Here is a 72,089-nt window from a genome sequence, read left to right on the forward strand (position 1 = left end):
TGTTCCCCACTCTGAACTTTAGCGTCCAAAAGGTGGGGACCTGCATGTACCCTTCTAAGCTTAATTCCTAGCTTAGATCTGATAGCGCTGCCACCAACCAAAAATATAGTGTTTTGGTACACTTTCCATTCCCCCCAAACCTTCCCTGGGGAACCCAAGACCCAAACCCCTTGGGTCATAACACAAGGGGAAATAAACCATTCCCCCATCTTTCCCCTCCCAGACTTTCCCTCCCTTAGTTACCCTGAGAGGCTATACTGATCCCAACTCCTTGGATCTTTAAAAAAAAAAAAAAAAGAGGAATTCACTATCCCCCCTCCTTTCCCGCCCCCCACCAATTCCTGGTGAGTCCGGACCCAATTTCCTGGATCTTAAAACAAAGAAAAATCAATCAGGTTCTTAAAAAGAAAGCTTTTAATTAAAGAAAAAGAAAAAAGTAAAATTTATCTCTGTAAAATCAGGATGGAAAAATGTTTACAGGGTATTCAGTTCATATAACCTAGAGGGACTCCCTCCCCCGTTCTAAGTTTCAAAGTTACAGCAAACAGAGGTAAAAAATCCTTCCAGCAAAAGAAACATTTACAGGTTGAGAAAACAAACATAAGACTACACGCTTTCCTGGCTGGGTACTTACAAAATTAAAACATGAGACTGATTCAGAAAGATTTGGAGAGCCTGGATGGACCTCTGGTCCCTCTCATGTCCCAAGAGCGAACAACCCCCAAACAAAGAACACAAACAAAGACTTCCCTCCAACAAGATTTGAAAGTATCTTGTCCCTTCATTGGTCCTCTGGTCAGGTGTCAGCCAGCTTTACTGAGCTTCTTAACCCTTTACAGGTAAAAGAGACATTAACCCTTAACTATCTGTTTGTGACAGAGGTACAAGACAGTGGAGAATCAGGCCCAAGGATTTTTGTGTTTTGTTATGGACTCAAATGTGACTTGCTACAGTAAGTAATGCAAAGTTTTCAAGAGAAAAAGGCAATTTTCATGTGAAAATGAGACAGTTTTCAGTGAAATATGGAAACATGGATGCATTTTTCTGGAAAAAACTCTGCAGTAAAAATAGACATTTTGTTTTTGCATGATTTCTATGAAAAAGTCACTTTTTGTTTGAAACTGTGAATAAAGCTACATTTGAGATGGTTGAACCTCATGCCAAAAGTGCTGACAGGTGATTTTGGGGGGAATTTACATAAAACAAACTCTGAATTTCACACACCATTGGACATACAGAAAAAAATTCTTCCCTCTCCTGCCCTACATTTTCATTTCCCTGTATTAGGAATTGTAGAGAAAATCCTCGAATTATTTGAAAAGGTGTCTATTCTTCTATGAATGTGGTGGAATTTGTGTGGCAATTTGTCACTACATTATTAAAATATACCTTCCCCCCCCCCTGCATCCCACCTACACACACCCACAATGAGGGGAAATAGATCAGGGACCTAGTTCTTCAAAGATGTTGAGCTCCCACTGACTTTAGTGGGATTTGTGTGTGGCCAGTATTTCAGTTCATTTTCTTCTGCATCTGTGGAAGAGGCCGAGGGGTTTTATCAGAGGTGTGGGGAAGCATTTGAAAGTTATGTGAATACTAAGGAAGCTAAATGGCAAGTAGCTACACCTTGGGGATAGGGTGTGGCTTTTAAAAGTCATTATATAATTCACAGAATTTAAGTCCAGAAGGGTCCATTGTGATCATCTACTTTTACCTCCTGCATAATGTGGGCCATAAAACTTCACCCATTAATCAAGCACAAAACTTCTGACTGAGCTATAGCATCTATTTTAGAAAGACATCCAATCTTTATTTAAAGACTTCATGTAATGGAGAACCCACCAGTGTGATGTCATGAAGTGATGAGTGCCTTTTTTATGGTAACTAGTAACATTTCCTGGTTGGGTGATTCCATAATCTGATTTAAAAATTCTCTGTTTCATTAGAGAAGGAACATACATCAAATATTCAAATTTTAGATGTGTATTACTGTTAAAATATGCCTCAAATAAGCCTTTTCTATACAATAAAATTGATAAATTACTGAAATTATAAAATTGCTGTGGGGATACCATTTGGTAACTAGGTTTATCTGGGGATTTAAAAAGTCTCTTTTAAGAGGAAAGGCTTCAAGAGCTAAATATCTGTAGCCAAAGGGTGCAAGGAGGGAGAGACTGAGTAAGGGACTGGGGTATGGTGTGTCAGTATTGTTAAAGGATTATTACAGGGATCTATGAGAATTCTTTGGGTGACTGGGGATCATAAAACATCAGATTATTATGATAATTAGGATCTGAAGCTCTCACCAAAATAAAAAAAATAACTGCCATTACTGTTACTGAGAAAGAGGAAATGTGTAGAGAAGAAATGGATGAGATTGTACAAGAGCCCCAAGGCATCCACCTTGTACTGTGATCCTGTCAGATCTCAAATGCTTCAGCTGGTTTGTGTTGGGACTGCAACTGAAGGAGCGTCACATGTGTTGCAGGAAATAGTATTGATGGTTCAGTAAATCGCACTCTTCCCTTTGAGCCAGAACTCAAGTACTGATACAATATAGCATTATGGGGCATTGTGACATTGTAGGTGCTGAAAATAGTCCATCTATAGCTATTATAAATTCAACAGAACAACTTTTAAGGTAAAAAATTAGCTAGAAGTGGTCAAAATTATTTTGATCAATACCATTGTCGCACCCAAAAAGGGATTTTGTCAAAAATGATTTTTTTTGGCAGGAAAATGTCCTTTTTATTATTTTTTTTTCTGAAACTATACAACAATTTTTATTTCTTTTCACTTTTTGAAAAATAAAACATTGAAATTTTTGGATTTTTGTTTTTCCTATTTTTTTTAACACTGAATGCAGTAGGTATGAATGTCTAAATTTGGGGTATGTCTGTTTTTCCATTTCTTCTTTTTCTTTTTTCCACTTAGTAACATTTCAGTGTTTCCTCAACTTTGAAAATGTTACAAAGAAGCAAAGGGAAGAATAAAACTCTTGCAGTTTGCAGTTGTGTAACTTTTCCAAAGTTGATGTAGAATTAAAAAGGAGGGAAAGAATATAAAAGTAAAGAGGGAAAAATGGGTCTGTGTTATCAACTGTGGACATTATATATCTTTATTGTATTTGGTGGCAAAATGGGAGAAATGAAAATTTCAAAAAAATGTTTTCATAATTATTTTGAAAAAATGAACACCCCCTTCAATATGTAAATACAAAAAATTGTTCCATTTTGAACCCCGTGAAATGGAAATAATTTCATTTTTTTAAAACAAAATTCTACTTTTTTGATATGCTCTAGTTAGCTCGTGTCTCTTCACCAATTTCCAGTTCAGGTGAACTGTCTGCCTACTTAAAATCCCCTCAAGTTTTAACTGTGTAAGAATTCTTCCCTTTCAAACCTGAACAGCATTGCTGTACCCTATTAGAGAACTGTAATATTCCATCTAAGAGGCAGCTGTGTTTCAGTGGTGGGAGAAGTGATCCCTATACACCTCTATACCGATATACTGTGACCAGATATAACACAAATTTGTATATAACGCAGTAAAGCAGCACTCCAGGGGGGAGGGGCTGCGAGCTCCGGCGAATCAAAGCAAGTTCAATATAATGCAGTTTCACCTATAACGCAGTAAGATTTTTTGGCTCTCGAGGATAGCGTTATATCAGGGTAGAGGTGTATAACATAGCTTGTAGGCTCTCTTCCATTTTTAATGGCAAGGATTATATTTTTAAAAGGTTAAAACACACACACATACACAGAGCATCCCAGGCAGTTTGAAATCCACCAGAGTGTGCTGTATTTTAATTGTTTTCTATATCTGCATTTTTCCAATGATTTTATTATTGAAATGTAAAAGCTATGCAATTGACTGAGACATTTAAAAAAAATAGTGAAATGAAGCTGTGTTTGTAACATGAATACTTCATACAGTTTAGTGGATGCTAATTATAGATAGAGTTACCACTTAAAGGGTATTTTTGAGCTTGCTCTATTTTTATTTGCCTGGCTAAATCATTTCATGTGATCCTCAAAACACTATTTTGACATCGAAGCTTTTCTAAATGAATAATACATTTCCTAACTACATCTTGCCAAAGTCCCATATCCTAGCTTAATGGTAAGATGTAATGTTGTGGGGAGAGAACCATGACATATATACAGAAAAGTTCATTCAAAATAAAAACCAAGACTCAAATCAGGAAACACAGGCAGAAACAGAATGCATGCTGTAAAGGGGTGATTTACTCCTGGAAGGATAGAATGCTGCCAAATACAGACTGAGCTGTACTTTTCATACCAAAATGATTTAGCATTTGTCACAAGCCCAAGCCCCATCCCAGGTATGCTGACATTCATGAATATTTTGGAAAGACAGGGACATAGTTTAAGTGAATCTGGGGCAATTTATAACTTCAGGTTGAAAACAATTGATTTCCAGTTAGCTTCAGATTTACAGCCGGTAATAGGGGTTATTTTCCAAGGTTCTTTTTATATTTCACTTTCAAACTGAAACAATCACCCCCCGCCCCATTTATAAAATGCTTCTCCTGCTTCTAGGACTACAAGTGAGGAGGAGGGAGGGCACCATACAAACAGTAGCATTAACATGACAAAACTCTATAATCATGCAAAAAAGCTATGTTAAAAGAAGTTTACAATTTAGGGCTGTCAAGCAATTAGTGACACTGTTAAACAACAATAGAATACCATTTATTTAGATATTTTTGGATGTTTTCTACATTTTCAAATATATTAATTTCAATTACAACACAGAATACAAAGTGTACAGTGCTCACTTTATATTTATTTTTTATTACAAGTATTTGCACTGTAAAAAAAACAAAAGAAATTGTATTTTCCAATTCACATAATACAAGTACTGCAGTGCAATCTCTTTATCGTGAAAGTTGAACTTACAAATGTGGAATTATGTACAAAAACCCCTGCATTCAAAAATAAAACAATGGAAAATTTTAGAGCCTGCAAATCCACTCAGTCCTATTTCTTGTTCACCCAACACCCAGACAAACAAGTTTGTTTACATTTGCAGGAGATAATGCTGCCTGCTTCTTGTTTACAATGTCACCTGAAAGCAAGAACAGGTGTTCTCATGACACTGTTGTAGCTGGCGTTGCAAGATATTTATGTGCCAGATGTGCTAAATATTCATGTCCCTTCATGCTTCAACCACCATTCCAGAAGACATGCGTCCATGCTGATGACGGGTTCTGCTCGATAACAATCCAAATGACCCAACGCATGTTCATTTTCATTATGAGTTAGATGCCACCAGCAGACGGTTGATTTTTCTTTTTTTGATGGTTTGGGTTCTGTAGTTTCTGCATCTGAATATTGCTCTTTTAAGACTTCTGAAAGCAAGCTCCACACTTCATCCCTCTCAGATTTTGGAAGGTACTTCAGATTCTTATACCTTGGGTCAAGTGCTGTAGCTATCTTTAGAAATCTCACATTTGGTACCTTCTTTAAATTTTGGAAGTTCTGTAGTGAAAGTGTTCTTAAAATGAACATGTGCTGAGTCATCATCCGAGACTACTATAACAGGAAATATACAGCAGAATGTGGGTAAAAAAGAGCAGGGGACATACAATTCTGCCCCAAGGACTTCAGTCAGAAATTTAATAAATGCTTATTTTTTTAATGAGCATCATCAGCATGGAAGCATGTTCTCTGGAATGGTGGCCAAAGCACGAAGGGGTATACAAATGTTCAGCATATCTGGCACGTAAATACCTTGCAATGCCAGCTACAAAAGTGCCATGCAAATGCCTATTCTCACTTTCTGGTGGCTTAAATAAGAGGACGGCAGCATTATCTCCCATAAATGTAAACAAACTTGTTTGTCTTAGCAATTGGCTGAACAAGAAGTAGGACTGAGTGGACTTGTAGGCTGGAAGTTATACATTGTTCTGTTTTTGAGTGCAGTCATGCAACAAAAAAAATTACATTTGTAAGTTGCACTTTCACAAAAAAGAGATTGCACTACAGTACTTGTATGAGGTGAATTGAAAACTACTATTTCTTTTGTTTATCATTTTTACAGTGCAAATATTTGTAAGAAAAAATAATATACACTTTAATTTCAGTTATAACAGAGAATACAATATAGATGAACATGTAGAAAAAAATCCCAAATATTTAATAAATTTCAATTGGTATTCTGTTATTTAACAGTGCAATTAAAACTGCAATTAATTGCAATTAATTTTTAATCATAATTAATTTTTGTGAGTTAACTGTGATTAATTGACAGCCCTATTATGACTGTGAAGTCAAACACTCAGAAGTTAGGAAATGCCAGAATCAATATTACCCATGAAACTTATTTTTGACCCTTTTCTTTAATTACATGATCATATACGTTTCCATCCCCCCTACCCCCACCTCCACCCCCACTGCAGGACCTGTGTCTCACCAGTGCACAAGATGGTGAGGCAGCTGATCAATACCTCCTTTTTATATTTTTATAAAAAAAATAAAAAAAAATCACCTTGCTCTTGAATGAACTATCCGAAAAAATGATAAAAGACAAACACCCTATCAATTGTGGGCCACATCTGGCTTCTCAGTCCTAGTCCTCTAAAGAAACTTGCATGAACACTTTGAAAAGAAGGGGCTGGGAATTAAATTCACAACTCTACTGCACACTAAAAAACATGGCCTTAAAAGAAACTGGTTTTATGGCCCAAACAATTTGTAACATACCGTGCTGCCTACTAACCCTCCACTGATTGCAGAGGTGTTAATTGTCCACTTCATTGTAAGTGGTCTCCTACAATATGTGTGAACACTTTATGCTTAACAATCTGTCCAACCTGGTATCTAGCTTGAACGCTGCTGTTTCCTTTTCCAGAACTGAAGGAGAGTTCTGTGAAGCTCAAAATCTTGTTCCTTCCACTAACAGAAGTTGGTCCAGTAAAAGGTATTACCTCCCCTACCTTGTCTCTCTCCCTTTTATATACTTATCATTCATTGTGAGGCCCCATAGTTTATTTATTACAAACCACCCAAACCCAATGATTCGAGAAAGAAGTCTGAAATGGTGTGGGCATGTTGTATAAATGTCAAAAAAAAAACCCCAACCTACAAAACCCCAAACAAATCAACCAACCCAAAAACACTGTACTCCCAGACAAGCCCTTGACAGATACCACTTGGTGGAAGACAGAAAAGAGGAAAACGCATGACATATAAGAAAACCACTGAGAAAGATGTCATTGTTTTGGAAACAGACTATAATGGAGCAAGAAATATGGCACTAGACAGATGGATGTGGAAATATTAGGTTGTCTCATGTCACAAGGCATGGGAGCATCTAATCTAATAATAAAACCCAGACTTGAATAAGGATTTAATTTTTCTCTATTCTCATCATCACATTATGTGTGTAAGCACTTCACAGATATTAGTGCATTTATCTTCACCATATCTCTGTGAAGGGGGAAAGGACTAGAATCATCACTTTACAGAAGAATAACTGAGACACAGATTGAGGCAAACATTAGCAAAATTTCCGCTAATTTGGGGTTCATCAATAGCTGGGTGCCCAGATACTGAGAACCGACAGCTTCCATTGTAGTCACGTGGAGTAGTGAGTGTGAGGCACTTGTGAAAAACAGCCCTAGATGAGCACCCCGAAAATGAGGAATGCACATTAATGGCAACTTCAGAAAATTTTGGTTGAAGTGACTCATCCAGTATTGCAGTGTTACATGTTCAAATTGAATTATCATAAAAATACAAGATTGTCGGATAATCACCTCACTTGGAATAATTTAATCAGAGATTATTAGTCAAAGATTTAATACAATACAATACAGAATACAGAAAGCAAATCATACTTTACCAAACCCTCTGTAACACGTGAAGCAATAGCAGTTAGTCCACTTCCAATTTAAATTTAAAAACTCTTTCCTTTTATAGAATGTGGGACAAAGAGATTCCTTTGTGGGGAAGGAAAAGCTATTTTCCCACAGTTGATCCCACTCTGTGTTCTTTTTTCAATATCTCAATTTACCTAATACTGTAAAAGAAGCTCCATCTGTAATCTTAATTTTCATGATTTATAAACTAAAGGGGTTTTTAACTCAGTCATTATTATTAAAAACGTCTGTGGCAACAAGCAATTCCTAATGAGTTAAAAACATCTTTCAATGGATCATTATTTCACAAATCACAGAAAACATTTGCAATAACAAATATCCCTTATCAGTCACAGACCATATTTTTGGATTAATACTAGCCCTTATCTACCACACCGTCTTGTTCATTACAACATCCAACTGCACTGACAGGCATCCTTTTTTAGTTGCCTCTCTGAATATGTGGACAGTATTCTCCATAGATCAAAGGGATCAAAGTAAAAGATTATCCACATTTCTTCATTTGGTCACCCTACTATGGTTCAGTCTAAGTACAAAGAACTTTTCACTTTGATAGGAACAGAGAGCTATATTTTATAGATCCAAACCACTTTGTTTAGATACAGAAAGGTTTCTGGTTAATATAGAAAAGACTGGTAGCAGGTTTGATATCTACTAACAATAGGAAGTATGTAGCAGAGGCAGAGATGAAATCCAATTATCATAGTTCCCAGGCAAGTGTCTCAGCAAAGGACTATCTATTCTTCTGGGAGCCTGCGCTTGCCCCTCTTCCACTATATCATATCACCTTGTCTGTGGCCTGGTCTACACTACAGAGTTAGATCAACGCAAGGAAGTTTATGTCGACCTAACTTTGTAAGTGTCTGTGACACTCTGTGCCTCAGGGGAACACCCAGCACCCCCATGGTCTTCCTTGTAAAATGATTGTGTGGTATCCAATGCAAAGTTTGTCATGTTGGGTGTCTTTGGAAGGCTCATGATGCACTGAGCATTGTTGTTATAATAATGTTACAATAATGTTATAGGTTATAATTTCATGTATATAGTTATGAGGCTGAAAATATATCCTCATGGCTTAAAATAAGCCCAGGCAAAAACTCTCCAAGATCAGAGAGGCAGTTCACACCTCATCAGGGCAGCTATGGGACAAACCCAGCTCAGCCTCACAGGAACAAAGGATGCTGGCCTAGGCAGATCAAAAGAATCTGTTGGACTCTTGAGAAAGTCACCCCCCCGCTTCCTTTGGCCAGTTTGGGACTGCGATGAGGTAATGCTCACCTGACTCTGAAGGGGGCAAAGCCAAGAGGGAAGAAAGAACATGATAAAATGGAGAGATGTTTGCCATGCTCTCTCTCTCTTCCACCTCCATCTACAGACACCACACCAAGCGACTGAAGTGATGATCAAAGGGGTGAGGCCGGCTGAAGAGCACCCAGCCAGCCTGTGGTGAGAGGCATCTAAGTTTGTAAGGGCATTGAAAGTGTTAAGATCAGCTTAGAGTGCATTTTGCTTTTATTTCATCTGACCAAATCTGACTTGTTATGCTTTGACTTATAATCACTTAAAATCTATCTTTCATAGTTAATAAATCTGTTTGCTTATTCTATGTGAAGCAGTGCATTTGGTTTGAAGCATGTCAGAGACTCCCCTCGGGATAACAAGGCTGGTACATAACAATGTATTTGTTAAATTGACCAACTTATAAAAGCTTTCAGTGTCCAGCGGGGATAAGTGGACACTGCAAAAAGGAGGTTACTAGGGTTGTGTCTGGGACCGGGGGTATTGGCTAGTGTCATTCAGTTGCACAATCCAAGGACCAGCTTAAATGCCAGAGGCTGTGCATGAACAGCCCAGGAGTGGGGGATCTCACAGCAGAGCAGGGTAAGGCTGGCTCGCAGAGTCAAGAATTGGCGTGACCTAGCAGATCACTGGTCCAGATAACACCAGAGGGGAACATCACAGCATCTACACTAAAATGTCGCTCCCACTGAAGTAACTCACCTGCTATACTGACTTAGTAACTCCACCTCCAGGATAGGTGTAGCACTTAGATTAATGTAGTTAGAGCAATTCAGTGTCAGTGTAGACACTTTGGTTACTTACATCGACTTTAGTGGCCTCTAGTAGGTGTCCCACAATGCCCCACTGTGACTGTTTTGGTCACGATTTTGGACTCTGCTGCATGAAGACAAGTACACAGTTGTATGCCCCATATATTTTAAAGCACTGCAAATTTTTGAAATTCCATTTCCTGTTTGCTCGGCATGGAGAGCTCACCTAGCAACTGCCCATCTGACCATTCCTGCTCCATGCTGCAGACACAGTCCTGCCTGGAGCATACAGGAGGTGGTGGATCCCCTGTGTCTGTGGGAAGAAGAGGCTGTGCAGGCCCAGCTCTGATCCAGCCAGAGAAATGCCGATATCTATAAGCAGATCACTCAGGGCATGGGGGAGAAAGGCTACATGAGGGACCCACAGCAATGTTGAGTGAATGCCAAGGAGCTTCAGCAGACGTACTGGAAGGCAAGAGGGGCTAACAGTCACTCTGGTGCAGAGCCGCAGATATGCTGCTTTTTACAAAGAGCTGTATGCCTTTCTCAGCAGAGACCTCACCTCCACCCCCAAGAGCCCTGTGGATACTTTGGAAGAGCTGGAGTCACAAGCCCCTGGAGTGAACAGTGAGGAGGAGGTGTTGGGAGAGGAGGAGGAGGAGGGGGAGTATGGGGGATAAGTGACCAGGGGATTCAGTGGCACAGTGAGCCAAGACCTGTTTTTGACTCAGAGCAGTTGAACCAGTCGCTACAGTCCAGCATGGGTGAGCCTGATGCAGGAGAAGGAACCTCCGGTAAGTATGCAATTTGCTGTGATATTGCAGGGACACATCTGTTCATTTACTCTTTTTTAAACATTCTAGAAGAGGTAGTGAAATAACAAGTAGAGGCAGAGTCGCTATCTGCTTCTCATTCCTTTGTCTAGCTAGGGTGAGGGGGCCCTGCAGAACAGTTTGTTTATATGAACCGGGATGTCCCGTGAGTCCTCCATAAAGATCTTGAGTAAACTTTCCTGGAGGTGGTCTGCAATTCTCTGCCAAATGTTTCTGTGGAGGGCTGCCTTATTTCTTCTGCTGCGGTAGGACACTTTCCCACACCACTCAGCAATTACTTCAGCAGGCACCATTACAGCACGCAGGCTAGCAGCATATGGACCCAGTGTGTAGCTAGACATGTACAGGAACTGTTCCCTTTCAGCCCCCATTAGCCTCAGGAGTGAGATATCAGCCAAAATCACCACGTGTTATGCTTATAACATAAAGGGGATAAGGCAATATGCCGCGTTTACTGAGAGTACAATTTAAGCATTAAAATGAGTATGCTTTCATTTACACACACACACACCTCAAAAGATTCTGCTGCTGCGTTTTAAAGTTTCCAGTCCTTAGTGTTGCTCAGTCAGTTCCAGTGGCCAGCTGAAACTGCACACAAGGAGTGGAGCTGGGCCTCTGTTGAATTCGTTTGAAGCTCCGATGTTGATGCAGAACGAACCCAAAGTCCCATGGCAACAAACTCTTCTTTTATAGTAATAAGTTCCCACACCAGTTTCTGGACCTTGCTGTGTTACACAGGAGCTGTTTAAAGTTGCTCCAATCAGCATTATTTGGGTTGTTACTGGGAGTTATCCGCAGCTGTTTTTTTATCTCATCCCTCTGGCTCCACTCTTTATCGTGTCCTTGGGGTGTATACCTTTGCTTTAGGGTTGTCAATCTGCCATCTGGGTGAAAGTTGGCACCCCTTGACTTCTCCATTCCCTTCTTGACCATCCGGCCTAGCTGTTTTTTTCCAGTTAGTTACTATACATTTTTTACTCACACCAAACAGTAAATAAGGCAATTACAGCCATAAAACTTCTATCCTTTTAAGAACAATTATTAACACAATCAGTAAAGAATAAACTTAGAACAATTTTTCTTACTAATTTAAGGCTACAATTTCTTTTTACTAATTTAAAGCTAGAAAAATGGAGTATAAAGCAAAATAAGTAAAATGGAATATAATTTTACTTGAGACATTTTTTCCCCATTAGGATTTTGCTTACAAGCTGCCTGTGGAAAACAATGCCAGTATTCAGCTCAATTGCCCTATCCACATATACTCATGCCTGTGAACTACCCCCCACCATTTATTGTCTCAACTCACTCCCCCTCCTGGCCATACTCAAAATGGCTGGGAGTGCCGCAGTGCTCAATCCAAAGGAGAAATTAGAAGGTAGTGCTTGTAACTAGTGTGGATCAAGGGGAGTGAGTTCAATATACCAAGTGTACCAATCTTTTAAATGTACTCATGACAGTACCCCTGTGAATTATTTCTTTTGTAGCTGGAGATGTGGCCTTGAGGGTGTCTCTATCCACACCAGTGGAGCAGCTCAGCCAGACAGGGAGGAGAAGGTAGAGGACATGGAACGGCATGTTCCAAGAGATCCTGCAAGTCTCTGGTGCTTTGTATACTGAGTACAGGGCTTGTAGGGTCACACTCACAGACAGAATGCACAGGGATAGAGTGGAGGGGAGAAAAGTACAGGAAAAGGAGAGAGATGTGCAGCAAGAGATGCTAGTGCTTCTCAAGCAGCAAAGAGACATTCTGGAGAGTCTTGTTGACCTTCATGTTCAACAGACCTGCGTTTGCCTCCCTTTGCAGCCCATAGAGAACTGCATTCTCGGACCTCCCTACACACCCACATTCCACGTGACATCCACGGCCGCTGCACTACCCCTACTTGGAGAGTACAGATAATCACAGCCACACGTACTGACCCTGTGAGAGACACAGTTGGTGAATATGTTTACGAAATAAATATAACTGTTCTTTCCCATGTATTTATAAAGTTTCATTCAGTTACAAATATGTCTGTTTGCATGGGTTCTGAATAAAAGTCTGTTTATGGAAACTTAATTCATCTTTATTAATTCGCAGCATATGTTGGCTGTGACATCATTCACAGATAATAGCAATAGGTGCATTTGCATTGTTATATTACTACACATAGAACATTCATTACAAGGATCATACTGGGGAGTGAAAAAAAAAAAGCCAGGTAGAGTACACTGCCGCAACAAACATTACTGTGGCTCACTATTCAAATGGTCTTTCAAAGCCACCCTGAGCATTATAGTTCCCCATTGAGATCTTCTTATAGCCTTGGTATCTAGCTGCTCCAAATCAGCAGACAGATGTTCCACCTCTGCCCTCCACCCCTGCGGAAACTTTTCCCCCTGTTCTTCACAGATATTATGAGGCATACATCAGGCAGCTATGACCATTGGGATATTTTTTTCACTGAGGTCTAATCTCATGAGTAGACAACACCAGCGGCCCCTCAAATGGCCAAAGACACATTCAATTATCATTCTGCACCTGCTGAGCCTGTAGTTGAAGTGCTCCTTACTGCTGTCGAGGTGGCCAGTTTATGGCTTCAAAAGCCACGGCAGTAAGGGGTAGGCTGCGTCTCCCAGTATCAATGGACACAAATCAGACATTAGGAATGGCAATATACAAAAACCTGTAGGAGAACACTTCAACCTCCCTGGCCACACAATAGCAGATCTTAAGGTGGCCATCCTGCAGCAAAAAAACTTTAGGACCAGACTTCAAAGAGAAACTGCTGAGCTCCAGTTCATCTGCAAATTTAACACCATCAGCTCAGGATTAAACAAAGACTGTGAATGGCTTGCCAATTGCAGAACCAGTTTCTCCTCCCTTGATTTTCACACCTCAACTGCTAGAACAGGGTCTCATTCTCCCTGATGGATCTAACCTCGTTATCTCTAGCTTGCTTCTTGCTTGCTTATATATACCTGCCCCTGGAAATTTCCACTACTTGCATCCGAAGAAGTGGGTATTCACCCATGAAAGCTCATGCTACAAAACGTCTGTTAGTCTATAAGGTGCCACAGGATTCTTTGCTGCTTTTACAGTATCACTAGTGGCATTTCAACATCCCCAATGGTAATACTCTGGTCTGGAAAGAAAGTCCCTGCCTGCAACTTTCTGAATAGGCCTGTGTTCTTAAAGATGTGTGCATCATGCATCCTCCCATGTTGCTTTCAGTAAAACATCCCTGGTGATCCACCAGCGCTTGCAAAGCCATAGAAAAGTAGGCCTTTCTGTTGAAGCACTCTGTGGCAAGGTGGTCTGGTGCCACAATAGGGATATATGTGTGTCACCATGGCTCAATGGGTCATAGCTGAGAATGCCAGATTCAAGACAAACTGCAGAGAAATATGGCAGACTCACCCCAAGCTGGTGGTTATTCTATTATTAGGTATACCAAACCAGCAACAAAAATCAACTTCTATCTTACCACACTGGTTAAAAAGAAGCCCAAGCTGCAGTTTCCTTAGGCATCCTAGACCTTGTTTCACCACCCAGACACTAGACTTTTTGATGAGTGGTTATTGAAAACCAGTTTAACCAACCAAAGGGTTCTTCTGATCTTAAAAGACCAGCCACACACCCAGGTCGATATATAACTCAGATCTGACTCAATAATCACACTGTTGCCAATCTTTTAGTAGCTAATATCTAAAGGTTTATTTATAAGAGAAAAAGAAGAAACAGAGTTTAAATGGTCAAAGAAATAATCTACATGCAATCATTGCAAAGTTCTTGGATCAGGTTTGTAGCAATTATATTACAGACTGCTGGCTTATGAAGTTTCTGGTAACTTCCAAAAGATTTGAAGGTCCTCAGTACATAGTCAATATGTGCCTTTAGTGCAAGTCCAGAGATCAGAGCAGGAAAGAGGCAAAATGGAGATGCTTCCAGGGTCTATTAGACCTTCTCCCATGTGTAGGGGATGCTCTCAGTCTTAGTTTGTGGAAAATTACAGGCACAAGATGGAGTCCAGGGTCATATGAGCAAGTCACATGCCCTTGCATGCTTTGATGACTCATAGGAGCAGCCATTAAACATATTCTGGCTAAGGCATCCACAGGAAGGCTCAATGGGTGGGATGATTTTCTTCTATGATCCATTGTGAGAGTTAATTACCTTTAATTAAGGTTATTAGCCTTAATCAAGCTTGAATAATCCATTCACAATGACTGACTAGACTGCATGTAAAGTACCTTGTGGGAGTTGCCCAGGAATATAGCATATGGATAGCATGCCAGTATATAGTCAATATTTATAACTTCAGATACAAAAATATACATGCATATAAGCAAGATACTCAGTCAATCATAACTTTTCCATTGATACCTTACATGACATACTCTGTATAAGATTTGTTGCAATTGTCTAACAGTGGCAATATTAAGTATATGGCTGATCATGTTTCAGTCATACAGCATCACAGCGTTCCATCTATAGCCCCACTGCAGTTCAGGAAGCCCATTGTTGCAAAACCATCCGCTGTCTTGCATGTTGCCCAGAATCACAGTCCTTCAAAGCAGGAAGTGATTAATGGCTTTGCAAGCTTGCATCATAGCAGCCCCCCTGGTGGATTTTCTAACTCCAAATTGATTCCACTCAGTGATCACCACAGTGATCACCAGGGTTTCAGGGCTTTTGAAAAGAGGCACGAAACATCATGGGATGCAGATAAAATTATGGGATGGAGAAAATCGCATCATGGGACCTTGCAACTGTGTTCCCTGTCACCACTATGCAACTCACTATGCAAACCCTTCTCAAAACACCCTGCACTTTATGGTGGCAAGTTGCACAGTGTGATAGTGCACTTCTCTCTGCATTGATGCAAGCGCTGCTAGTGAGGACACACTACCAATAGGAGGAGCATAGCGTGGACATGCAAAAGCAATTTAATTACGGTGATGGTTCTATGTTAACGTAACTTAGGTTGACTTAATTCTGTAGTGTAGACTTGCCCTCATTCAACATCCATCCTGTGCACTGACTGAAGTCAAGAGTCATATGGAAACAACGGTATGTGGCCATGTATTTAAAGAATATATTCTAAGCCATATTTGTCAAGGGACAGAATTATGGTTGCAAAGGCAGTTTGAGGAGCCCATTGGAAATAGCAGAGCATGCATTACAGTATTTTGCAAATATGCACAATCTCCTCTGAGCAGTGTCTCATTTTGTCTTTTCTAAAGGGGGGAGTTTGGGAGAGTAGTACTCTACTTCTCCTCCCCACCCTACCCCAATTAAAGTCCTGAAGCAACAGACAACAGGTTAGGCCAGCATTTTACAATGCGGTCACCATAGCTGCATGCAGCCACCAGGGGATTTTCTTGCAGCTGCATCCTCCTAGGTGGTGATTGTGGGTGGTGGTGGGGAACAAAACAATGGCCCTTCCCCTGGGGCCACCAGCGGAGGTTGGTCCCTGTCCCCCTCTGGAGACACAAACACTTGAGGAGCAGGCAGCCAGTGAGTTCACCATCTTCCCAGGGGCAGTGGGGTCAGGCTTCAGCCCTGGAGTGGCAGATGGCGGAATCCAGCTGCAGGGCTTTGGCTGTGTGGTGGAAGGGCTTCAGGCTCTGGCTCCAGTCCCCAGGCTCCTGTGGGGGTCAAGGGAGGGGCACCGCCAGAGCTGATGGAGAGAATACCAGAGAGAGGAGGGAGGGATGCTGTCGCCAATGGCAGGGCCATGCCAGCGGGGGCAGCCCCTATCACAGAGGTTTTGGCCTTCTTGGTGGAGCATTTGCCCTTCATAGTCCCTTGGCCCTTCCTGTTGGGTGTGGGGGCTCCCCCAGAGTTAGAGGGGACAGGAGGCATGGCAGCAACTGAGGCCACCCTGTGCTTGCTGCAGCCAGCGTCCCAGCGGGGCCGATGACAGGGAGTCCAGAAGCAGTGGCTGAGATGGTGACCATGGTGGTGGGAGGGGGGAACAGGGAGACAGGCGGAGGAGGGGCATAGAGTCAACCTGAGGGGCCTCACCCACCTTTGTCCCCACCATGGACCACTGGAGGGAGGGAGGGGAAGGGAAGGGAAGGGTCGACTGATCCTCACTGCTAGGCTGCAGGTGAATGAGGAGGGTGCCAAGAGAGGGGGGGAGCGCATGGGGGCACCTATCAGGGCAGGAAAGGATGGGGTTATGACTGACACAAGGTGAGATTACCGGCTCCTCTGGCTGCACTGGGGAAAAGGGAAGGACTATCATCATTGGGGGTGATGTGAACACTGAGCTCAACAGAAAGGGGCTCAAGTGCAGGGGAGGGGGACAGACCTGGGTGCATGAAGCAAGGGGCCAACCGAGGGGGCAGGGAACACTGGAGGCTGAGGGGCAGGGGCGGCTCTAGAAATTACACCGCCCCAAGCAGGGCGGCGCGCTCGCCGCCCTTCCCCGGTCCCGCGGCCAGGGCAGAAGTGTCTGCGGCGGGTGCGCTGGTCCCGCGGCTCTGGTGGAGCATCCGCAGGCGTGCCTGTGGGAGCTGAAGCGGAGCCGCGGGAAGAGGGGACCCGCCGCAGTCATGCCTGCGGCAGGTCCGCTCGTCCCAGGGCTCCGGTGGACCTCCTGCAGGCATGACTGCGGAAGGTCCGCCGGAGCCAAATGCCGCCCTGCCCCGACAATGCCGCCCCACGCGCCTGCTTGGCGCGCTGGGGTCTGGAGCCGGCCCTGCTGAGGGGGAAAAGAAATGGGCTGGAAACAAACCAGGCCCAGGACAGGCAAACCGAAAGGACTAGCTTCAGGGGTTAGGGCAGGGCAGGCAAACTTACAGTCATCCAGGGACCAGGGTGGGGCAGGCAAACAACTAACCTCTCGAGGACAAAGAGTGAGGCAGGCAAACAAACTGGGGACTAGGGCAAAAAGGCATGGGGAATAGGCAGCAGGGGGCAGGCAGCAAGGGATAAGGGTGCAAACTGCTGCAAGGGACTGGGGGTGGGGGAAGCAGAGGATGGGATAGTCCACCAGCCGAAGGCAGCAGGAGAGATAAGGGCCAGTCCAAGGGGAATGGAGGCACGTGTGTCCATGTGTGCTTGCAAAAACTCTGTCTGGGTTTGCTGCTGCTACAGGCCCAAGCAATGGAGGGCCTGGCAAGACAAGAAGCTGAGTCCTGGAGTAAGGAGAGGAGGCAGATGGTAGGTTGGGGTGTGTGTGTGTGGGGGGGGAACAGATGCACCAGGGGGCAGGCTCCATGCCATCCCCCCACAGTAACAGTTATTACCCCCACCACAAGAGCAGAGATAGAAACAGTCACTGAGTCCAGCAGTGAGCCCCTCCGTGGTGTCCTGCAGGTGTCACAGGGTTCTTGCATGCTTCCCCAGCAGCAAGGGTCCTCCTCTTCCTTCTCACAGCAGCAGCAGGCTCCCAAGAAGCACGGGCAGCAGCACCAGCAGGCAGTCTGGCAACCAGGAAGGAGGGACCCTTCAGGTGGTGGCAGCAAGAGTAGGGGTGGCTTCCCTCACTCTTCCTCCAGGGAGCAGGCCAACAGACTGCCCCCAAGAAGCAGCAGCAACCAGGGATTCCACCAGCCAGATAGTAGAGATAGTGGGTCTGGCCCAGACAAGAATCTGAAGCGAAAGAGCTCTGGGCCCAGCAGCTGCAACTCCACACCTGAAGAGGGTCCTGGAATGTTAACGTGTTAGCCCCACCATAAGCAGGTTCTTTTTTCCTTAGTAACTGAACAGAGGTTACTCTAGGTTAATTAGGACACCTGGGGCCAGCCAAAGGCCTGCCAGAACCTGTTAAAAGTCTCCTCTCCAGCCAGATAAGGGTGTGTGATAGGAATTGTAGGAGGAAAGTGTGCTACTGGAGAGCTGGGTGGTGCAGACACTAACAAGGACCAGGAGGGAAAACCCCACAGGTACAGAGGCAAAGGGCAGGAGAAACTCTGCCTAACAGGAGGAATAGCCCTTTTGGGCACCAGAGGTCTGAGGGAAGAGACCTTGCCAGAGAGGAGAGACTGAACTGGGTGCCTGCTTTGTTACCACCATGCCTGGAGGGGCTATCAGAGATTAAGAGGCTCCCCTCTCCCATCAGGGTGGCTGGGAGGAACCTTGCTCAAGCAAGGTATGGACAACAAGCCCAGGGGTGTTGGGAAATTCTGAGGTTGAGAGGAATACCCCAGCCCACTGCTAAGTGGAACCCATGGAGGCAGAGACTCTTACATATATTTTAGTAAAATAATGATATGCTTGTGTGGGATTTACCTAAAAGTATCCCGGTTTAAAAAACTGACTATTTTAAACATTTCACAAATAAAATCTGCCAGTTTTTCAATGGGGAAGGGAAATTATATTCCAAAAAACCCACATTTCTGTCAATTTATAACGTGTGATCAATGGTGCTGTGATTTCCTGACCTTATTTTATCTCAGCTAGAAATGTAAGGAAGTGATCAAAGTTTACATTATCAAGGTCATCAAGGGATAAGGGTGTTCCTGGTATTGGTCTAGCCAAAGTAATATTTCTCATGCTGACAAGACTCACAGCCCTTAAGTTAATGTAGCATTGGGTGACAGAGTATGTATATTATCTCGCTAGCCAAAAGATAGCCAAATTGAACTGTAGCTCAACAAAATCATCTTCAGCAAAACTGGAAGGGTATATTAACTTCTAAATATAAATAAAGACCATATTTACTAGATGTCACATTTTACAGCATCTTACAAGATGCTAGAGAGCAGCTTTTACAAAAATGCATCCCGTCAGTGCACAGCATATATTTATAGCACAGCAACACAATAGGACTGTATTTCAGAATCAGATGTTGTTTTCTAGGGTTTATAACTTTGTCGTGTTAAATTACATTCTACCACAACAAGAAATATGCCATCTCTTCCCCTAAAATGTCTTTGTTCAAGTTAAAGGATTTTTGTCTTTTTTTCCCTAATTTGTCCAAAACATTTTCTACTACTGTGTTTTTTAAAGCCAATTTTTTTTTAAAAGACATGATAAAAAATTAAGAAATTCATGGAATAGCATCATGGCAAGAGATGATGACTATTTAACATCTTGTGCCCTTCTGTTTCTGGCCAGCGGTCATCAGCACTGTGGTAATAAGTAAGAAGAGGTCATTTTTCTCGCACTGTGCTAGGCTCAGATGTATATTGAGAAATCTTATCAGTGGGAGGTTTCAGAGCAGTAGCCGTGCTAGTCTATAACAGCAAAAACAACGAGGAGTACTTCTGGCACCTTAGAGACTAACAAATTTATTTGGGCATAAGCTTTTGTGGGCTAAAACCCACTTCATCAGATGCATGGAGAAGAAAATACAGTAGGCAGGTATAAATACACAGTACATGAAAAGATGGGAGTTGCCTTACCAAGTGTGGGGTCAGTGCTAACGAGACAATTCAATTAAGGTGGAATTGGGCTATTCTCAACAGTAGAATACCAAGGGAGGAAAAATCACTTTCTTCACACTGAAGAAATTGGTCGTACTTGCTCCCTTTTCCCTCTGATTAAACTATCACTTGTCCCTTTGCTCTGATGTCAGGTGAGTATCAAATAATCCTAGCTTTTAAATGTTTAAATTCCCCTCTCTTATATGAGGGCTTACGTTCTAAGTGTTCTATGTTCAAATGACTGATTTTTGCTTGAGCTGATATGCAGTTGCATGGAGAAAATCCTAATCCCCTCAGGTGTGCCTTCTCTAGTGACACACCCCACATTGGCTACACCTGCCTTTCAGACTTCTGGAAGAGACTGAATTATCTGAAGGGAATTTTCTTTTCTTTTCTTTTTTTTTAAATCATCTTGACTCTGACACAGCTTGCTCATCTGGTAAGGGTTTGGTCACAAAAAAGGTCGGAGATATCTCGGAGATGGAATGCATCAGCTCTATGAGACCTATGCCCACCCCTCAGACAGTGACTTGCAACTTCATACCATGACAAAAGGCCAAAGGTGAATACAAGAAAGATCTTTAGGGTCCCCAGACTGTTTCCATTCTTCCTGGAAAGATTTCCTTACCTGGTACTGAGGTTTAAGGGCTTGGCTCTTGAGGAACATGCATCAATGTGATTACTTCACCCATTCCTTCCTCCTGGAGCAGTCATCCCCAATCTCCCCCGAGTTTTCCTCTCAAGTTTGCGAGGACTTCTGCCCAGAGACTCTGTGCAGCCAATAAAATAGTCACCATACTCCTAAACTCAGAAATACAGAAATGTGAGCAACCAAATTTACAGGAAAGTCCTAATAGCTACAGCAAAGACCTAATGAAGAAAAGTGAAGAAGTCTATGGAAGAGTGGTCCCACACTAATATAGCAAGAAAGTGCTGCTATTCCTGGCTCCTAACAGACTCTTTACAGCTACCAGCCCTGTACTATCACAAACCATATCAACCATGCACCACAAAGTGCTGGCATAGGTGAAGAGTTTTTTATCACTATCTTAGAACAGAAGGCTAAACTTGTCCATCTTGTACATCCACAAAGGCATTGTGGTGTTTTGGTTTCTGGCAAGAAATCATGGCTGGCTGGGGGGGTCCAAGGTGGAAAAAAAATGTGAGCAAACTAGAATTAAAATGACCATCAATTCTTTTGCTATGTAATATCTGTTTTCAAAACCGTATTCTCAGGAGATATACATAATTCAGAAACACACTATGAACAACTGACATTAACATCCTTTCTCTCAAAAAATAACTCACTTCTAGAGTTCAAAACCTCCCTGACAACTTGGATGTCATTTTAAATATCTGAAATTCAAAGGCTTCATGTTGTTTTACTGCAAAAGGCAGAAGCAATTTGTGACTATCCAAGGCCAGAATAAAAAAAAATATTTTTCTTCATTTACAGACACTAGGCAGCAAGTAGGACAGAGAGGCATGACGGTAGAATGGGATTGGAACTCTAACTCTCAAATGATAGGAAGATGCTCTATGCCAAGTTAATCTCCTTGCTCATCACATTTTTCTTCATCCTTCCAAATATAACTCGGGAACAGATATGGCCAGCCACAGGGGTCAACTTTTCTTTTTCTTGAAGGGTGCTCCACTCTGAGGCCTCACCCCCACTCTGTCCTCTCCCCCGAGACCCCTCACCCACCAATCGCTCATCCACCAAGCACCTTCTGCCAGCCGCCGAACAAGTGATTGGTGGCCCCACCAAACAGCTGTGGCTGTTGGGTACTGAGCACCCCCTATTTTTTTTCTGTGAGTGCTTGAGTCCTGGAGCCCCATGGAGTTGGCGCCTATGTGGCCACCAGTAAGCACAGCAAGGCGGTGCTGTCCAATAAATAGGGCACCAAACTCATAGTCAGGATATCTGTGATCGATTCGTGGATCTACCTTTGGCAAGTCACTTTACCTTTCTGTGCCAGTTTCCCCATCTGTAAAATGGGGGATAAAAGTTGTCACCTTCCTTTCGGAAAGCACTTTGAGATCTGTGGATGAAAAGTTGTAGGTGAACCAAGTGCTGTTATAGGACATCCTGCCTGTTCTCCTTTAAGTGCATAATGTGAATGAGTTGAAGCCTTTTCCAACAGCAAAATATGTGCCTCTCCATTTGTAATGTGGATGCAGTGACATTCAAAAAAATTGATATGTGCACCTTTTACTTAAGAAGTAAAGGAAACCTTGCACAAGTACAGATGCTTTGCAGTGTATTGTCACTGTCAATATCCTTGGCAATACAGGTACATGGAATTCTCATGTTTCTATCATCTTTGCTTCCAAGAGAAGGCTATCAATGATTAGTCTCTCCTCTCTGTGTTATAAATAGTTTTTCTGCCAGGATTTGTATAGATACCGTACCATTTATGTAGCAGTGATTACTTTAAAAGTGATGTCAATTAAATCCTTCCTTTTTAAAAAAAAAGAAACTTCCCCTGGTAATGTTTGTAAGCTGTCATACAGGGAGAGGGGGAAAAAAGAGAAAATACTAAGAATGGAAAACTGAGCTCTGCAGTATTAGGTTAGGTTTAGCTAGACTTGTCAAAGCATGGGAAAAAAATTAAATTTTTGAGTAAGTTAACTTTATTTGGAAAAAAGAGAAAAGAAAGGAAAAGGGGAAAGGAGTTGAAAGTTCAAAGGCTAAAGAAATGTAATTCCAAGTCAGTAGAGTCTCTCTGCATCTAAAAGTGATGGCTCTATTACTTTTGTCATTCTTCAAAAAGCACTTAAGACACCTGCTTGGAGTAGAGCTGATTGAATAATTGATTTTTTCAGTTCACTGGCAGTTCCAAAAAAAAAATAATTAAAAAATCAGTTTGGATCAAACTAAATCTAAAGTTGTTCTGAATATTTGGTGAATTAAAAAAAGTTATCAAAAAGTCCATTTCAGATCAAATGAAATGTTTCGTTCAATCTGGAATGTTTTGTTTCAGGGCATTTTTAAAGAACTAGATTCACAGGAACACAGTTGGGAGGAAGAGGTTCCCTTATTACCTTTAGCCTGGTGGTTAGGGCACTCACCTAGGATCTGGGACCTCTAGGTTCAAATCCCTGCTTTGGCACAGGGATTTGAACCCAGGCCTCCCTTCTCCCCAAACAGAGGACCCTAATCATCAGGGTATTGGGTTTTTCCGATTGTCTACTGCTGGAGCTGTTCCATTGCATAGAGAGAGTGAGCTTCTCCTCTGGCCATTTTGTGCATGGTGCCTAAGTCTCCTTGTGATTATAGCCCAGAATTTTTCTGGAGACCAAAACTATTGGGCACATTTATGTCCAACTCCCAAATATAGGTACAGGTTGACCCCAAGCTGCATTTCTTAACAAATAAACTAGTTGTCTGAATAAATTTTACCAGCTCTTGTTCTGAACCATAATTTTCATTCTGACTATTCCTTTTATCCTTGCTTCAGCCTCTCTACACCACACAAAAGGGCCAGAGCAGCATAAAGAGGTTCTAAAAATGATAATTCCAACCGGAGGAAGATTCATCCATCCACTGATGGGACTACAGAGTAATAGAAATGTAGGGATAGCTGGGACATCAAGAGTCCATCTAGTCCAGCATCCTGCACTGAGGCAGGACTAAGTATCCCTAGACCATCCATGACAGGTTCTTGTGTAACCTGTTCTTAAAAACCTCCAGTGATGGGGATACCATGACCTCCTCTGGAACCCTGCTGCAGAATTTAACTTTCCTTATCATTAGAAAGTTTTTCCTAATATCTAACCTAAATCTCCCTTGCTGCAGATTAAGCCCTTTACTTCTTGTCCTACCTTCAATAAATATGGAGAACAAATGATCATCATTCTCTTTATAACAGCCCTTAACATATTTGAAGACTTATCAGGTCCCTCCCCAGTCTTCTCTTCTCAAGACTTCACGTGGACAGTTTTTTAATCTTTCCTATAGGTCAGAATTTCTAAACTTTTTATCATTTTTACAGCTCTCCTCTGGACTCTCTCCAGTTTGTCCACATTTTTCTTAAAGTGCTGTGCCCAAAACTGGACACAATACTCCAGCTGAGGCCTCACCAGTGCCGAGTGGAATGGTACAACTACCTGCCATGTCTTGAATACAACACCCCTGCTAATACACCCCAGACTATTTGCCTTTTTTACAACTGTGTCACATGGTTGACATATTCAATTTGTGATCCAATGTGAATTCTCATCCAGTCCTCCAAAGAAATTAGCAATCCCTCCCAGCTTGATGTCACCTGCAATTTATATGAGCATACACTCCACTCCATTATCCAATTATTTAAGAAACATATTGAATAGTATCGGACCCAGGAAAGACACCTGTTGGACCCCACTAGATACATCCTCCTAGTTTGGCAGCAAACCATTGATAACTATTCTTTGAGTACAGTTTTTCAACTAGTTGTGCACCCACCTTTTAATTATAGGTACTATATTTGCCCTTCTGCAGCCCTCTGGGATTTCACCCATCCTCCATGAGTTCCTGAAGATAATAGCTAATATTCCGGGACTGCTTCAGTTAGTTCCTTAAGTACCCTAGGGAGAATTTCATCAGGCCCTGCTGACTTGAATACATCTAATTTATCTAAATATTCTTTAACCTGTTCTTGCTCTATTCTATCTTGCATCCGAAGAAGTGGGTATTCACCCACGAAAGCTCATGCTGCAAAACATCTGTTAGTCTATAAGGTGCCACAGGATTCTTTGCTGCTTCTACAGAACCAGACTAACACGGCTACCCCTCTGATACTATTCTATCTTATGTACCTTCTGCCTCATTGTTAATATAATTGTGTTATGCATATAGTCACATTTTTAGTGAAACTGAAGAAAATAGGTATTAAACACTGAAGCCTTATGGTGTTCTCCATTTTTAACTCTCCTTACTTGCTAAGTAGTGGGCATACACTTTCCTTCATCTTTTTCTTGCTTCTAATGTATTTATAGAACCTCTTCTTATTGCTTTTTCTGTCTCTTGCTAGGTGTAACTCATTCTGTGCCTTACCCTTTTTGATTTTGTGACTACCTGCTTGGCTCTGTTCTTTTGTACTCATCTTTAGCAATTTGTCTGTTTCCTTCTTTGTGTAGGATTCCATTTTGACTTCCAGATCATTAAAGAACTACTCTACATTTAATGGTTCCCTTTAATATATGCTAACTACTTCTACTAAACAACTTGTTGAACCTTGCATGTAGCTGTGATACTCGGAGTACCTTTCCCAGACCTGAAGAAGAGCTCTGTGTGGCTCAAGAGCTTGTCTCTCTCACCAACAGAAGATGGTCTAATAAACAGTGTTATCTCAACCACATTGTCTGAGATGTTGAGCAGATTCCCTAACCGCCAGTGTACCCTCTTGTTGTTCCTATGACTTGACTGTAGCTTTTCACTTCCTCCCCACATCCCCCCAAAATGGTGTTTATCTTATCACCTTTCTCTCTAAATGATAGCAAGTAGAAGGAAGGAAGTTTACACCCAGAAAATTTTGCTGGAGTTCCCTATAATTAGGACTTATCTTTCTTTCTCCTCTGATTATTTTTTTAACCTGATGCCAAGTTTGACTAGCTGCATGGAAGAATGCACCTTGCATCTTGATATAGCTTGTGATGTTTTGTCTCTGACATTTCCTTCCTTGCAGATTTTTGTCTGGTTGTAGGGAAACGGAAGATCCTGAGATAACAAACTGCTTTGTCTTTAGCCTGGCCTCTGTCAGGCCACCTCCCTGATGTGGGGTCAGTATAGAAGGCCTTGCTAATACCTTTAAGGATTAAAATATGTATCAGAGAGAGATGCTTTTTCAATTCTTGAGCAAGCTGTCAATTTCTGTACCTGTTATCAACCTTCTAAATAATTCACTCACTACTAGTGTGAACCGTGAATGACAAACCAGGCAGATGCCTCTTGATACTCCATTACTTGCTATCCAGATCATGATTTCATTCTGTCTTCCAGCTCCTTTACACATTTCCCAATAGTCCCAAGAAGGCTGGGCAAAGTGAAAAATTTGCAATGAGATAACTGTGCAGTGTAGGATCCTTTGATAGCATGTCTGGTCTCAGGTAGCTTTTCTGAAAGAGACTGAAATGGAGTTATTGATTTCAGACTGAAAGAAAAAGGAATCTCTTACATGTTGTATCAGATTGAAAGTTTAAAAATTCCTTTGTGGTAGTTAACACCTAGGCACTGACTTTAGCCAAAGTAGTAGCAGATGATAAGTCCACCAGCCATTCAGTTATGTGCCTTGCAATTCTTTCACTGGAGGTACCAGAGTTAGGGAATTTAGCATACCTATCAAACTGCCTCCTTATCTTAACTGCCTCCTTATCAGATTTATTTTCAGATTCTAGATTCCCTAGTTACAATTCTTCCTGAATCTTGACAGACTTACCCGGCACAATGCTATGTTTGCTAGCTTTTCTGCTACTTGGTCAAGGGGTCGTAACTGGCTCATCTGAAAGCCAATGAGTCCTGGTTGAAAGAGAATAATCAATATAAGTTTCTCTAGTTTGGCCTTCGTCCTGTAATACTCTAGATCAGAAGTTCTCAATTTTTCTGTGCTATGACTCCATATTACAATATAAATAAGGCCCTACTTGAATTGCAGAATGATTGCCAAAAAAATATGGGTGAGTTGCAGACAAGCCAAGTTGTGGGAAAGTAATAACGGATCTTATTATTTGCAGTAATAAAGTCCATTCTTACTTTTCTGCTGTTAGTCACCCAGGGTTGAGAGTGGGGGATCCCACTGTCAAAATTGCAGTGGAAGCCTAATATTGCAGATTCAGCAATTTCCACAATATCACAAGTTAAGTAGGGCTATTAATATAAGGTTTCAGGACCAGCCTTCCCATTTAGTCAGAAAGGAAGGGGAAGATGGACACCCCCCCAGACTGTGCTTTGTTTTCTTAAATAAGTAGGAGCCAGGAATGTGTTTCCCTTCTTACATAAAAGGTACATTGAAAGGCCCAGTGTCATAGGGACGGATCTAGAATCTCTCTTTTGTTACAAATGCAGATCCTTGTACAATCAGTGTTAAATTAAATTTCTCATCAGATACGCAGGTTTTGAGGACATCCACTTCAATGAAAGTCAAGCAGAGTTGTGACATAGCTACAGTTAGCTCTGAAGCCTGGTGGTCCAGACACTTGACCTTTATCAAACATAACTAGAAATATTTAGATATCAAAAAATGAAGTGTTACAGCTGTGAGAAACCACTATTAATTGTCATTGCCATTGGTGGAAAAACAACATGATGTTCATCCTAAATTATATAAGCAGATAAGCTTTGATTTCAAGAATAAGCAAATCTGTTATTGAGGGGGATGTATACATTTGTGCACACATAAGTGTGTATGTACATGCACAAACTAGTAGGGTTGGTTACAACATTTCCATCAGATTTTTTGATAGAAAACTGTGGGGTTTTTTATTAATTTTTTTTTCAGAAAGTGTTTGCTTTCTTTGAAAATGTTCAACTTTCCACTCCAACTGCTCCATCCGAAAATTTTTGGCCAGCTCTAGTAATCTGTTCTCCCATCTAACAGAACCCATTATATTTGTCCTGATATTTGGCCTATGTTTTCATTAGAAGCAGCACACCCCAGAGGATAGGCTATAGGCCTAGAAATCACAAGAACTGGATTCTGTTTCTGGCCCAAACTCTAACTTGTTTCATGAGCATGGCCAAGCCACCCTGCATTTCTATTTTCTAAAATAATGATAATAGTGTATATATATGCTATGTAATATGTTAATTATTGGTAGAGTTTGCCATGATTCCAGAATTTCAGAGCTGCAAACTTCCTTATCATTAGGGTATAGATCAATGACAGATTAAAACTATAAGAAATACTTCCCCCCCATTTCATTGTACATATACTCTATATACAGTATAAAACATTTTCATCTATTTTAGTTCTTAAAATTATATTTATAAATTATGAAAGGATGAATTTCAAATTGTGGCTTGGTTTGGAGTTTCACAATATAAATACCTTACTGGCATCAGATACTTTAGAATTGTCTAAATAACTGCTCTTTATTTCATGAAAAAAATATGGCTGACTGTAGCGCAGTGGTCACCCACTCCCGGCTTGAAAGGGTTAAAAGCCAGCCCTTGGAGAGGGCTGGGACTGGGAGCCTTAGGCTGGGCTGATTGGGAGGCAGCCTCAGCTGTGGCCACACCCCAAACAGACTCAGCTGGCCCTATAAAAGCCTGGGAAGCCAGGAGTAGACACACAGTCTCCTCTAGCTGCGGAGGGAGATGGGCTTGGCTGCTGGGGAGCTAGAGAAGGTACCTGGGGTGGAGTGTAGCAGGGCTGAGGGGAAGGCCAAGGGAGCTGGGGAGCTCCAGCCTGGAAACCACCCCAGGCTGCGGCCTAGTATAAGGCCAAACAGGTACTGGAGTTGCAGGGGACAGCCCAAGGCTAGGCAGAGGCAGCAGGTCCAAACCCAACCTTTCCTGTGATGAGTGGCTTATACTGCAGTCTGCCCCAGGCAACAGGGGCTAGTTGGTGATTGGCAGTAGCTTATGACTGAGGTGAGGTGGGGATAGGAGGTGGGGGTTCCCTGGGGAGGGGAGACCCTGAGAGTGAGGGGCTACTGCTGGGGGCAATATCCCAGATAATGGGGCACCAGAGTCCAGGGAGGGATGCGGGGGCCCAGCAGCAGTGGGACACTGGCCTGCAGAGGGCGCTTCAAGGCTGGAAAAAGAGCTAATTCCCAGGACACCAGCAGGAGGAGTCACAGGGGTGAGTCCCACACCGCTACACTGACAAAGATGTGGGGGGGAAAGATTTGAACTACTAGATAATAAAAACCTACAATAGTGAGGTTTCTAAATGACAAGTGGATATATTTTAAGCAACAATAAAAATACTTAGTTTTCTTTGAAGTGCTATCATTACATGTAAAACAAACAAAAATGTCCTGTATAAAAAAATCTATATAGTTTTTTGACAGAACAGTGGCTGAAGATTACAGTCTTTATACAGTTTTGAAGTGCAGCTCACCAGTGGCCATTCAAATTGCAAAAGCTACAAAGAGTACTGAAAAATGAAGATAAAATATTCCCCCTTTTGTTTACAGACTTAAAACTGTAATCTTGTTGTCCACCTCCAATGCTCTCATCTAGAGCTATGTTGCATCGCATTCAATGTACAACTATGTGCTGTTAATCAGAAGAGACAATAGCATGCATTTGAAGTGTATGGAAATTAGAAGAATGTAATTTGCCAATTATGCATTTATATATGATTATGCAGAACCTAAACCTCAAATCTAGTGCTTACTTTTATTGAGTTGAGAGTCATATATTGTTTATTGCTAGAAATAAAATGGGTTTTCTCAGAGCAGCAGCCAGGAGCCTAACGAACAGCATCACCCGAGACAGCCATGTCTCAGTCTAGACAAAGAAGTTAAGACTAAAGTGATTCACAGTTTTCAGTACATAAAAAAGAATCCCTTATGAGGAAAATAAATGCATCTGAAAAATAAAATTGAAAATACTAAAAAAAGCACTGAAAGTTTTGTAAATGTCCTCCTTTCTCTGAATCTTTGCAAAACAATTTGTGAAACAAATGCAAAATAGCATGGGACTGAGCAGAGGACCCAAACAGGGATATCATTTGAAAGTGCAGCTGCTAGCATTGCCACGGGACTACTGATCTGATGTCTAATAGTTTAATGAAGAATATATACCATCAAGACAGATTGTGGCACTTTCCTGTGCATCCATATGCGGGTGCAGGAGTCCCCATGTCCCTGTGTGACTTCCCTGGGTTTCCACTGCAGGTGTGGGGAAGAAAAGTAGGGACTGTCCCTGGTATTTGCACCAGTACAGGAAGGAAACTTAAGGGGAGGGACAGGGTATGATCAGAGTCTTGGCTCTGCCCCCCTAATAAAGGGAGGCCAATGCTGCTCATTTAGCAGGAAAGAAGTTCATAATGTGCTACTGGATAGGTCCAATGATGCTGAGGGAGACAGTGACTCGCCATTTGTTCCTGCATGTGGGAGGTCGAGGTTCCTTGCTTGACTGATGGCTGAGGAGACACTGAGTGGATTTAGTAGTCCCCCTTGCACCCTGGTGCTAGCTGACACAGGACCCACAGGGCCTCCCCAGAGAAGGTAGTGGAGGAAAAGCTGCTGAGACTCAAGCAACAGTCAGCCATTCACCCACAAACACTTGTTTTGGGGGATCACCTTGAGTTCCAATCATGCACTCACATACACGGGTTACTCTGCAGGAGCTGCTGCCACTGCTACAATATCAGGCAATAATAATTTCCAGGGTTCCTGCGTGGGGCAGGAGTCAGGATCCATATAGAGCCAGTGGAGGGCATATAGATCTCATTTGCATGTATCACTCACCCTTATCAACCTTCATAGGCCACAACCATAGAAGGAGGAGCTCTGTTCTATGTCACATGGCAGCCTGACTGACCCCAGGACTGGTGAGCTTTCCTCTGCATGAGGGGTGTCAAGGACCATTACATATTAAGCATCAGTAAAAAGCATTTTTTGAGAAGGCACTTAACAATTAAAATGAAGATTTTCAAGGTCAGACATGTATCTACCTGCCCATGTGCACATGCAAATGTCTACTTTCCATGCACCCAGCTGGTATTTGACTAGTTCCAGTGATTTCCTCCCCCCCCTTCCACTGTAATAGATAAGAAATTCTTTTATACTTTTCTCAATGAGTGGTTAGTGCCTTCTTTGCATCTATTGTCTTTTATTCCTTTAATCTGTTATATAATGAAATATCAACAGGGTGAAAATCAAATTGATCTGACTGGCTGCTGTTTTTCACCCTCATAAAAATTCTTACTTTAAGTGTTGCCCAATCATTACTGCTGTCAATTCCATTTGATTTTATATAAATATATTCATACTTGCTATTTGAGTTTGTCAATCTCTGTTTGCTCATGCCCAAAACATGAAAACAGATCTTAAAACTGTAATTTCCTTTTTTATGTAGTGAAAAATAGCAAATTAATGACAAATTTCATGCAATTTATATAAATTTTGCAAAGAACATTAAAAAGGCAACAGGATTTCAACCCAGCTCTATGATTTGGCTAAAAAATATGGATCATCTTCCAGAAACAAAATTTGACCCCAACCCTGTTTGATTAATTAAAAACAAACAATCCTCTCCCATTGGTATCTCAGCTGAAGAATTTCATGGTGATCCTGATTTTCTTCTTGGGTAACAGACATAAAAAGTCAAATTCTCCCAGTGATTTTCAAGCAAATGGCAATTCATACTCATTGGTTTCAGTTTAGCTACATCTTTCATTTGGAATCTGATAATGTCACACACAGTTTCTGGACCTCACCTAACTCTTATTATTAAGACCCAGTTTTTCAAACTGTGCCTCACCCTGGGTGTAGATTTCTAACTTTAGGCACCCAAGTTTGAAAACTTTTTGACTTGAACTCAACATTTTAAGGTCTGCAACCTCAGTGACAGGCAAGTCAAAATCTAGATTGAATAAGTGTTTAGTTGACCAGCTGATCTTGAATAAACATGGTAATGTGTAGTGCCAGTGTATTTTGTATTTCAAATGAGGTTCTACCATCTTAAAATATCATAAAATTTATCTTTAGTGAGCACCAGCAGGGTCTACATGGATGAATTGACACTCAGCACATTGATGCATTTTAGAGATCACACCCTTCTGGAGCACATTTCCTCACCATGTAGACAAGCCCTTGGTAGCATGTTCTAAGGTTGAAACTGTATCTTTGTTTTAATGATCTTTGTTTTAGCTATATGCTTTTTAATAAACTGTAGTTGATATATATCCCCTTAATTGATCAGTCCACCAGCCCTCACAGAGAGAGCGCAGATCACAATATGTCATGTTGTTCTAGCCAGTCCTTCAGCCACCCGCTGGCCAGGTTGTCAGTGGCACTGGACACCCAATCAGCATATTGCACCGCAGCCCAGAACTCCTAAGTGATCCACCAGTCTCAGCCTCCCAAGTAGCTGAGATTACAGGCACATGCCACCATGCCTGACATTGATATATATATACCTCTAAGAATATAATTGCTCATAAAAACATGGGCTATTCTCATCAAGATGGAGGAACTAGAGCTATTGGTGCAGGAAGTGAAACCAGATATTGTAGGGATAACAGAAACATGGTGGAATAGTAGTCATGACTGGAGTACAGGTATTGAAGGCTATGTGCTGTTTAGGAAAGACAGAAATAAAGGCAAAGGTGGTGGAGTAGCATTGTATATCCATGATGAGATAGACTGTAAAGAAATAAGTGATGGAATGGATAAGACAGAGTCTGTCTGGGCAAAAATCACATTGGGGAAGAAAGCTACTAGCGTCCCCTGGGATATTGCTTGGGGTGTGCTATAGACCGCCAGGATCCAATTTGGATATGGATAGAGACTTCTTTAATGTTTTTAATGAAGTACATACTAATGGGAATTGTGTGATCATGGGAGACTTTAACTTCCCAGATATAGACTGGAGGACAAGTGCTAGTAGTAATAATAGGGCTCAGATTTTCCTGGATGCGATAGCTGATGGATTCCTTCACCAAGTAGTTGCTGAACCAACAAGAGGGGAGGCCATTTTAGATTTGGTTTTGGTGAGTAGTGAGGACCTCATAGAAGAAATGGTTGTAGGAGACAACCTTGGTTCGAGTGATCATGAATTAATTCAGATCAAACTAAATGGAAGGATAAACAAATATAGATCTGTGACTAGGATTTTTTATTTCAAAAGGGCTAACTTTAAAAAAATTAAGGACATTAGTTAGGGAAGTGGATTGGACTGAAGAACTTGTGGATCTAAAGGTGGAGGAGGCCTGGATTTTTTTTCAAGTCAAGGTTGCAGAAACTATCAGAAGCCTGCATCCCAAGAAAGGGAAAAAAACTCATAGGCAGGAGTTGTAGACCAAGCTGTATGAGCAAGAATCTCAGAGAGGTGATTAAGAAAAAGCAGAAAGCCTACAAGGAATGGAAGATGGGAGGGATCAGCAAGGAAAGCTACCTTATTGAGGTCTGAACACGTAGGGATAAAGTGAGAAAGGCCAAAAGCCATGTAGAGTTGGACCTTGCAAAGGGAATTAAAACCAATAGTAAAAGGTTCTACAGCCATATAAATAAGAAAACAAAGAAAGAAGAAGTGGGACCACTAAACAATGAGGATGGAGTGGAGGTTAAAGTTAATCTAAGCATGGCCCAATATCTAAACAAATACTTTGCCTCAGTCTTTAATGAGGCTAATGAGGAGCTTAGGGATAATGGTACGATGACAAATAGGAATGAGGATATGGAGGTAGATATTACCGCATCTGAGGTAGAAGCCAAACTCGAACATCTTAATGGGACTAAATTGGGGGGCCCAAATAATCTTCATCCAAGAGTATTAAAGGAACTGGCACATGAAATTGCAAGACCATTAAAAAGATTTTTTTAATGAATCTGTAAACTCAGGGGTTGTACCATACGACTGGAGAATTGCTAACAGTTCCTATTTTTAAGAAAGGAAAAAAAGGTGATCTGGGCCTGTTAGTTTGACATCTGTAGTATGCAAGGTCTTGGGAAAAAAAATTGAAGGAGAAAATAGTTAAGGACATTGAGGTCAATGGTAATTGGGTCAAAATACAACATGGTTTTACAAAAGGTAGATCGTGCCAAACCAATCTGATCTCCTTCTTTGAGAAGGTAACAGATTTTTTAGACAAAGGAAACGCAGTGGATCTAATTTACCTCGATTTCAGTAAGGCATTTGATACGGTTCCACATGGGCAATTATTAGTTAAATTGGAAAAGATGAGGATCAATATGAAAATTGAAAAGTGGATAAGGAACTGGTTAAAGGGGAGACTACAGCAGGTCATACTGAAAGATGAACTGTCAGGCTGGAAGGAAGTTACTAGTGGAGTTCCTCGGGGATCAGTTTTGGGACCAATCATATTTAATCTTTTTATTACTTACCTTGGAACAAAAATTGGGAATGTGCTAATAAAGTTTGTGAATGGCATGAAGTTGGGAGGTATTGCAAATACAAAGAGGGACTGGGATATCCTACAGGAAGATCTGGATGACCTTGTAAATAGGAGTAATAGTAATACGATGAAATTTAATAGTGAAAAGTGCAAGGTCATTCATTTAGATATTTTGTTATAAACTGGGGATGCATCACTTGGAAATAACAGAGGAGGAGAAGGATCTAGGAGTATTGGTTGATCACAGGATGACTTGAGCCACCAGTGTGATATGGCTGTGAAAAAAGCAAATGCAGTCGTGGGATGCATCAGGCAAGGTATTTCTAGTAGAGATAAGGAGGTGTTAGTACTGTTATACAAGGCACTGGTGAGACCTCATCTGGAATATTGTGTGCAGTTCTGGTCTCCCATGTTTAAGAAGGATGAATTCAAATTGGAACAGGTACAGAAAAGGGCTACTAGGATGATCCGAGGAATGGAAAACCTGCTTTATGAAAGGAGACTTGTAGCGGGGTGGTTACCCCACTCCTGCCCTGAAGGACTTAAAACAGCCCTGGGAGAGGGCTGTGGCAGGGGAAAGGCTGGGCTGATTGGAAAGCATCCACAGCTGTGGCTGGCTTAATGAGGGCCCAAATGGCCCTTATATGATGGCTGGGGCCAGAAGCCAAGACACACTCTCCCTAGCTACATGGAGAGAGGAGGACCTGGCTGCCTGGGAAGATGAGGAGGGTACCTAGTGCAGAGCAGTGCTGGGGAAGGGCAGAGGGAGCTGGGGAGCTCCAGCCTAGCGGAGCCCCAGGCTGCAGCCAAGGTGAGGGCCCACGAAAGGGTACTAGGGCTCCAGAGGGGCAGCCCAGACCTAGGCAGAGGCAGCTGGTCCGACCCCCCTTGCCGATGATGAGTGGTACAGACTTCAGTCTGCCCCAGGGAGTAGGGGCTAGACAATGACTGACAGTTGCCACTGAGGCAAGGGAGGGATGGGGGTGGGGGTTCCCTGGGGAGGTGAGACCCAGACTAAGGGGGTACTGCCAGGGGAAAGAACCGTCATCTAGAAGGGCACCGGGGTCCGGGAGGGACATGGGTCCAGCGGCAGGCGAGCCAGCAGAGGGCGCTCCTGGCTGAAAAGAGCTAATTCACTGGACAACCAGCAGGAGGTGCCGCGCTGGTGAGTCATCGCTTCGATACAAGACTCAAAGAGCTTGGCTTGTTTAGCCTAACCAAAAGAAGGCTGAGGGGGAGATATGATTGCTCTCTATAAATATATCAGAGGGATAAATACCAGGGAGGGAGAGGAATTATTTAAGCTCAGTACCAATATGGACAAAAGAACAACTGGATATAAACTGGCCATCAGGAAGTTTAGACTTGAAATTAGATGAAGGTTTCTAACCATCAGAGGAGTGAAATTCTGGAACAGCCTTCCAAGGGGAGTAGTGGGGGCAAAAGACATATCTGGCTTCAAGACTAAGCTTGATAAGTTTATGGAAGGGATGGTATGATGGGATAGCCTAATTTGGCAATTAATTGATCTTTGTCTATTAGCAGTAAATATGGCCAATGCTCTGTGATGGGATGTTAGATGGGGTTGGGATCTGAGTTACTACAGAGAATTCTTTCCTGGGTGTCTGGCTGGTGCAGGGTTTAGCTGATCGCTGTATTTGGGGTTAGGAAGGAATTTTCCTCCAGGGAGGATTGGCAGAGGCCCTGGGTTTTTTTCACCTTCCTCTGCAGCGTGGTGCATGGATCACTTGCTGGAGGATTCTCTGCACCTTGAAGTCTTTAAACCACAAGTTGAGGATTTCAATAACTCAGACATAGGTCAGGGGTTTGTTACAAGAGTGGATGGGTGATATTCTATGGACTGCGTTGTGCAGGAGGCAGTGGCGTAGTCAGATTTTAACAGCAGAGGGAGCAAGCAAACATAAAAAAGGTGCTCCCCTTGGCTCCTCCTCCCACCACGCCCCCCAGCTCCTCCGGCCACGTTGTGCCCCCTCCCCCCGTTGGCTGGCTCCTCCGGCCATACTGCAGTCATGCTGCACCCCCGCGGCCATGCTGCGCCCCCCCGGCCACGCCGCCCCCCCCCATGGCTGTACAGGGAGGCTGGCAGAGGATGGAGGTACGAGGGGAGGTGAAGGGGAGGGAAAGGCAGGGGCACGGGGTACATGGGAGGGGTACACAGGGTATGGAGTTTGGGGAGGGGTTACTGGGGATGGGAGTGGGCTGGGGTCCCCGGCGCTCTCTGTGCAGAGGGGGCTGGAGCTGCCCCCAGGACCGGGAGAGCCTAGGAGGGGCTCACCACGTGCAGCACCAGCCCAGCTCAGCGCTGGCCCTACCCCTTGAGGGGTGGGGGAAGAAAGCAGCGAGCCCCGCCCAGGCGCGGTCCAAGCGAGCTGCAGCCCGGCTCGCCCGCTCAGCCCAGGGGGCGCTGCCCTGCCCAGGGCTGCTGGTGGAGCCTGGCTGTGGGCAGGTCGCACTGACAGGCCACGGCAGGAGGGGAGAAGTGATCTCCCCTCTTCGGGGGAGTTTTATTCTGGTGAGCTGTGGGTGGCGCCGAGGCTCCTGCTAGGAGTGACCAGCTGCAGGTCTGCCCAGTGTGGCTGCCATGAGCAGCGCAGAGCCACAGTGTCCGCTCCTCCAGCATGCCCTCCTCCTGCCGCCCCACGGCTCCTCTTGCTGTGCTGTTGTCAGCGCCGGCCGGCAGGCACCGCTTCTGCACCTGCCGCCCTGAGGGGAAGTGGCTGCTTCCACTGAACCCTGCTAGCTACGCTACTGGCAGGCGGTCAGACTAGAAAATGATAATGGTCCCTTCTGACCTTAAAGTCTGTGAGTCTAAGATGTATTTTATGAGTATCTGATTTAATCACCATTTCTCTCTCTTCAGCCATGCTTTGACCTACCCAGATCTGTTTTGTATGAGAGCACTGCTACTGCTAGAACACTAGTTGGCAACTCCTCCAAATCTATGCTATGCTTCACAGTATGTCAGCCAAATTATGGCTGCCCTCTGCACAGCTGCATTTAGAAGGTATGTCTAGATTAGGATAAAAGATGGGGGTTTAGCATATGATGGCTAGCCTAGGCTAACTAACATGTAGCCTAGGCTTCTACTCAACTACCTAGCACATGCTAAGGTACAACTTGCCTTGTTTACATGATGTATTTCAAGTATATGAAACACTTTTAATATCCTAGCTTAAGACAAATGAAGGGTGGAGGAAAGGAAGGATTCCTCATGCCCTCTTATCTTTATATCCCACTATCACAAAAGTAGGGGATAAAGTCTGAGTTTTCTCAAAATTCAATATAGGCAGGATTGGTTTTCCCTGTACAATTATTCTCATTTACAATGATGATAGATACATTTAACAGATCACAACACTGTTTTTTAAAAAGTTAATGGAAATTGCCTGTTCCTATTCTTTCTACTTCTCATCCCTAGAAGTACCATATTCTAAGGATAAGATTAAGCATTGCTATTTAAGATTTATAATTTGATTAAGTTATCAAATATAATAATATTTTTTGTGAATGTGCAATGTTGATTACCTAATTTTTAAAAGTACTTTTATATGTATCTAAGCAGCATTATATATATATTTCTTCAATACATGAGAGTTAAAGCAGAGATTAAGAGTTTTCAAGTATATAGTGCTATCTATAATATTGTACTCTTTACATTAACAGATTAAAAAATCTTTAACTTTTCTTTTTGATCGGTGACTATTTGATACCAGAACATTTAAACAGAAAGAAAAGGTTTGTACAAACTAGTACTATCCAATATCCAAAATTACAAGAAGCTAGTCTGAACAGTGGAATTAGAGTCAGAGGGCTATTGTTCCCTGGAGAGACTAATATGACAGTATGCCAATGGAAACAAAAAGGCCTGAGATTTAGGTTGGAAACAACTCAGCCACATGGACAGAGCAGTCCACCGGGTTTAATAAAGTTCTACTTGTTCAACTTAATCTGCATTCAGCTTCATTCAGAGTGAATGAAACATGGTAGGAGCACCTGAGTAGTGAGTTCTCTGCCATGCAGCAGGTGGTAGTATGAGCCATGGAACTTGGTATGAAGCCTCCTGGAGTTCTGGATTTTGGAGGCACTATCCTAACCCAGTGATGGACCCAGCGAAAGCAAAATTTGTTTACATAGACCTGGCCATGCACCAAGACAATAACAGCAGGAAAGTAAAACTGTTATTGTGCCTTATTGGGGAACAAAGCAGAAAGCTGTTTATCACTACTTCAAGCCTCACAGCAGTCGTAGGAGCCACGGGGAAATATTGTTCCCTGAAGCAGAACAAAACTGTGGAGTAACACAAATTCTTCACTAGAGACCAATCTGAAGGGGAGGGGATAGACCCCTATATTACTGCCTTACGCACAATGGCTGCTACATGCAATTTAAGGACTTGACAGTTTTTGTGGTTTGGGACAGAATAGTTTGTGGCACTTGGGATCACCCCCTGTGGGAGCAACTACTTCGGGAAGGTGATCTTGCATTAGCAGATGCTTAGACATGGGACTTGGAGCAGAAGCCGCAAGAGACATGTTGAAAGCCCTAGGATATGCAACACTCCCAGAAGTACAAAGGAGAGCGGGTGGCCAGGGTTCCATACCCACCATGAGATGCATTTACCATGGGAAACAGCATGAGAAGCTAAAGAAGTTCCCCACAGTAGGACAGCATTGCAAGGAATGTGGCAACTCAAACCATTTTAGCAGTGTGTGCAAAAGCAGAGGAAGGTCTCAGAAAGATTTAGTGAGACTTGTACCTAGGTACAAGGAGGAGAACACATCAGACAGGGTGACATTCTGACTCTCTCCTTTAGTCTGAGAGCATATCAGATTCAGTCTCGCAGGACAGGAAAGCAACAAGAGACAATACCAGGAGAAACTGATTGCTTATACCAGCACAGCCCTATCAGAGACTGAGCAGGGATACACCCAGTGAGAAAAAGGGCTTCTTGCTGTGGTATGTTGAGTGTAGTTATTCCATCAGTACATCTTTAGCCACCCACCAATGGTGCAGTTAGACCCATAAACCCCTAGTAACAATCATGGCAAAGCCCCTTTTTGTGCTCCAAAGAGATTGCAGCACATGTTGATGTACACCCAGGTAGAGATCAGATCTTGTCCAGGATGATTACTGGTGTCAGCTGACACCCTGAGCAGGTCATATATACCCAGCATAAGCAAGTTGGAGAAGGGATCAGGACACTGAATACATTAACATAGTGCACTATCTCCCATTTCTATAACAAAGCTGACAGAAATCAGAGAGGCTGTGGAAAAGGACATCCAACTACAAGCAATCAAGAGAGAGATACTACTGCAGGGTGGTCAGGAAACAAAAACCAAGTATCTGTAGGAGCAGAACCATATTTTCAAATTAAAGTTGAGCTGAATATGGAGGATGGAATCATATTTCAAGGACAGAAAGCAGTTATCCCTGCCTCATTACATAAAGATGTCATGTAAAAAAAAATACATGTTTCACACCTAGACATTGACAGCTTTCTTAAACAGGCTCTAGAATGTGTTTACTGGCTGGAAGTGAATACACTACTCTACTCCTTGATAAAAGGAGGTGATACCTGCTGCTCATGTGAAAGCCACTGGTAGAAGGAGACTGTTATCACATGTGTTGCACACCCAACCTTGGGAAAGGTAGGAGCAGATATATTTAGTTCCAAGTCAAAGCAGTACTTGTTTACAGTGGGCTAGTATTCAAATTACCGGGAGTTCAACACCTGCCTAATACAAGGAGCAAGTCAGTGATTGGCAAACTGAAGGCCCAGGCGCATTATTAATTGACAATGGACCTCAATTTGTCTGAAGAAATCAAGGAATTTGCACACAAATGGGAGTTTGACCACCACACCTCCCCCCTCCACCTCAGCATACCCACAAAATAAAGGTTAGGTGGAAATCAGCTGTGAAAACAGCTAAGAGATTGTTACATATGGCTGTTCTTTCTTGTTCAGAAATCTGGCTAACATTTTTTGGCACGCAGGAATACCCCATCACAGGTGTGCAAAACAGTTCAGAGTAGGTACTGATGTGATGAAGGATCAAAACCCAGTGAGGGAGACCTACTGCAGCCAGCAGGATGGAGATATCATTGAAAGGAAATGTCCAACAATCAGAGAAAGCAGGGACTATAATACCACAGTTCAGCCAAGGACCTATCAGCCTTGGAGACAGGCACTCCTGTGAGAATCCAGCCATTACACAGACACCAGAAGGAGTTGACTAATGGGGTCATGAGAGGTGCATTGGCACCCAGGTCAGATGAGATGACTATGCAAGGGGGCAACTGATCTGAACAGGAGGCATTTACGAGTCATCAGACACAACACCCAGGGACAGCCTGCAGAGATCTCCACAGAATGGAGAAATGGAGAACCATCTGGAGGCACACCCCACAGGGAAGGAGTAGACTCCACAGAAAGAGTTTGCTAGACTCAGAGAAAGATGATCGGGAGACAGAGAGGTCATTCCTGGTGTGATTGCCTATTGAGGAGACCAAACTATTTCAAAGCCCATGTAACCAGCTGAGTCTATGGTAAAGATGAGATTCCATCTCGGCTATGTGCTAGCAACCTCTGGCTGAAGGAAAACAGGGTGGACGTCTGAGTATCAATCATTTGTTTGTAATGTTAAAACGTTTGTAAAATAGGGATGATGTATCATGATCAGTGGAACTGGAGTCAGCAGGTCCACGTTCCCTGGAGGGACAGTTATGGATGTGTTGATAAATAGTATAGTCAATTGCTTTGACAACACTTGGTTTGTTACAAAATATATTGTGACCAAATCACCAATGTCAGTCAGGTTTATTGCTATAAGCCAATAATACTATAGTACAGGAAGAAGACCATCTTGTACAATGTCATTATGTTTACCTTAACGCAGAAGGTGTGCTGCCAAAGTTACACCCCTAATGCCTTATTAAACAGGTCCGACCTGTTTACAAGTAAAAAATTCTGTGTACATCATCTGACATTACTGTATCTGAGGTAGAAGCCAAACTTGAACAGCTAAACGGAAGTAAATCGGGGGGCCCGGATAATCTTCATCCTAGAATATTAAGGGAATTGGCGAGTGAAATTGCAAGCCCGTTAGCGATGATTTTTAATAAATCTCTAAACTCGGGGGTTGTACCATTTGACTGGAGATTAGCTAATATAGTTCCTATATTCAAAAAGGGGAAAAAAAGTGACCCGGGTAACTACAGGCCTGTTAGTTTAACATCTGTAGTATGCAAAGTCATGGAAAAAAATTTAAAGGAGAGAGTGGTTACGGAGCTTGAGGCCGATGGCAACTGGGACAAATTACAGCATGGATTTACGAAAGGTAGATCGTGCCAAACCAACCTGATCTCCTTCTTTGAGAAAGTAACAGATTTTTTAGATAAGGGAAATGCGGTGGATCTAATATATCTTGATTTCAGTAAGGCGTTTGATACGGTACCGCACGAGGAATTACTGGTTAAATTGGAAAAGATGGGGATCGAAATGAAAATCCAGAGGTGGATAAGGAGCTGGTTAAAGGGGAGACTGCAGAGGGTTGTATTGAAGGGGGAACTGTCGGGTTGGAGGGGGGTTACCAGTGGAGTTCCTCAAGGTTCGGTTTTGGGTCCAATTTTATTCAATCTATTTATCGCTGACCTGGGAACCAAGAGTAGGAGTGGGCTGATAAAGTTTGCGGATGACACCAAGTTGGGAGGTATTGCAAATTCGGAAAAGGATCGGGATATCCTCCAGGGAGATTTGGATGACCTTGTAAACTGGAGTATTAGTAACAGGATGAAATTCAATAGTGAGAAGTGTAAGGTTATGCATTTAGGGATGACTAACAAGAACTTTAGTTATAAGCTGGGGACGCACCAGTTGGAAGTAACGGAGGAGGAGAAGGACCTAGGAGTCCTGATTGATCGTAGGATGACTATGAGTAGGCAATGTGATGTGGCTGTTAAAAAAGCTAATGCGGTCTTGGGATGCATTAGGCGAGGTATTTCTAGTAGGGATAAAGAGGTGCTAGTCCCGTTATATAAGGCGTTGGTAAGACCTCATTTGGAGTATTGTGTGCAGTTTTGGTCTCCCATGTTTAAGAAGGATGAATTCAAACTGGAACGGGTACAAAGAAGGGCCACTAGAATGATCCGAGGAATGGAAAGCCTGTCATATGAAAGGAGACTTGAGGAGCTCAGTTTGTTTTCCTTAACCAAAAGAAGGACAAGAGGAGATATGATTGCACTCTTTAAATATATCAGAGGGATAAATACCAGGGAAGGAGAGGAATTATTTCAGCTCAGTGCTAATGTGGACACGAGGACAAACGGATATAAATTGTCAGTCAGGAAATTTAGGCTTGAAATTAGACGAAGGTTTCTAACCATCAGAGGAGTGCAATTCTGGAACAGCCTACCGAAGGAAACAGTGGGGGCGAAGGACCTCCATGACTTTAAGATTAAGCTAGATAAGTTTATGGAGGAGATGGTATGATAGGATAACGGGCTTAGTCAATAGGTCAATTAAGTGCCACACTGGTAATTAGTACAATGGGTCAATGATAGGATATTGTTAGCCTTTTTCCAGAGGGTATGGCTGGAGAGTCTTGCCCGCATGCTCGGGGTTCAGCTGACCGCCATATTTGGGGTCGGGAAGGAATTTTCCTCCAGGGTAGATTGGCAGTGGCCCTGGAGGTTTTTCGCCTTCCTCCGAAGCATGGGGCAGGGGTCGCTTGCTTAAGGAGTGGGTGGATCGGCTTATGTGGCCTGCATCTTGCAGGAGGTCAGACTAGATGATCATAATGGTCCCTTCTGATCTTGAATTCTATGATTCTATGATTCTATGAAACTAGATTTAACCAATCAACTTTCTACCTTGTTTTTCTGATATGGTGTACTCCTTATCCCTTGTTCCGAACATATGTTTCAGGAACCAAAGGGCATGAAGGCACCTCCTAGGTCTGTAATAGGACAGAACAATCGTATGTCTTGTCCTCTTCCTTTGGGACATTCCACTACAGACCTGTGAAATTAACTCCTTTTCTTTTGCTATGATAAAGATCTGTCCTGATCTTGACAGCTTCCTTGTTTGCTCAACCCAAAGCTTACCTCAGTGAATGCAAGGGGTTACGATACTGAATATAAGAGAACAGGGTTTTATGAAAATTATAGGTCAATGTATGCTATATAACTGCTGTAATATTTGTGCTTGATGCTGTTTGTGCTTAATGTATTCTAATATAAATGGATAATACATACTATTAATATGTTATGTACATATGCTAGCCAGCATATATTAATCAACAGATGGGAGACAAGTGGAAACGTGGAATGTGGGGAGTTAGGCTGGAACCAACTCAGCCAAATGGACAGAATAGTCCGTAGGATTTAATAATGGTCTACTTGTTCAATGTAACCTGCATTAGGTTTCATTCATGAATAAAAGAGTTATGCTATTTCTCCTAATCTTGTTCTTCAGATGCAGGCTGATCAACGAATCTCCAATGCTAAATGAGTGTTACCTTTATTGGTTTTCACTGGACTGTACTTTACCATCCATCACAACCTGAGAAGATAAGACGACAGACAAATCTAAGTCTTTATCCATTTTATGTAGAATACTGGTATGCACAAGTCATTGTTTTATAGTTTTCTTTCATAACTTGGATTTGATTAATTTGTTTTCAAAGGCCTAAAGAAGGTCTGTTTTCTTTCATTCTCAGAATGGAAGTTGGAATTGGTGTGGTCCACAAAGTGAGGACCTGGCTTTGTTCTGTCAGTGACATTGTGTTCTGTGCTTTCAGTTCAGAAAGTGAGACATGGTCCTTTGCTTCTATGTCCAGTGAATACTGTGCTGGATTGAAGTCCACATTAATTCCTACTTTAGCTTTTACAAAATGGTACATCAAAGCCCAGTAGTTACTTATTGATGAAACGAACAGCTTTCTTGGCAATGCAGTAAGGAATCTGAGTCATGCTCACTTAGTGAAACTTGGGTGCAGAGATGATTGCATTCTATTCAAAATGGCAGAGGAGTGGTACTGGATTGCTCAATTTAAATTTGTGTATTTGTTCTGATGTTTGTTCAGATGAGTCTCATCATACTGACAGGCATTGCAGCTATTCGTATATTTTAGCTGTGGCTATTTCTAATTCTTACATTTGACTGAGGATTCTATTCTTAAAGGGGAATCCTATTTTTAAATCACTCTTTAAAAATTAGACAGGAAAAACAGAAAACTCTAATATCTAAATGCAACTTTTTATAAATTAAAATAATTATTATAACTTGAAACAAAATCTCAATAATCTTGTATTGTATAACATTGAACCTGTTATTATACTTTAAATGTGTATGCTAATAAATGCAAGTATTTCTAAAGTAGGCAGCACAGGCCAAGATGAATGTTAGAGATGAGAGAAAACAGTGTAAGGGTTTTCCCTTAAGACATCTCAAGTGTACTTTGGTGCACCGGGACCTGCATATCTGCCAACATCCAAAGTGTGCATGCAAGTCATGCATGGGCAAATAACACATGGAGAGGCAAATCTTCTGACTTCACTTACACTCATTAGATGTGTCATGTACAAGACAGGGACCACAAAAGCACATGCATATGTTAGAATTTGCATTTTTGAGACTTTGGACCCAAGCAGGTGCAAATAAATAACATTCATCCATATTCAGAACTGGGAGTGAATAGAAATAATTTGAACAAACAGAAATATTCAGATTCTGCTTCTTTTTAAAGGGTATTACAGTGATTTATAGTTATTAATTACAGTAGAAACCCTGGTCCTGAGCATTAGGTGTATAACCAAAACTTATGTTGTACTTTATCGCTGGCAAAATCACCTTTTATCTGAAGATTAGATTGTATGTAACCCTTATCATCTTCTGCCTTCAGGGCAATGGCTCAGGTTATTGATTTTTGTCACTGGACAACTGAATGCTTTACACTGAAAAAGAATCTACAAAATCAAGGCCTCTGCTGTTGAAATTTAGAATCAAAATGCTCCATTTTTCTTTAGCTTTGTGGATGACACTGCACTAAAGTTACATTCACTGTCTGGAGTCTGTTCAAATTCTGTAGGTTTTGGGGGGTTGGGTTTTTTGGGCAGAGTTGTTTTGTTTTCTTAACTCTTTCATAGAAAACACATTGGAAAATCATCACGCTGTTATATCCCAAGAACGAGAGGTTTCTTTTCTCATGTATTTTTTGATGATTAATTGTTCTTTTCTTTTCTTTTTTCTTTATTTTCATTGAGACAAAAATGGATGTTCAGAGATAAAGTCTTCTCCTCTTAATTTTCTGAGTGGATTGAGTGAGCTGGGCATAGACCAGTCCTGGAGGTTTTGTTTCCAAGTTGAACTAAAAAACAGGAGACTGGAAGAAGAAATTCCTACTTGTACCTTGGAACTTGCCAAAATCATGCAAGTTCTGCCTTTTTCATGCAATTTTGATCAAAATGACAGAAATCTTTCTAAAATGCAAATCTGGCATTTACTCCATTTTGGGCAGATATGCTGGGAAAGAACAACTGATATAAGAATTCAGCCCTACTGAAAGCCCCAGCTACAGGAGACAATTACTAAAACATCAGCATTAGGAGCAAAGTGAGTGAAGCACCTGGAAAGCCAGAAATAGGATAGGACAGTGAGGAGGAAGAGCAGGTGGAACAGTGGGAAGGAAGGTTTGCTGCCCTGATCAATCAAAGCCTGTAGATTACAATGTGGGCAGAGGAGAGGGTCACCATGCACTAGTTATGCCAGAATGTATATACATCGTACCTTAATATTACAAGGAAAGCTTTCTGGGACCTGATCCTGCATGTGGTACCAAAACTTCCTGGTATTTGGGAGTCCAGAGGGATTGTCATCCCGACATCTCGACACACAGTCCTTCAACTGTGCTTGTGCCCCTCTTGTGTTTGCTTTCCATACATATTCTAGTAAATTAATTAACTGGCAGAAATGTTTGCTAGAACAGAGAATTATGAATTCCTAAATATGAGTAGATACTCCCCTCGCAGGCTATGGTGATAGGCCTGGGTAGATACCTAGGTAGTCAGAGAGCTACATGTAAGCTGGCAAAAAAAATATTTAAAAGTTGTTCTTGTTGTTGTTTTTGTTTTATGGGAGAAAAAAGAACTTTATTAGAAATGAAACTTTTACAAAAATCTTGGTATTTTATTTTTTTTCAAAACTTTTTAAAATTGAAACTAGAAATTTCACAATTCTCTTCTTGTGCTTTTCTCCTTTTTCTTTTCCACTTGGCCACTGAATGCAATACAATCAATGTCTGGGGATTTAGTTTTTTCTTTCTTTTTCTGTTTACCAGTAAGTAACTTTTGAATAATTGAGGACATTTTGAACACTAGTGAAAAAAGGAAATAAAATCCCCAGACCTTGACAGTCGTTCATTCTATTGCATTCAGTGACTGAAAAGGAAGAAAGGGAGTGAATGGGAAACAAAAAATGAAATTTTAAAGTCTGAAACTTTGAAATTTAGAATTTTAAACAGTTTGTGCTTTGTAACATTTCCAGCACTGAATACCATCTGATATTAAAGATTATATTCATCCAGTAAGGAAAAGAAAACACCAGTTTGCAATGACTTTGCAGATGAAGTTGTCCAATCCACAGATTGAGTTTAGTTTCCAAGTTTTTCATTTATTGATGAATATTCTACTTGATATTATTTAGGTAAAATAAATACTGACTTTTCAAGAGAAAACAATTTAGTAAATTTGAAATATTTACCCTATAAACAATACTCAGAGCAAATGCCACATTTCCTGCACATACATGTTATAGTCACATATCAAACAAAATCCACTTTGGCAACTGAGGCCATGTCTACACTTACCAGGGATTGATGCTGCTGCGATTGATGCACCAGGGGAGCAATTTAGCCGGTCTAGAGAAGAGTAAGGTAAGGGATGCAGCGCGGCGTAGACACCGCAGTATGTCAACCTAAGCTTCGTCAACTCCAGTTACATTATTCACGTAGATGGAGTAGCATAATTTAGGTTGACTTACTCCAGTAGTGTAGACAAGGCCTGAAAAACAGTATTTGTCCCACAAACTTATTAAGCAACACTTAGCTGGAAGCAATTAAACTTTGCTGTGACTATGGCCTCTAGGTACTGCTGTAATACAAATGATAAATAATAAAATAATATATGAAATGATAGAGCAAGTGGTTCAACTGTATTGCAACTGATGGATGTGGTGAACATATTCAAATGGGTAAATGTCTTCTTCAAATGTCATGAGTATCTTCCCTTGACATTTTTAAAAAAATATTTGCCATCTGGCTCATTTTAAAGGTTTAAAATAAGGGGGATATGGTGGGGCAAAATAATTTTCAGTATTTTTGAGCCACTGGCCAAGTAATGTTAGAGATTGTTCTGCAGAAGGAAATGAATTCAGAATCAGGGAAATCATCCCAACCATCCTTTCAACTTAATGGTGGCAGTATTTTAACAAGACACTCCTGGAAGCCTCTTGTCTCCTCCCTCTGGAAAAATAAAACCCACCATACTTTATGGGGGCAATGGGCTCATTCAAGTGGAGGCCAGTTTGAAAATCTGGGGTTTAGTGTGTACATATTTACTTAAAAACCAATAGTGAAGAGATGCCGATCATCCATGTGATGTTGTCTCTTGGTATATTTTCATAAGCCAAAAGTATCATTCCATGCAGCTTCCCAGTTAGAGGTGGACACATTTTTTCAGATAGTTTATTCACTGAAAAATGTAATTTACATTGATTCAAAAATATTCATGAATTTGACGTGAATTCACCAAATAGCTTCAAACAAAAACAACTTGAGAAGGGAGCCTAGATTCACTTTGACTTTCGTGCCATTCACAAAACAGCCAGAGCAGGTGATGGCCCTTATAACTTTTAGCCTGATGGTTAGGACATTTACCGATGATGTGGAAGACCTTCAGCCTAATGTGGCACATGGATTTGAACCACTGGGCTTAATGTTACAAGGGGGGGGGGGCACTGTGACCACCTCCTCCAGAAATTTTGTGAATCTCATCCTTTACAAATATCTGAAACATTTTGTTTGTGTGTCAAACAAAATGTTCAGTTCTCCAAAATGGAGTTTTTCAATTTGCCAAAAAATCTAAAAAAACTTCATATTTGGTTCTACCAGAACCAAAATTATTCTTTTTTTTATTTTTTACAGATCTGCCAGTAAACCAAAAAAAATCAGTGATTCACCTAGCTCTATTCCTAACTACATGAAAATTCTTGCAAATAAAGAATTAGTGACCTTTCTCAAGATGATCAAATATCCATTCAGTGATTCTGTAGACTTGAAACATATGAAACCCAGTTAAAATATCATGAACTGGTGATCTGGAAAAACTAAAAACAAAAAGTCTCTGCTGCATTGCTTCAATTCCATCATAATTTCACTAGTTTGAGCTTTATTCACTTGTTCAGATATTGAATTGGCCTGTTGACCATAAATAGAATACATCACATCAGTGGAGGATACTATATGAGAGGGTAAACATGCGTCTCAATCAGGGCACCTAAATGTGACGCACTTTTTGCTTGTTTGTGAACTTAAAGAGGTGAAACATTAAAGGCTGCTTGGATGAGATGCTACTTTTAGAGGGTGCAAACTCAGAGCTCTGACTTGAAGGCTCTACACCAGCAATGACCAGAAATGTAGATTCAAGCACTTTCTGAAATATAAACCCCTTTGATTTTTTTTAACTGAAATGACAACTATTTCCACAAGTAAATGGTTACACTTTTAAACCAAGTTTAATTGTAATGCCAAGCAAAATACTCATTTGCTGAAGTAAAAGAGAAATGAGGTGCTCTTTTGTGGCATTTAAATCAAGATCTGAACTTAAATGATCTCTGAATTCAGCAAGCTAAACAAATGTGGGGGAAAAAATCTATTTCTTCACCATTTCAGAACACTATGCAAAATCACTTATCACAGTCTAGGCCAAAGCAGATCACAATGAGCTGCACACCATAATGAATGACTTTTCTATTCCTGGCACTTTTCTTATTGAGTGGTTTTGTTCAGGAGGCAAATCCATTAGGTGCTGAAGTAAAAATGTTTTCTCAGGATACTGTCAGAGTGTCACTATGGAGACGGCTAGCAGTAGCTTTGTCTTCCTCATACATTTCTAAGGGCTAAGAGAGGAAAGAAAATGCTGTATTTAAGCAAACTACAGCTAAGTCTGTGCAGCTGTCAAGCACTGTGTGTAAATACGGATTTTATTCCACTTGTATGCAAAGCATCGAACTGTCACTTGGAACTGTAACCCTGTGCATAGTTAGCAGGGGTGCTGGAACAATTTGTATAGTGGGGGTGCTGAGAGCCATTGAACAAATTATAAATCCTTTATATAATGGAAACCACTTCAAACCAGGGGGTGTGGCAGCACCCCCAGCACCCCTAGTTTCAGCACCTATGCATAGTTAGGGACAATCTCCATCCTTTGTGTATTTCCTGAGTGGTTTCTATGCCTAGCATCTCACTGCCCTCACTCCCTCCCCCTTGGCAGGAACTAACATCCTCTTTGCCTGCATGGTGCTGTAATTGGCAGCTGCTTTTCTGCTGAGCCCAGCTAAGAGGCTGCTAAGAGGGGAATAAATACAGCTGGGAGTTGCTGATGCTCAGAGCGGCAGCGAGTGGACTAGATGGCAGTTGGCAATCCAGGAGGTGTGCTGCTGTGCTTGGAGCACAGTGCTGCAACATATGCCTGTGCTGTGAATACTGACCTGGACCACAGATTCCTGGAGCTGTCTTGATAAAATGGGTCATTGGCAGCTATGCACCATTCACTTTGATAAAGCAAATATGATAGTCAGTCCTTGTATGGGCCATTTCAGTGCTAACATTAGTAAGCAGGGGACAGGTTCCTTCTTCACTTTTTTCTTTCTTTAAAAAAATAATAAGAGAATAAAAACAAGAAACTCTATTAATACAGCTTGTAAGTCATTAAGCTTACAGGAGTCAGGACAATTAAAAGTTGTTCCCCTAATGTTAATACATCCATGGGATATCTTTAGAGAGAGGCCCTGAATGAAACGGTCAAGATCTTGAGATCAGAGTTTTGGTTCAGGCCCATATCTAATACTGTAAATGGTGAATTCTCTGTAACTTGAAGTATTTAAACCATCATTTGAGGACTTCAGTAACTCACCCAGAGGTTTGGGGTCTATTTCAGGAGTGGGTGGGTGAAGTTTTTTGGCCTGTAATGTACAAGAGGTCAGACTAGATTATCACAATGGTCCTTCTGACCTTAAAGTCTCTGAGGGTATGTCTACACAACAAGAGTAGTTCGATTTAACTTAGGTCGAATTTGTGGATTCGACCTTATGAAGTCGAATTTGAGTATCCACACTAAGGACACTAATTTGACTTTGTGAGTCCACACTAACGGGGCAAGTGTCGACATTGGAAGCGGTGCATTCTGGGCAGCTATCCCACAGTTCCCGCAGTCCCCACTTCCCATTGGAATGCTGGGTAGAGCCCCCAATGCCTGCTGGGGGAAAAATGTGTCGAGGGTGGTTTTGGGTAACTGTTGTCATTCAACCGTCACTCCCGCCCTCCCTCCCTGAAAGCGCCGGCGGGAAATCTGTTCGCACGCTTTTCTGTCAGTGACAGCGCGGATGCCACAGCACTGAGAGCATGGAGCCCGCTGCGATCATCGCTGCACTTATGGCCGTTGTCAACTCCTCGCACCTTATCGTCCACCTCTTCCACAGTCAGCTGCTGAGAAATCGGGCGAGGAGGCTCCGGCAGCGCGGTGAGGACATGAAGTGTCAGAGTGGCACAGACCTCTCACAAAGCACGGGATCCCGCACCGCGGAGATCATGGTGGCAATGGGTCAAGTTCATGCTGTGGAACGGCGATTCTGGGCCTGGGAAACAAGCACGGACTGGTGGGACCGCATAGTGCTGCAGGTCTGGGATGAATCACAGTGGCTGCGAAACTTCAGGATGCGTAAGGGCACTTTCCTTGAACTCTGTGACTTGCTGTCCCCTGCCCTGAAGCGCCAGGACACCCAGATGCGAGCAGCCCTGAGTGTGCAGAAGCGAGTGGCCATAGCCCTCTGGAAACTTGCAACGCCAGACAGCTACCGGTCAGTAGTGAACCACTTTGGCGTGGGCAAATCTACCGTGGGGGTTGCTGTGATGCAAGTAGCCAACGCAATCGTTGACCTACTGCTCTCAAAGGTAGTGACCCTGGGACACGTCCAGGTCGTCATAGATGGCTTCGCCGCGATGGGATTCCCAAACTGCGGTGGGGCTATAGATGGGACTCACATCCCTATCCTGGCACCAGCCCACCAGGCCAACCAGTATATTAACAGAAAGGGCTACTTTTCAATGGTGCTGCAAGCACTGGTGGACCATAGGGGACGTTTTACCAACATCTACATCGGGTAGCCGGGCAAGGTTCATGACGCGCGTGTTTTCAGGAACTCTTGTCTGTTTAGACGCCTGCAGGAAGGTAGTTTCTTCCCAGACCACAAAATAACTGTTGGGGATGTGGAGATGCCTACAGTGATCCTCGGGGACCAAGCCTACCCGCTAATGCCCTGGCTCATGAAGCCCTATACAGGCGCCCTGGACAGTGACAAAGAACTCTTCAACTACCGGCTGAGCAAGTGCAGAATGGTGGTGGAGTGTGCTTTCGGACGTCTCAGGGGGAGATGGAGGAGCTTACTGACTCGCTCGGATCTCAGCGAAACCAATATCCCCATTGTTATTGCAGCTTGCTGTGTGCTCCACAATCTCTGTGAGAGCAAGGGGGAGACCTTTATGGTGGGATGGGAGCTTGAGGCAAATCACCTGGCTGCTGATTACGCTCAGCCAGACACCCGTGCGATTAGAAGAGCCCAGCGGGAAGCACTGTGCATCCGGGAGGCTTTGAAAGCTAGGTTCCTCAGAGAGCAGGGTAACCTATGACTGTCCAGTTTCTTTACAGAGAAGCTGAACCTGCCCCTGTTTCAGTTACTGTTGACTTTTTTCTGCGGTTACATACCCCGTTCACCAGGTTTCCCCCCTTCCAACACACGTTTAAAAATAAAGTTAATGGAACATTGTTAATTAACAAAGTTTTCTTTACTAATGAATTCGCGTTAAAGGGTTCAAACAGGGACGCAGACTGTGGTGGGTACAGTGTGCAGTGATGTACAGACCGCTTCTACACTCGAGGAATGACAGGCTCCTGATCCTACAGCGGTCTCTGGGGGGAGGACGGTTACAGGAGGGTGTGCAGGAAGGGGTGGGTTTGCAGGAAGGTGTGAGGGGTGTTTTGGAAGGGTGAGTAGGTGTAGGGGGATGAGGGCTCTGGCTGGGGCTCAGGGCATCGGAGAGGCTCATGGCTAGGGTGGAAGGGCATGGTAAGGGCAGCCTGCCTTGCCATTTGTGGATGGCAGGCGCTAGGACCCTGGGGCAGCATACACCTCACAGACTGACCTGGGGCAGCAGACACCTCCCAGAGTGACCCGGGTGCCTAGTGACTGCACTCTGTGTGTGACCTGCTGTTGATCCTGTCCCCATGTCTATATCCTGGTAATGGTGGCTGTCCTATGCAATTAACAAACCCCTCCCCCCCTTCACACAAAGTCTTCTGCAAAGAAACATGATGGAAACAGTAATTAACAGCAAACTATTTTTAATACTCAACTACACAGTTGGGGGATGAAACTGGGATTTGGGATTGGGTGAGCCAGGAAGGAAAGCACTTCTCAAAATTTAGGGAATGAGAGCTGTTTGGTACATGAGCGCTCTGCTGGGGTGGAGTGACAGTTTTCTCGGCCTCTAGCGCCCCTCCTTCTTGTTATTTTGGGTGAGGGGGGGACAGGACTTTGTGGCGGGGGAGGGCGGTTGCAGATACAGTGCATGGGGGCTCTCTCCTCCTGCCTGCGGTCCTGCAGAACATCCACAAGGCGCCGGAGCATGTCCATTTGCTCCCTCATTAGGCCAAGCAGCGTTTGAGTCGCCTGCTGGTCTTCCTGCCGCCACCTGTCCTCCCGTTCGCTGTGTGAGCACTGGTACTGAGAGAGGGTCTCCCTCCACTGGCTCTGCTGGGCCGCCTCGGCTCTGGAGCAGGCCATCAGTTCAGCGAACATCTCGTCCCGAGTCTTTTTCTTTTGCCGCCTAATCTGTGCCAGCCTCTCTGAGGGGGATGCCGGGACAGGTCGGGAAACAGCCGCAGCTGTGTGATGGGAAAAAGGAAGTGATTTTCTTGCAAAGATACATGTTTGCGAACACTGAACACAGTCTAGTCTGTCTCTGTGAACAAGACCATACACGGCACCTATCTCATGCGCTCTCAGGACAAGTTCGAATTTTCGGCCTTCACTTTCATTGCCTGGGGTCTTGCACTGGAGATCAGACAAGTGGGGCAGGACAGCAGAATCCGTGTAGCAGCCAGGCATGGTAAGCCGTAAACTTTAGGCTGCTTAAAAGTTAATGTATAGCAGTGCCCTCCTGCTGCAGGCAATCCGGAAAGCATAAACTCTAACCCTGTTCCACCCCCTCGCAGCTGTCCCCGGGAAAGATCCCTGTATGCTTCCCCTCTGCAGCCTCCACCACGTGGCTGTTAAACGACGCTTATTGTTATGCAAAGGAAAAGTGAAGCATTCCCAATAGTAACATTACACTAATTCCCCTAATTAGATGCAGCAGTCACTGGGCAAGATCACCATGAGGCGGGTCACTAAGAGAGACAGAGAGCACATGCTGCGTGAAACCCTGCACAAACCAGGGCCCTATGCTGCCATGCTCGTGGAGGCAATGCTCCCACAGTACCTGAGGATAGCCTGGCGCGGAAGAGTGTGCTTCCATGGAGCACCCAATAAGGCACCTCTCCCCAGGAACCTCCTGCGGAGGCTTTTCGAATACCTCTACGAGAGCTTCGTGGAACTCTCCCAAGAGGATTTCTGTTCTATCCCCATATGCATTGACCTTCTTTTCATATAGTGTTTATTCCTGTTTTTTAAAAAATAAATGTTTACATGTTTATAGCACTTACCGACTGATCCTTCCCCTGATTCAAAGTCCGGGTTAACGGCCGGGGAGGGTTGGTAGGGGATCTCTGTGAGGGTGATGAAGAGATCCTGGCTGTCGGGGAAATCAGTATTGTAAGCGCTTTCGCCTGCCTCGTCCTCCACAAACCCTTCCTCATCTTCCCCATCCGCGAACATCGCCGAGAAACTGCCCGTCGACACTATCCCATCCTCAGAGTCCATGGTCACTGGTGGGGCAGTGGTGGCAGACCCACCGAGAATGGCATGCAGTGCCTCGTAGAAGCGGCATGTCTGGGGCTGGGCTCCGGAGCGTCCGTTTGCCGCTTTGATTTTTTGGTAGCCTTGTCTCAGGTCCTTGATTTTCACGCGGCACTGCGTTGCATCCCGGCTGTATCCTCTGAGTGCCATGGCTTTGGAGACCTTCTCGTAGGTCTTTGCATTCCGTTTTTTGGAGCGGAGCTCCGAAAGCACAGACTGATCGCCCCACACAGCGATCAGATCCAAGACTTCCTGGTCAGTCCATGCTGGGGCCCTCTTTCTACTCTGAGATTGCATGGACCCCTCTGCTGGAGAGCTCTGTATCGTTGCCGGTGCTGCTGAGCTCGCCCCGATATCCAACCAGGAATTGAGATTCAAACTGGCCAGACAGGAAAAGGAATTCAAATTTTCCCGGGGCTTTTCCTGTATGGCTGGTCAGAACATCTGAGCTCGGACTGCTGTCCTGAGCATCCCGGAGCTACTAAGGTCGATTTCCATCCACACATAGGCTAACTCGACATAGCCATGTCGAATTTAGCGCTACTCCCCTCATCGGGGTGGAGTACCGAATTCGAACTAAAGAGCCCTCTAGGTCGAACTAATTAGCTGCCTGGTGTGGACGGTTGCACGGTTAAATCGAATTAACGCTGCTAAATTCGACATAAACTCCTAGTGTAGACCAGGCCTGAGTCTAAGTTTAGGTATACTGGTTCCTAGCCTTTCATTGGAAATGAATATTTTCAATGTGATCTCATTCATGGTATTTGGCAAACAATAGCTTGTTCATTTCCTTATTTTTTGTATTTTAAAATTCCACTGGATTGTAACCATATTCCTCCTTTAATCCAAGAAGTTAGAAAGGAAGGGTGGGGTCCCATTGTTACACGTTTGCCATTGAAACCCCAAATTAATCAATAATCTAAGAATTAATCAACAGGCTGTCTCAATGTTTCACCATTAATTATTCTCCAAGTAAGTACCATTTAATACCATCTCATTTGCTTATTAAATATTAGGAAAAAATGCTCATCAAGTTACAGAGCTGATCAATTATACTGTATAACACTTAAGCACACATTAATTAACCTTTTGACATCTTAATTCTTATCCTTTAATTCTTGTTAGAAGTTTCTCCAGCTTTTCTCCATCGTGGAACATTTGCATATTATTGATTAACCTTTTGCCATTTCAAATTATTTTTAGCTTTTTTTAGTTTCCACAAATTTACAGCCTCCCCCTCCGAGTGACCAAAATGTTACATCGACATGGATTAAAAATCCTTGTTTTTGACAAATTAAAAAATGCAAAATGTTTTAACATAGAGTCATACCGTCCCTATAGGGGCCAACCCTATGCAGGGGACAGGAAGTACTGAAGCGTCTCCCTGGTGGATGGATGATTTGCATTGGGGGGGTGAGGGGAAGGGGGAGAGAGAGAGTGTGTATGTGTTCGCAAACAATACAGGACAAAGTTCCATAATGGTCCAGCTAAGGAACATTTAGGACTCCATCTGCCTTCATAGCTCTCCCAATCCCAATTTTCACCATTTATAATGTTGCCATATTTTGCAATTAAAGCAACATAAATATGGGATTAATCCATACCAATATCTATATGAAGTTAAAATGTTATGACAATTAGACTCAATACTGTTTGTTGGAATTTTCTTCTACAAAAAAATAAGTATTTTCATTAAATGTGAGGATTATAAAGATAATTAAATGTTGGAAATGCAGTGATGCATTTGACACCGTGAAGAAAAGATGCAAAGAATTACATAAAAACAACCCCAACATGATTTCAAGTTTAAAACTTTCTGTGATGGGTCCCCTTGGGGTGCCACCTGGAACTAGGGTACCACTGAGCTCCCTGACCCACTAGCCTGGGTTCCCTCTCACACGGTGTGATAAGATGCAAAGCCCTCCAGCCTGCACTTTCACCAGCATTCATACAGGTAGGGACACACCCAGCTGCAGTTATACACACGGCAGACTCTCTAACCACCAGCTTCCCAGCCTGGGACCCCAGAGCAGTACCGCTGTGCCCTGGTCAAATCTGGTCAATATATGGGTTTAATACCTTGCCCACCTCTCCCTCAGTGTGAAGAGAACTATGCACACTTCTGGTAAACAAGCAGCAATTTTTCCCAAGCACTCCAGTCAAAGCTCACTGGTTTAGATTAAAATGAAAACAAGTTTATTAACTAGAAAACTAGATTTAAAGTGATTAGAAGGGATAGCAAACAGATCAAAGCAGATTACCTAGCAAATAAAACAAAAATGCAAACTACGTTTAATATACTAGATAGATTGGATATGAATTAGCAGATTCTCACCCTAAGAGATAATACAAGCAGCCTGTAGATTCTTAAGGGGCAAGCTGCCCATTCTTTACAGGTTGGAAACCCCAGGTCTTTCATGCACAGGCTAGAAATCCCTTTAGCCTGGATCCAGCACTTCCTTCAGTTCAGTCTTTGTTCCTCAGGTGTTTTTAGGAGTCTTCTTGCATGGGGAGTGAAGAACCACAGATGATGTCACTCTCTACCTTGTATAACTTTTGCATACGATGGAAACTTAGTTCCCAGACCAGTCTGTGGAAAAATACCGACATCCCAAGATGGAGTCCAGCATCATGTGGCCTGGTCACATGTCCTTGTAGAGTCATAGGAGCCATCACTCACAGGCTGTCTGTAGCATTCTGAGGAAGGCTCACCGGGTAGGAGATAAGCTTCTCCTAAAACCTATGGTTTTCCCTATTGGCTCATTGCCATGAATAGGCCCTTTCCAACCTAGTCTCAATCTAGACTGAACCCATCTTGTCTAGTGGGCGTTACCAAAGTGTAACTACATTTGAAGTACAGATACATACTCAGTATTTATAACTTCAGATACAAAAGCAATACATGCATACAAATAGGATAATCATATTCAGCAAATCATAACTTTTCCAATGACACCGCACATGACTTATCTTGTACAAAATACATCATAATTATGCTACAATCATATAATAATATCACTATGAAGAATATGTGGTGCAGCATCACACCTTTTAAATATGAGAGAAAACTATTTTACCCACTAGGCTCTGATGTCTGATTAACAGCCATACAAATTGAGGAAAATTATTTTAACTTCCTGGAAATTATGCTATTTTTCTATTAATTCACATAGGGAGAATGGAAAAAGTATAAAAAAAATTAATATAAGAAATTTCCCTAGTGGTCTAGTATTGTCATAGAGTTTAAGTCAAGAATGGACCACCAATTCATCCAGCCTGTCCTACCAAATATCACTGGTCACCAACACCACTTAGCATCTGCACACTAAATCGAACAGTCAAAATCAGACCAAAGTATTACAGCCCTTTGGTGACTAAATTAGTATGTGTCACAGGCAAAGAAGAGGAGGGACCAAGGTACACTGATGACAAAAGACTTTGCAAGGGTGGGTAAATAATTAAGTGAGATACACCCACATAATCCAGACAAGTGAACCACACCCACATGCTCTAGAGGAAGGTGAAAAAATCCCAAGGTCATTGCCAACCTGATCTGGGGTAAATTTCCTTCCCAACCCCACATATGGTAATCAGTTACACCATGAGCATGTGAGCAAGAACCAGCCAGCCAAGCACCTGAGAGAGAGACTGCTCGGTGCCACCTCAGATCCCTGGCCAATGTCCCATCTCTTGCTGGGTTATCACTAATGCTTCAGAGGAACGAGATAAAAATACCTGGGGGTGGCAGTGATGAAATCTTTCCTGACCCCAGCAGGTGGCTGGCTGAAGCATTGAAACATGACCTTTTAAGAAAAACTGGAAGTAAGCCCCAGGGCTGCTTAGCCCTGGCCTCTACCATGATATGCAACCCCATTATACAATTGCACTCATAAATGTGTCCGGCTCTCTCTTAAAAGTAATTAAGTTGTTTGTCCCCCAACTCCTATTTGGGAGACTGTTTCAGAACCTCATGCCTCTGATGGTTACAAACCTTCTAATTTCCAGCCTGAATTTGTTCATGACAAGTTCAAATCTACATTGTCCTTTAGCTTAAATAGCTGTTCACCCTCTCCAGTATTTATCCCCTCCCATATATTTATAAAGAGAACTCATATCTCTTCTCAATCTTCTTTTCCCTAGACTAAAATCTTCTTTTCCCTAGACTAAAAATGCTAAGCTCTTCCAGTTGCCTCTCACAAGATAGGCCGTCCATTCCCCTGATCATCCCAGTAGCTTTTCTCTGTACCTGTTCCAGTTTGAATTCATCTTTCTTGAGAGACCAGAATTGAGCGTAGTATTCTGAATGAGGTCTTGTACAGTGCCATTAATATTCTCTCTCTCTATTGGAAATGCCTTGCCTCATATATCATAGGATCACATTTGCCTTTTTCACAGCCACATCATATTGGTGGCTCACAGCCACCCTGTAATCAACCCACACCGCTCTCTCTCCTAATCTGTGGCTTCCAACTGCTGAACTTCCATCTTGTAGCAGAAATTCTTGTTATGTTATACTATGGAATGACAGAAATGGGATGAAATTCAAGTCTTCAATGTCATCCAGATCTTCTTGAATAACATTTGAATCCTCCTCTGTATTGATGATGCCTCCCAGCTTATCATCAGCAATTTTTTATTAGCACACTCCTATTTTTGTTCCAAGTTTATTCATAAAAATATTGACTAAGATTGGTCCTGAGACCAATTCTTGAGGAACTCCACTAATAACCTCTCTCTGGTCTGATAAGTCACCTGTCAGCACAACCCGTTACCTCCTCCTCTTTAGCTAGTTCCTTACAATTCTTGTACTTATCCCCAACTTCTCTAATTTTACTAATAGTTTCCCATGTGGTACCTTCTTGAATGTTTTATTGAAGGCTAAATATATTAGATCTAGTTCATTTTCCTTATCTTAAAAATCAATAATTTTCTCAAAGAAGGAAACCAGGTTAATCTGGCATGATCTACCTTTGGCAAACCTGTGCTTCATTACACCCTCTTTATCATTTACCTCCAGGAATTTAATTATTCTTTCCTCCACAATTCGTTCTAAGCCTGGCATACAACTGAGGTCAGACTAACAGGTCTGTAATTGCCTGGACCACCTCTTTTTCCATTTCTTAAATATAGGTACAATGTTAACTATTCTCCAGTCATAGGGTACTACCCCTGAATAGATAGATTTATTAAAAATTCTTGCTACTGGGTTAGCAATCTCATTTTCCAGTTCTTTTAGTATTCTGGGATGGAAATTATCCAGACCCTCCTCCCCCAGTTTGAGCACATTGAGCTGTTTACATTTTCTTCCACTTGAGAAGTGGTATTTTCCATTTCTAGACACTCATTTCTATCAGCCATACTGCTGTCATGCACACATTCCATATTATCATTTCCATTGAAAACCAAGGCAAAGTATTGATTTTGTTTTTGGGCTATAGCTAGATTACCTTGAATTTCCATCCCATCCACACTGCGTGACAGGCCAACCTCATCCTTCCTTATTCTATTTTTAATTATGTAACTAAAAAACTATTTATTTATTTTAGTTTCCTGGACAAGAGCTAATTCATCTTGACTTTTAGCAATTCTCATTTATTCCTACATCACCCTCCTTTTCTAGCAGTCCGCTCCCCAGCTCCTTTTGTTTGGCAGGTTTCTGCAAATCTTGAGTTGTCTGTAAAACTCCTCTCCTTCATTATATTTTCAAATTCCCATCTGAATTCCATCATCATCTCCAGCTGCATCGCTAATCCTTGGATCTTCTCTGCCGCGAGCTCTATGAGGTGATATTTCATGCTTATATAGCTTCCATGAGATGCTCATTCAAGCATGATGTACTTCCTGAACCTTCTGCATCTGACTATATCTTTTGTCTCCTCTCCTCCTTGGGTCACGTCTAGTGCTGCTTCAGTAGCCATTATTGTCTTTTCTTGCTAGACGCTATTCCTCTGGGAAATAAAAAACAGGGGGAAAATACTCCCCAAACTCCTACAGAAACTACACTGCTAGCTGTTCACTGCTCCACTGATTGCCAGTGACTGGTTTTTAAACCTAGCCAATGAGGTCAGCACTTCCCCCTCACTATGGGATATCAGCAAACACTGAATCAAGCCATGTAGCTAGACCAAATCATTACACTCTCAGAACACAAAATCACCACTCTCCTGTCAGGGTCTACTACCACAGAAACTCTGCTGTTAGCTGCATTTACATGTATCTCTTTTAGGGCAAGTATATTTTCTCACTAAATAAGGTTTTGTTTCCCCTTAAAGAAAACTGGAACATTAAATTCCATTCTGTGCAAATATAAAGACTCCCCCACATGGGACTTCAGCTGGGTTTAGTAACCTGGAACTTTAGATACCCAGAATGGACTTTTATCCTCTATGTGTAATAATAACTAGAACATGACCTGATACAAATTGCCAAGGGGGGGTCATACAACTATATTTGCTCAATAGTAGTAGAAAGTTGTGGGTCAAGATTCCTGGATTGTGTTCATGGCACTGGAAGGAGTGTATGATCAGGTTGTTAAAACAGCAGTTACAGACAGGTAGTCAGGCACAGACATTTGGTATATTCAGACTGAAAGGTTGTGTTCTTGAAACTTGGGTCTGTCATATTCCCAGCTCTGCTTGAAGTGACCCGGTGCAATTTCAGTTAACTTAGTTGTGTGGATAAGGGGGGAGGAGGAATGGGAGAATAGTAATAAGACCCATAAAGTGCACAAAGTATAAGAAGCAATGAGTAGAAAAAATTAGATTTCAACTTATGGTTTTCTGGATCCTAGTCCTCTGCCCCATCTTGTACAAAAGACTATCTTCTCTCTTCCCATGGGAACATTGTCTGACTAGATGGTACTGCGGCACGGTCACCCCGATTCAGCTAAAATATTGAGTGTCCCACAAATTCCAGTATGCTTCTGAGCTCCAAATACTACCTTAGAACTTAAGAACCATCTTACTATAAAATTGAAAGACACAAAGGCACAAGCTCAGTTGAAGAGAAATATTTGAGTATCTATGAAAGATAATAGGAGAAATTAGATTGCTCTCAAAGCATAATCTGCACAGATACAAGAACAGTAATAATGCAAAATGAAAATATATGTGAATATCCCTTTAAAAGGAGGGGTGGAAAAATTTTATGAGTAAAATCAGTGAGCCTGAAAATGAGCAATTACAAGACAAAGCTCTGCTATGACAGAATGGGATGTGAACTGTACAGGAAAAAAAAGAGAAGCGTCTATAACACACAACACATATACTGAGATTTATTGTGGGGCAGAAGTCACTGTATAGGTAACAAATAAATGCAGTAGATGAGGGGGAGAAGAGGAAAAGCAATGGAATATATGTACAAAGGCATTGAGATTAAAAAATGGCAAATGCTGAAAGGCAGAGAACAGCAAAAAAGGAGCAGCAGGAACTGTAACAGAAAGAATAGAGTAGGACCCCCACATATCCATGTAATACATTAAAATAAGACCTGAAAGGAGGAGGAAATTCTGCCCTCATTTACATCATATAATCCCAGTAAAGCATTTTTTTTTTGTGGAAACAAAGGCAGGGGACGAAGCTTGGCCCTGTGATTTAAAGCCCTGAACTGGGATGTAGAAGATTCAGTTCTTGGCTGTGTCAGAAACTTCCACTATGATTTTAAATGCTTTACCCATATAACTATTTTGGTTATGGGTGTGATTTTTTTTTTAACCAACACAGTTATACCAAGAAATACCCTAGTGTTGATGCAGTTATACTGCTATAAAGATGTATTATACTAGTATAATTAGTGCCATTCCTATATGGGAATAGGTATAAGGGTATAAAACACTTTTATATTGCTAGACCTGTGTATGTGCTAGTGGGGGTTTCACCTCTTAACTATACCAGTACAGCCTTCTAGTGTAGACAAGCATTGAGCATCTCTGGGCCTTAGTTCCATGTCTGGAAAAAGAAAGTATTGTGTATTCCCATTCTCCCATGTTTTGTCTGCCTTCTCTTACTTGGGATGGGACTTTCAAAAGTGCTTAGCGTTGGCCTGACTCAGCTACCATTTAAATGAATTAGAGGAGAGTTAGACCAATGCTGAAGGCTTCTGAAATCCCACTCATAGAAGTTAAGCTCTTCTGAGGCAGGAGCACTGTGTCTAGCTATGAGTTTGTACAGTGCCTCACCCAAAATGGGCCCTGATCTCAGAGGGGGTCTTAAGGTGCCACTGTAATACAAATGAAGGGCAGAATTTAACCCCAGGTATCCTAAAGTGACAGCATAATAATTAGAGATCAGATACTGCCACTCTCACCCACCTTAGAGTAAAGTATTGTGAGAGTAAAGTATTACATAGTGTGAATAAGGGTAGTAGAATCTGGTCCTAGGGGAATAAGGAGCATAAATTAGTACTACCCATGGAATATTTATGAGTAACAAATGAACATCCATTAGTTAACAAAGAATGACTAGATTAAATTACACATCAGCAAGGTATGCATGAGAGAAGAGTGCATTGCTTCTAAAGGGCAATAAAGTTAATGAAATTGGGGCCAACTTTTAAAACAATATATCACCTAGGCCTATGCAAAGTGTAGTTACATTCTCTTCTACATCCCTTGGTCATGTTTCTTTTCATTTTTTCCCTTATATGCAACCAACTGCATATAACAAAACAACAAGAATGAAATTACATCCCTGAGTCCTGGCTGCATGTCTGCAATCAACACCATAATAAGCACAAAACTTACAGGGCGTAAAAGAGACCATGGAAAACTATTATCAGCTACTGTGACATTCACAATAACAATGAGTACCTGTACCAACATTTTTGCTTGCAGCTTAGCATTTGGATAAGATGAACACTTTAACATTTAACACTTATCTGGCCTCTTACAGCTGGTATGGCTACTTCCACCTTTTTATGTTCTCTATGTATAAATATCTTCTTGCTGTATGTTCCAGTCTATGCAGCCGATGAAGTGGGCTGTAGCCCACAAAAGCTTATACTCAAATACATTTGTTAGTCTCTAAGGTGCTACAAGTGTTGTGTATTTGGTTGTCATGGGTTTTGTTACTATGGCAACTGAGTTAGACTATTAAGGGATAGCTCAGCCGGTTTCAACCGGCTGAGTGAGCTCTCTGTTTCTGTAAATAAAATGAAGGTTTTGGTTAGCTGTCTGCTCTCTGGCCTCAAGTGATTGCTTCCTACACTGGCTGCCCCAAGGACTTAACACTGGCGACGAGGGTGGGATCCTGGTGCTGCTCCAGTAACAGAAGGAAGTAGAAGTCAAGGTAAAGACCAAACAAAGAAAAAAAGCTGCTTGTTTGCACTGACTGTGAAAGTGAAACTAAAAATCATGGCTACTCTGACCAGGCCCCTGGAGCCTTTTGATGAGAATACAGAGCAGTGGCATGTGTATACTGAGCGTTTTGAGCTTTTTGGTATTGCAAATGACATTACAGAAGCGAAGAAGGTGCCAATATTCTTAACTGTTGTAGGGGCTAAAACCTACTCTCTGCTACACAGCTTACTGCACCCTGTTAAGCCTGAGACTAAATCTTACAGTGACATTGTGGAAATCCTGGGGTCTCATTTCTCCCCAAAACCACTGGTAATTGCTGAAAGATATAGGTTCCACAAAAGAGACCAAAAGGAAGATGAAACAGTTGTACAATTTGTAGCCATTTTAAAAAAGCTAGCAGAACACTGTGAATTTAAAGAGATGTTAAATGATGCCCTGCGTGACAGGTTAGTGTGTGGCCTCTGTAGTGAAGCTATACAGAAGCGCCTACTGACAGAGGCTCAGCTTACATTACAGAAGGCTGTTGATATTGCTGTCTCCATGGAACTGGCTACAAGGGAGGCGCAATACATCGGTGCATCCCCTAGGGTGCAAAAAGTGTCACAAGAACTGACCCACAAAACGGTGCAGAGTCAAGAATGTTACCGCTGTGGTAAGCTGGGTCACCAGGCATCAGAATGCTGGTATAAGGACCTGGTGTGTCGACACTGTGGCAAAAAGGGACACATTGAGTATGCCTGTAAACAAAAGAAAAAGAGGCCTGTGGTCTGGCCGACAAAAAGAGGAACCTTGCATACCCTAGAGCAGACCCAGGATGATCAAGGTGACACCTCCTCACAAGAGGAAGTGCCACTGCATGTTTTGTCTTTGGCAGCGGACTCACATGAATACTGGGTAACCCCCTTATTGGAGGGCAAACCTATACGCATGGAACTAGACACCGGTGCAGCTGTCTCGCTGGTTCCTGAGACTGTGTATAAGGAAAAGCTACAGCATCTTCCGCTTAAGGCAACAAAAACTGTTCTGAAGACGTATACGGGAGAAGCTGTGCCCATGTTGGGCACTATTGATGTTAAGGTGGAGCTCAATGGAAAGGCGGCTAAATTGCCACTGTTTGTGGTGAGAGGTAACTACCCAGCCTTAATGGGTAGGTCTTGGCTTGGGAAGATTCAGCTGAACTGGGCAGAAGTGCACCGGATGACTAAAGAAGAAACCAGTCTAGCCCCTATACTAAGGAAACATGCTGCTGTTTTTGGAGATGATTTGGGAAGTATGAAAGGAATCACTGTGACATTGAACATTAAACCTGGCAGTCCACCAAAATATCTGAAAGCCCGAACTGTGCCATATGCCATCAGGCCAAAAGTTGAAGCAGACCTGGAGCGCCTGGTCACCAATGGAGTCCTAATACCAGTTACCCATAGCTCATGGGCCACTCCTATCATTCCAATCGTGAAGAAAGATGGCTCTCTCCGGATTTGCGGTGATTTTAAAGTCACTGTCAACCCAGTATTGTGTGCAGAGCAATACGCGCTTCCCCGCATCGATGACCTCTTCGCAGGCCTGGCTGGGGGACAAAAGTTCAGTAAGATTGATCTGAGTCAAGCATATTTACAGATGCACGTCGATGAAAAGTCCCAAGAGCTGTTGACTATTGTGACTCATAAGGGGCTTTATCGATACTGTCGCCTACCCTTCGGAATCACATTGGCTCCCGCCCTGTTCCAGAGGGCTATGGACCAGATCTTGTGTGGCTTGTCAGGAGTTCAGTGCTATCTGGATGATATCCTGGTCACTGGAAGAAATGAAGAGGATCACTTAAGGAATTTAGAGGCTACCCTACAAAGACTGGAAGAGTATGGCCTACGAGTTCGCAAAGACAAGTGTGAATTCTTCAAGCCCTCTGTTGAATATTTGGGACACATCATCGATTCTGCAGGTCTTCATAAGGCCCCTGCAAAAGTTAAAGCTATTGTGGAGGCTCCCCCACCTCGAAATGTAAGCCAGCTGCGCTCATTTCTAGGACTACTGAACTATTATGGAAAGTTCATCTCACAGTTAGCCACACTGCTAAAACCACTTCATGAGCTCCTTGGGCAGAACAAGGCCTGGAAGTGGACTGAAGTCTGTGATGTTGCATTTAACAAAGCTAAGGATGCATTGTTAAATTCTGAAGTTCTAACACACTTTGATCCATCCTTACCCCTGCAATTGGCCTGCGATGCTTCCCCTTATGGAGTGGGAGCGGTCGTGTCACACATTATGCCTTCGGGAGAAGAAAGACCTATTGCTTTTGCTTCACGCACTCTAAGCAAAGCAGAAACTAACTACGCCCAAATCGAACGTGAGGCATTAGGAATTGTTTTTGGAATTAGGAAGTTTCATCAGTACCTGTTTGGGCGAAAGTTTACTCTTCTTACAGACCATCGACCTCTGACATCAATTTTTGGACCCTACACAGGCATTCCCCCATTAGCTGCTAGTCGTATGCAACGTTGGGCATTGATACTTTCTGCACACACATATGAAATCAAATATCGGAAATCCACTCTGCACGGCAATGCAGATGGCCTCTCAAGGTTGCCTTTACCGGTCAAACATCAAGATAGTGCCCAAAAGGAAATCTTCTACTTTGAACAGGTAGAGAATACACCAATCACTGCTACTCAGATAAAGAAGGCAACCCGCGTTGACCCAGTATTATCCCAAGTTATGGAGCTGGTGATGCATGGAAAATCTCGACAAACCTCTCCGGTCTCATCCGACCTTGTTCCCTACATGTCCAGGCGGACGGAGTTATCGGTCCAATCTGGTTGTTTATTGTGGGGGAGATGTGTCATTATTCCACCACCCCTGAGATCACAGATGTTAGAACAGCTACATTCCGGTCACTGTGGAATAGTGTGCATGAAGGAAATTGCACGAAGCTATTTTTGGTGGCCTAGATTGGACAGTGCTATTGAAGAGAAGGCAAAAGCTTGTATGTCATGTCAGAGTGTAAGAAATGCACCCCAGTGGGCACCCCTACACCCATGGGACTGGCCTGAAAACCCGTGGCAACGTATTCACGTTGACTTTGCTGGCCCCCTTGAAGGAAGCATGTTCTTGGTGGCAGTAGATGCCCATTCTAAATGGCCAGAAGTCTCTATAATGCAGTCCACTACTGCAGAGAGTACTATCCAAAAACTACAAGGACTCTTTAGTCGTTTTGGTCTGCCAGAACAACTTGTGAGCGACAACGGACCGCAGTTCGTTTCTCAGGAGTTTCAAAATTTTATGAAGGCAAATGGGATACACCACATCACGTCAGCACCATATCATCCGTCCACCAACGGATTAGCTGAAAGATTTGTGCAGACAATGAAAAACGCTTTGAAATCAGCAAAGGGACAACACTCCATTCAAAAGCGTCTGGATACCTTCTTACTTTCCTATAGAAACACACCTCATGCTACGACCCAGGCTTCCCCAGCCTTTCTAATGATGGGACGACAGCTGCGCACTTGCTTTGATCTGCTGAAACCTTCTGACCCCAGACAAACTGTGCAACATCAGCAGCAATATCAAGTCATCAGACGGGCACCCAGAGCAAAAGACCGAACCTTTAGCCCAGGACAGCCAGCTTTGGCTTGGAATTATACTTCCAGAGCTAAATGGGTCCCGGCCACAGTCATCACTCAAACAGGACCTGTTTCCTATACAGTCCAGACTGCAGAGAATCTTACCTGGCGGCGACATGTAGATCAGCTGTTGCCAGGTCATGCCAGTCTTCAGAACCCATCTGCAGTTGAGGGGTCTGACTTCACCCCTCCTGGTGAGACACCGAATCATGAGTCACCTGTTCCTGACTGTTCTCCTCCATTACTGCCGGCAGCTGAGATACCCCTTTGCCCAGCACGAGCTGATACCACCTCCTCACCTATTCGTGCTGCGGACCCTGAGCCCCTAGTACTTTCGGGTGCAACAACACCAGAAGTTCGCCGTAATCCACCTAGAGACAGAAGGCCTCCTCATCGGCTGGATCTTTAGTTAGGGCGAACCAACGGTTATGGGGCAAAATAATCCCCAGGGTTTAGCCGGGAATGGAGGCAGTCTACCCTCCTTCTCTAGTTTAGTGTGTGTTTTATTTAGGGGATGTTCTTATTAGGGGGGGAGGAATATGTTGTGTATTTGGTTGTCATGGGTTTTGTTACTATGGCAACTGAGTTAGACTATTAAGGGATAGCTCAGCCGGTTTCAACCGGCTGAGTGAGCTCTCTGTTTCTGTAAATAAAATGGAGGTTTTGGTTAGCTGTCTGCTCTCTGGCCTCAAGTGATTGCTTCCTACACCGGCTGCCCCAAGGACTTAACAACAAGTACTCCTGTTCTTTTTGCAGATACAGACTAACATGGCTGCTACTCTGAAACTTTAACATCAGTGCAGAGTGAGACAGTAATATCCAGGGAAATTCCAACTGAAATCATTCCTCATAATGGAAGATTTTTTTCACCAGCCAAACAACGTTAAACCAAAATTTTGCTCTCTGAATGTGAAGCTGACAGAAAAGTTATGCAAGACTTTTGTCTAAAGAGACACAGCTTTCTCTGGGGTATGTGCATTGTCTGGTCTTCATGTTGATGTTCTGCTAGGCATTCCTAGGAGATGATTGACTAATAAACAGTTGCAATTGCAAAAAACAAATGTGCTTGAGAATCGCACAGTTGTTCTTTGCAAAGCTTTCTGTAAACATTTTTTTTAACCATGTTGGCCTAGATGCATGAATTTCCTGGCTAACTCTCACTTGTGCAGTTTTTGATCAACTACCATGCAGTTAATTGTTTTAATACTGTGTTTGTTGTTTTAGTGCAAGTAAATTAAAAGTAACAACCTCTAATTACCACTGGCAATACCATTGTAAACAGATGTAGCTTAACTAACACCACTTCTAATAACGTAACAGACACAAAACCCAAGGAAAGCTATTACAGTGAAAAAAAAAGCCCCAGTAAGGTTGATAACTTTCAACACTTTACAGTGAATTTTAAATACGGGGGGGGGGAGGAAGGGGGGCATTATTCATTGACTTACGTCCTGTGGGACAAAATTTGGACGTATTTGTTTATATTTTCTTTTCTTTCTTTCAATAAATCCACCCCTGTGTTGTTTCCAGACTTTGCTTTCAGTGCTGCTGACCACATTCTTCCATTTCCCACTGTGACTTGCACTGTGAGATTCACTTCTACTTAGAAAACAATACAGTTGGGTGGTAGCCCCTCCCCTTTACTTTCCTCACTTCTTCCCTTCCTTTTTTCATTGCTCAAAGCAAAACTAAGGGCAATCAGAATGGGGATGGGGCGGAGTTACCTCTTTTGGGGGGAAGGGAGTATTATGCAAATAAAATAAAGCTTTTGTTTTGTATTTATTCCAGCAGAAACAGTATTGCTTCCTGTTAAGGTGGTCAGTGATGATAATGTAGTATTCAGGCCTGTATATTTGCCTGAGCTAGAATTTTGGGTCTTGTTTGCCCATTTGACTTTTGATATTTTTATATTCTTACTAATACGTGTGAACAAAGAACAAAGACACCGGGTGAAGAGCAAAGAACAGAGTCATCTGTCCACAAGCAGATCAGGGAAACAGAGAATGGCTGAGGCTCCCTCACCGACCCTGCCTCAGCCCCTCTCCCGGAGCCTCAGTGCATCCAGGAGCGTCCCTGAACAGCAGCAGCTCCAGGCCAAGCGGAGGGAGCTCAGGCCCCGCTGGAGCTCGCAGCCCCGCCCCCTTACCACACGGCTCTGAGTGGGGAGGAGCTCAGGCCCCGCCGGAGCCACGCTGCAGCACTGTTCAGGGATGCTCCTGGATGCAGTGCGCTGGTAAGGGGCTGGGGCTGGGGGGGGGGGGTTGGATAAGGGGCAGGGAATCCCGGGGCAGTCAGGGGACAGGGAGGGGGCAGAGGTTGGGGGGGTGGTCAGGGGACAGGGAATGGGGGAGTTGTATTGTGGGCATTCTGGGGGTCTGTCAGGACTCAGCAGGGGGGGAGGGATGGGGTCAGGGTAGTCAGGGGACAGGGAGCAGGGGTGGGGTCCCAGGGCAGTGGTTGGAGGGGGTCTCTGGGGGACGGTGAGGGGACAAGGAGCAGGATGGGTCAGGGATTCTGAAGGGAGCGGGCAATCGGGGGGCAGGGAGTGAATGGGGGTCAGATGGGGGCAGGGCCAGGCCGTTTTGGAGGCACAGCCTTCTCGACCCTAAAGCTCATTCAGCAGTTTGAGGCTTGCAGAAGAGCCAAGCTGTTAGCTTTTCCATTAGTGCTACCATCCCTTTCACTTCTCAAATGCCAAATTATAGTCTATATTTAATTTCAGTGCCATTGGGAGATTCATGTCAGGGGAGGGTAGCTTCATTTAAAATTAGCCACTGGGGGAGGGATCACATGAGAAAAGCAATATCCTACACCACCTACCTCCTTCCCAACCCTACCAAGGGAGACCCCCCTCCCCCCACATTCCCTGAGGCTTCAGAGGGGTTAATTCAGTGGTTCTCAAACTTTTGTACTGGTGACCCCTTTCACATAGCAAACCTCTGAGTGCAACCCCCCCTTTATAAATTGAAAACACTTTTTTATATATTTAACACTATTATAAATGCTGGAGGCAAAGCGGGGTTTGAGGTGGAGGCTGACAGCTTGCGACACCCAGTAATAACCTTGTGACTCCCCTGAGGGGTCCCGACCCCCAATTTGAGAACCTCTGGGTTATTTTAATTTTAGCACCTTGTGTCCATTCACATGCATGTGCTGTTTTGAGCATTTCAGTTTTCACAACATAGGCTCATCCCAGATTCTGGAAAAAGCTCAAATGCTCAGTTCGCGGAGTATGTACATAAGCTATATTAAAAACAACCTCCATGCAGTTATCTGTTTCCTAGAGACTGGCTTCGTGGGGTCCCTCACAAACTGGAGACGGTCACTCTGGGTTTAAGTCCATTAATGGCTATTAGCCAGGATGGGTAATGAATGGTGTCCCTAGCCTCTGTTTGTCAGAGGGTGGAGATGGATGGCAGGAGAGAGATCACTTGATCATTACCTGTTAGGTTCACTTCATCTGGAGCACTTGGCATTGGCCATTGTCGATAGACAGGATACTGGGCTGGATGGGCCCTTGGTTTGACTCAGTATGGCTGTTCTTATGTTCTAACCTAAATGAGCCCAAATTTATGGAGACAGATATGAGTCAAGGAAGCCAGCAGAGTATCAGAAACCTGGAAAAATCTCTGACTGGATGTGCTCAGGCGTTTGGTGACAAGCTGAGGTGGTTAAAAGTTTTGGATTTTTTGTAAGCAGAATTTTTTTATTCTTTCTTTAAACAATCAAACACAGCAAGCAGCAAATATTTGGCCACACGCTTCTGAAACCCCAAACCATATTCAGGTTTTGGCAGACTAATTTCAGTTTTTCAATTAAAAAAAACACAACAAATTTTGAAGGAAAGCAGACATTGTCCGTGATTTTTTTCTGCTTTTTAAAAACCCCTAGTTTTCGATCCAAAAAAAGTTTTGATGGAAAATATTTGTCCAACCCTTTTAATGAGCTTTAGTGCCTTTTAGCACTAGCTGATGCTGAGAACCAGTGATACCTTATAAAGAAGTTTTCTCAAAACTGGGTTTCTGCCGAGATGTGGAAGGTTTTTTTTTTCCAGGGCCGCCCGTGGGGGGGGGGGGGGAGCAAGTGAATATAGTATTGTATAGTATTGCAAATTTTTTTATAGAAGGGCCCCCCAAAATTGCTTTGCCCCAGGCCCCCTGAATCCTCTGGGTGGCCCTGTGCTTGACTAACCCCAATAAACATTGCATTGCCTGCACTTTGTACTTCTGGTCTTCTGCTTTCTGTCTGTATGACAAGAACCGGGGAAGGGCGAAGGGAAAGCCCCTAACACTTCCATATAAACACTAAATGGGAATTACACTCTTCTGGATCACAGATAGATAGTTAATTGACAATTTAGGGTTTTTTATGCTTATAATAATAGGTTGCTAGGCTATCAGTCTGTACGATCTGGCATTGTAACCACTCCAGCCTATTTCTAAAGTAGTTCTCCTTGGTTTGTTTTTCTTGTAGCACATACATGTCCTTTTTTATATATATGGCAAATCTGCAGGAATGCTACCATCTTCAGTGTTAGCTCTTTTATTTTTATCTCATTTTCCATTTATGCTTCAAAGAGTTCCTGACTGATATTTATCTCAAAATGCACCCGGTCAAGTGCAGGTATCACAAACTCCCCATGTGTGCAAACACGCGCATGCACACACACACAGTTTCCAGTGCTTCTCAGTTTTAGTA

At 42.8% G+C, this 72,089-nt stretch overlaps 1 long non-coding RNA gene across 1 annotated transcript; it reads left to right on the forward strand.

The window, feature by feature from the left end:
- Positions 1 to 18,602: 18,602 nt before the first annotated feature.
- LOC123362464 lies at positions 18,603 to 44,401 on the forward strand. Its single transcript, XR_006576455.1, has 3 exons — positions 18,603 to 18,671; positions 37,047 to 37,190; positions 43,662 to 44,401. It is a non-coding gene; the product is annotated as an uncharacterized LOC123362464 (long non-coding RNA).
- Positions 44,402 to 72,089: the final 27,688 nt, after the last annotated feature.

Source organism: Mauremys mutica, chromosome 2, assembly GCF_020497125.1.
Source record: "Mauremys mutica isolate MM-2020 ecotype Southern chromosome 2, ASM2049712v1, whole genome shotgun sequence".
In the NCBI taxonomy this organism is placed as follows: Eukaryota; Metazoa; Chordata; order Testudines; family Geoemydidae; genus Mauremys; species Mauremys mutica.